The sequence below is a fragment of the Orbicella faveolata genome, unplaced genomic scaffold (assembly GCF_042242905.1).
Source record: "Orbicella faveolata isolate gen_17 unplaced genomic scaffold, um_ofav_v1 contig_12, whole genome shotgun sequence".
Classification (NCBI taxonomy): Eukaryota; Metazoa; Cnidaria; class Anthozoa; order Scleractinia; family Merulinidae; genus Orbicella; species Orbicella faveolata.
This window is the reverse complement of record NW_028301539.1, coordinates 32764792-32836880: the sequence shown is the minus strand read 5'-3', so window position 1 is coordinate 32836880 and position 72089 is coordinate 32764792. Positions and strand designations below refer to the sequence as shown.

Sequence of the window (72089 nt, the reverse complement as noted above, 5' to 3'; positions counted from 1 at the left end):
TTCTCTTTCAAGGGAGCCAACTGTGCGGTCAACGGTAACCTGCAATCGAAATTCTGAAATCGGTTGCCGGTAACCAGTACGCGGGTCAAGGATAGATTGTACCCTGTCATATCCTGTAAGTACAATGGAACGCATATTGTTGTAACTCGATCGGTTTTCAATCTATCTGTTTAATCTTCAGGTATCGCACCATGGTCAGCTCCACCAAAAGAAACGGCATTCTTTTGATTACAATATCAGCGATTTTCGCTGTAGGAATCATCTTGGCAATAACTCTCACGAAGGGTTCCAAGCAATCATCCAAAAGATCAAAAAGAGACGGTAAGTCTGTTGATTCTAAAAGGTACAGGGTTTGCACTTTCTGTTTATGAGCCGCGCGGGCCAAACTATTGGCCACTATTTCCTTGGATGAATTTAACACATAGACAATACTTAAGGGTGCAAGAAAACTAGTCTCATTTTCTCATTTATTCAAAAACCTTGAGGCGAGAGAATTCCTTGTGTTCTTAAGTTATCAATCGATGACATCGATCGATCTTTTCGTTTCTGTGACGTGAATTCACCGGCGTTGTTGTTATGTAACAATTTATCCTGCTCCGAACTACAGTTCATTGATAGCATGCAACGTTTGGCTTGCAAATCATCATTTTTCACGCATGTCGTCCAATACGCTTGAAATTAAAATTTAAGTTATTTTCGTCGACGATAAAAGTCATGAAAGACGCGGAGGAGGAGTTTTCGTTGGATACCACCTGCAGTTAACCTTTGTTGTCTAGGCTCTTTGGATTAGTCACGCAATGTACACACGTGCAGACACATGCGAGCAGACGAGCGAAGATGCGAAGATGCTGGGACAAACTTTTGTTTCCCCCCCCCCCCCCCTTCCAAAAAAAAAAACCTGCAGGAAGTAAAGCTGATTTGAATTTTGTGCGTCGTATGTACTGTCCCTGTCGTATCTACTGTCCCAGCAACGTATGTCCGTAGGTCCCTGCCTGGCTTCCCCGCAACTTGTCTCTTAGAGTGTGCTTGCCTTCAGCCTTTCCTAGGCGTTCGTTTAGTAGGAGAGCCGTTCGAGAAACGTCGCCGCGGCGTGGGAGGTGACAGAGGGCGTTTTTTTTTTGCTACAGTCGCTCAATTTCCACCTTCGATTTTTTTCTGGTGCTGTGCTGCTTCCCAACTAACCGAGCGCCGAGGCTACGACTGTTCGACCGAAAACGAATGAAAAACGAGCCCATGTCAATAATAATGTTGACGATGATGATGACGACGACGACGACGACGACGACGATGGTGATGATGATGATGATGATAATAGTAATATAAGTTACATTTATTATTATATCACTGAGAAAATTACTTCATTAATTGCCATTGGCTAGGCGCAGGCCAATTCATCGTTAATTTTTAATTTGCACTCTAGTGCAAATTAACTTGCGCACTTTCGTGATTTTCCCAGTCATATATTAAATGAGTGATCGTATGAAGGCTCGAGCAATTAAGGATATACACTACTCGTGACATTTGAAAACTATTTCAAATTGCATTCGCCTGAAGGTTCGTGCAACTTTGAGAGAATTTACAAATATCACCCGTAGTGTAAATCTTTAATTGGACAGAGTCGCATTCATACGATTACCAATACTAATAAACGATAACAAATAGGTACTCTGAAAAGAATAGGTACCTAGAAATAACAAATAAACAAAAACCGTGTCAACGTTTATCTTTTCCATTCTTGGTTTCCTTTTGTTTATGTTAGCGTGTGTAAAGTTTATAAATATTGCGTAATGTTCGCGTGACTAGCGTGCCCTTTGGCATTATGTCTCGATTACCCGAAACATAACGACGGCAAAGGAAAAACAGGGAGGTTATTTTTATAAATTTATATCTATGGTCTCATTTTCTCCACCTATAGGAAGCGTGACAGGAGACGGATCTATCAAGTTAATGACTGCAAGAACGGAAAACTACTTTGCTCACTTTTGAAGGCTCTCTCCTCCCGAGGGGACCATAGAACGTCGTCCATCGTGAGCTTCATAAGATGTTCCAATTTTCAAGCCTAACGGCTAAATGTTTGGTTAACCCCATTGAGACCCTCGAAAGTGTTTATGCCCTCACTGTATATGTTAATTAATGTTTATCGGTGATAATTCCCTATTTCGTCTTTTGATTTTAGACTCCAGCAAACAAACAAACAAACAAACAAACAAAGAATATTACGAGAAAGTGTGTGGTGTGCAAAGAAGTTAATCGCGCCTGATGTAGTTTTATTTCAAACCTGCAGGTCCTTCCATTGTGATACCTGAAAATCAAGAAAAAAACCAGTGGTTCAAAGATGGCCTTCAGCTCGTCGAAGACAACCTGGCAAGGAAGCCAATCACTCACACGGCAAAGAACACGATTTTATTCCTCGGAGATGGAATGGGCATTACTACTGTCACTGCGGCTCGTATCCTGGAAGGGCAGCAGATGAACCAATCTGGAGAAGAACATGTCCTCAGCTGGGAACATTTTCCGTGGACCGCGCTCGCTAAGACGTACAACGTCAACCAACAGGTCCCAGACTCCGCTGGGACAGCAACGGCCTTTCTCTGCGGGGTTAAGAGTGATAGTGGTAAGACTGGGTCCCTCCCAAGTGTCCAGTCCAGCTCGAGACAGTTTGTTGGCGTTGTTTCGTTTGTTCCTTTTTTGTGGCGTATTTTCTCGCGGAGATTTCGTTAATTTCATGGCTCGTCCTGTGTTTTTTTCAGACTTTCGTGAAAAATGTACACACAAGTTTGGAACAACAGCGCCGCCAAAAGCAAAAAAGGAAAAAAAAAATGTGTAAAACATAATCAAACTCTGCGGTTGGTATTAGGTCCAGACTTTGCCGGAGGAATTTGAAAATGGGGCTTAATTGCTGCGGTTAGGCCTACCATCCACACTAATCCGTCACGAAAATGGGACTTTTCGAAAACGTCCTTCAAACCAGAGGAATTTGAAAACGTCGACTTTGCGTTTTAGTGTGGACGAAAAACATTTTGAAAACGAAGCTTTACGAAAACGATGACACCACGGCAATAACGTGATTTCCCTGCCAGAGATTTCCTCAAGCACAACTCCAAAATGTCCGGTGATTTTTGCGTTTTTCGTTTTGCATTTGATGCAAAAGTGATATGATACAGGAGTGAAAAAGCCGTTTTTAAATTTCTCCGTCGTACTGTAGACGAGTCCTTAGAAAGTGTTGGCAAAACGAGATTCTCCACCATTTGAGTCTCGTTTTGAAAGGCAACGCCAATGAAATTAGAACTGGGCTGTTCCTGTGTCTGTTGTAACTACTATGTATCATTTTCATTTCATTTCATTTCATTTCATTTCATTCTGCGTTTTTCATACGTAGGTTTGATTGGCGTGGATGAAACTGTAGAACGAGGCTACTGTAAAACTATGAACGAACACAACAAAGTGATATCAATTCTGGCGTTAGCGGAGAAGGCTGGAATGTCAACTGGTTTCATTTCGACCGCACGTGCCACGCATGCCACACCAGCTTGCCTGTACGCTCACTCAGCCGACAGAGATTTTGAAAGTGACAAAGATCTAAAGTCAGAGGCTAAAGATGACCCGTCCAACTGTACAGATATAGGTAGGTGGAGCTCCCCGGGGAACTCCCATATAAAAACGACGGGGGTACTTGTCGGAAATTTTGAAAAGAACCCCCTAAGAGGTACCAAGATCATGTTTTGTGGGCGTGGCTTGAAATGTTTTCAACCCCTGAGAGGTAACAATTCTAAAACAACACATTAACTGACACTGACTTTTTTCGGGTCAATACCCTAAAAGGTACCGCGAAAGTTCCTGCTTTGGACCCTTTTGAGGCTGAACACCCTACGAGGCACCAAAACATGTAATTTGGGATAATCGGTATTGACATAAATTAATATTTTGCCGACACGGAACGGAGAACTGGGTGGGAGAGTAGTGCGCAAAGGCTCATGGGTAGTACGTTTGTAAAAAGAGATGGTTGAGAAACTTGTGACATTCTACGGTCAGCGTTGCCACTAGCACTTTCCCATAAGGTTTATTTTTCTTGTGTAATTAGCGTCATATGATTTGTTTTTTCATTCTGTTGTTTATGGGTCAACCTTAAAACCCCAAAGGTGGTGCCACTGCATTTGGTCGGGGGTACACGGTCCCTATTTTTCCTAACAAGAGGTTTTTGGGGTTTACGTGTTCGGCTTTGGCGCATGTAGGACGTTACTTGATGTATCTCTTATCCACTTCGTTGTAAGCTTATTGTCGCAAATAAAACATAGCTTGGGCCTGGCTGACCAACGCGCCCATGCCTCGACCTTTGAGTGTGTTCGGTTGTGTAGTGAAGGCAAAATCGCTTTTTTAACCCCGAAAAGGTACGACGAACAGCCCCGTCCTTTTTATATGGGAGTCCCCCTAGGGGTTGAGGCAGGTATACCTACAAATGTGGTATGATTATTGAGTGTTGTAATATGATATACAGGAAAACCTTTTTCAAATGAATGATCATTTGAAAATGAATGATCATCAAATGAATGATCAAATGAATGTTCAAGACAGATTGTACACAATGAAATTTAAGGCCAAGCACGTTATGGGTATCTCAGTTACGGCGCCTTTGAAGCGTTAACAGTTCGAGTGCACTGTAATATGCCCGAGGGGGAAGGGGGTACTCCCATATATGGGCAATATATTTAGGTGCCGCCAGATAGGGTATAGTTTTTGAGGTTCCCGATCCCTAAATAGTTCATGCCATTCTTAGTTTTTGTTTTTCCCTTGAACAGGGTGTCATTTTTCGGGTTTGTGCCGTAAATAGAGTATTAATTTGCGTTTGCTTCATCCTTAAATAGGTCAGGGTTTAAGGCCCTTTGCAGCACATAACTCCTCGGTATAAAATGCAGCCCTCTGCTTTCCAGAAAATACAATGTACATCGCACGTCGCGCTTATTCCTTTTCCTTTCGTCTTGTAATAGCTTTGCAACTCGTTGAGTTCCCGTATGGAGATGGCATTGAAGTGGTCTTCGCGGGGGGTCGACGAAAGTTTATTCCCAACTACGAGATGGACCCTGAGCATTCAAAAAAAGGCGAGAGACTGGACGGCAGGAACCTACTTCAAGAGTGGGTGGCCAAATATCCCAACTCAGAGTACGTGTGGAATAAAACCAGTTTTGACCAGATTGACGAGGAGAAGGTTGATCACGTGATAGGTTGGTGGTTAAGCGAATAGCTCATTTTTGTATTCTTGGTTTTGGACTGGAACTAGCTTGCAATGAAGGAGACTCTTTTCTAACGTAAATGACAATAAGTCTCTTTATATTCCCTCACATGGGGCTCCATTATATATTGCAAGTTAGTTCCAGTCCAAACCGAGATTACGTATATGGCCTAGTTTTGCTAGTGACGGAGACCATCGCAGCTTTGTAGCAGCGTGTTTTTTCACAATCTAAACAGACTGAATGACCGAGGTTAGGAATTCTCCTCCCCCCCCCCCGTCCTGCCTCCCCCACCCCCTGAATCGGATAGAATACGCAGTGTATGATACATCACTGGATTTTCTCGCTGATTATCAACTTGAAGTAGGTAGCGGGAATTAACCACCGTAGCGTCGTCGTTTTCGCTAATTCGATAGTAGTTACACCATCTCTTTTCCTTCATTGCGTATAACGCATCAGGTTTGTTTGAGTATAGCCATATGCAGTATGAAGTGTACCGCGCGGAAGATACAGCAGGGGAGCCCTCCATAGCAGAAATGACTGAAAAAGCCATCAATATATTACAGAAGAATCCAAAGGGATATTTCCTCCTCGTGGAAGGTAACTAAATATCGACTTGAGTAGTTTGACTACACATTAAGATTACCGTATACCTTTAGAGGTGTCTCACGTCCAAGCGATGTATTCGGACGTTCATAAGCAAAAGTCTGCATGCGAGCCAAGTGGCCCATCAGGCCGGAGTTTATCCCGGTTTCTGTAGCATGAAGCGACTAGGAGTATTTCTACTCCCCCCTGGATGGGATGCTAGTCCATCGCAGGGTTACCCCCAGCATTTAGTTCGCCGGTACCCATTTATACACCTGGGTGGAGAGTGACACTGTGAGAGTAAAGTGTCTTGCCCAAGAACACAACACAATGTCCCCGGCCAGGGCTCGAACCCGGACCGCTCGATCCGGAGACGAGCGCACTAGCCATGAGGCCACCGCGCCTCCCATCATAAGTAAAGGTCGTGAAAAATTCGACAATTCATGTTATTTTAAAATCCCTGGTATTGTGTGATAGCCAGCTTTGTAAGCTTTAATTTGATATGGGGGTTTAGGTATCTTTGTTTCAACCGGACGCGCTACATCGCTTGGACGTGAGACGCTTGTTAAGGTGCTCTTACGGCATACGGTAACATTAACTAATTTTGCAATTTGAGCCACGTGGACTGAAAAACTTGATAAAGATTTGGTTGTTTTGAACACACTATTAGCCATGTTCTAAACGAGCAAGGTCTGGGTTCGAATATTTAAAATCGATTAATTTGACAAACTGAGCGTAACTAAAACAAATGTCAGTGGTTTTTTGTTCAAACCCAAAGATGTAATACACTTTTGAACAGCTGTTTAAGAGAGATTTTATGGTTTGGAAGGACACATGTCCCCTGAAACCATACAAAGTTCTTACGCACATTCCCTGTCATCTAATCCATTCTCCTTCTCACATCCTTTTCCTCAGTCTCTTGATCTTGTTTCATTTCAGGAGGCCGCATTGACCACGGGCACCACGGTGGAAAAGCCGTGCGTGCGTTGAATGACGCTGTTGCTATGGCAAAGGCTTGTGGTAAAGCCATCGAAATGACCGATCGAGGTAATCGAAGCCTTACTTACTTTATCCTGATAATGTAACTCTACTCGCTCGCGGATTGGTTTCAGTTTTGCTTGAGGATGGATTTTCCCCGTTCCACTCGATAGTTTAGACTGGTTTTAAATGACAGCTGAGGATTGGTCCAAATTTTAATTTCTGCTGACAAGAGGCGTAATTTTTTTTTAACTGATTGCTGAGATCTAAGATCTGTAAAATTTACTGAATCAGTAAACTTTACAGATCAGTTATAGCTGAGAAACGGGCTGGAATTTTAATTAGTAGCTGAGATACCGTAGAGTCGGGGGTATTCTACAAACTTTTATACGGGGTCTGCGCCCTAAGGGTCAACCCCTTACTCTTTTGCATACCAATTTTTGATAGAAAAGTTAACCCTTTCGTGTACCTTTAATAGAAATAAGGCACCCCTTTTACCTACCTTGTTAAGAACATTGCAGAGCAGGTCCACATCAGCCTTTTGGCGGCCGATTCAATATTGTTCATTCAATCTTGTAATTATAAACCTGCTCTAACAAATAAAGGATTGATTGATTGATTGATTGATTGATTGATTGATTGATTGATTGATTGATTGATCTCTTATTTTATCTTCCGATCATGCTCGTGTTGGACTTAATGCGCAGATTCCCCTACCCTTTCATATAACTCAACTTATGAAATCTCTACCCTTTTATACACCTGAAGCCAGTAAAAGGGTGCCCGTTTCAAGCGGAGTCTCTCCGTATAGGCTGTCACAGGCAGTAATCCCCCCCTCCCTCCCTCCCCCCCCCCAACCGCTTGATCGCAGGCAATTTAATTCATAACTGAGATTCTAGCAGATTCATCCATACCATCTAAGACGTGAACTGGGGGGATGAATTCAGCTGGTAAAAAAGACCTGTCACTTTACTCAAGCAACGAGAATAGAGTTGAGACCGTACAAGTCGACGGCGTTGTTAAGGCCCATCCTTTATTTGCTTCTCTTTTTTCACTACAGACGAAACTCTTCTAATAGTAACCGCAGACCATTCTCACGTTTTCACCATGGCTGGTTACCCAGTGCGCGGAAATCCCATCTTCGGTTTGGCGCTTGGTTATGGTTATACTGAACCCAGACTAGCGAAGGACGGAAAGCCCTACACAGTTCTGGGATACGCCAATGGACCCGGAGGAGAATGGGAAAATGGCACTAGGCAAAACCTTACAGGGGTGGACACGGGAGATAGGGGTTACAAACAGCAGTCTGCAGTGTGGTTGAGCTCCGAGACTCACGGAGGAGATGACGTAGGTATGTTTGAATTTAACTTTTAAAAATGTGGGAGGTAAGTTCAGGCTCAATAACCAGCTCTTGGTGCTCGCAAAAGTTAGCCCGCTATCTCAGGAACTGCGGAAATTAAGCGAGGAGAACAGTAGGCTAATAATTAATTTCTTTTGATTTATTCTCCTAGGCCTCGGAGCCAAATTACAATTTTTACTGCGCCTTTCAATAACATGCGGACTCTAAAATTCAAAGCTCAACCGACAAATGCGTTTTTCGCCACCGCCAATCAAATGTTCGGTGGATCCTCTCAGCTTCCGACTACTGCCGAGCACTGTTTCGTTGTCTGAACTGTGCTCAGCGATTTGATTACCGCGCGCTCGGCAGTAGTTGGAAGCTGGGAGGAGCTGCCGAAAATATGATTGACCGGAAGCGAAAAACGCATTTGTCGGTTGAGCTTTGAATTTTAGAGTCCGCGTGTTATTGAAAGGCGTAGTAATGTATGGAAATTGGGCTATTCGCACTACTGCTTCCTGTTTCACGAGAAACTCTTAGAAGAAAAAAATAATATTTAATATTTTTATAGCGCAAATTAACATATATATATATATGATCAAATGCGCTTTATAACATATACAATCATAAAAAATGAAATTAAAATCCAAAACCGAAAGAAGGAACGACGCAGGCGCACTCGATTATCACGGAGCGATATCTGCGAAAAAAAAAAAGAAACAAAGCAAATTTCAGCAACACGCACACAAAAATGTTCCCTTACGCATCGGAATTTTCACCTTAGTCTGCCTTGCGTCCACCTATCTCTTTCGTGACTAGGCGTCACATAAGACTGCTACAGAGCGGCTCCAATCTTCTCTGTGTGCTGCTGCTTGCGTTCGGTGTGTTCTTTTTAACTGACTCAAACACGCTTTTTCAGAGCTTTTGTCTGACCCAGTATTCGTGCTTAGAAATATGAAGTAAGAGGAATGAAAGTGGTTTTACAGGTTGAACTCTTTGCTTCGCAGGCGTGTACGCGGACGGTCCTGGGGCCTATTTATTTCACGGTGTGGTGGAACAGCAATACATATTTCACGTGATGGATCACGCCATGTGTTTGAGTGAAAGCAAACAGGGCACCTGCGAACAACATCCGGCTAGGGAAGGGTGTGACGACGATTGTGACTAATAAGCGAGCCCGCGAGTCGCAAGCCGCGAGCCTAATTTTTGCACGCCACTGCGTTTCTTTTCTTTTTTCTTTTTTTTTTTTTTTCTTTTTTTTTCTGAGTTTTTAATTTTACGTCAACATTTTACTCAGTAAATGCTACACTTGATAGAAGAAACAAAATTTTTCGATTTTCTTTCATGCGTGAAATTCTGCGCAAGTAGTTTTTCGTAATTTCATCGAACGGATTTTGCAGTAAGTTTATAGTTTCAGCTACATGTACGAAAGAAAGTTTGAGTTTCCCTCGTAAATTTTCGTATCAAAATATTGTTTAAATGTAAAATCGACAAATATCCAAATTTAGGTAATTTTCAAGATGATATAGCATGAGCATTAATCAAGCACCGCCACGAAAGATTCATATATTTGTTTTTTGCCTGCCAGTTGTCTGTTGTTTTGCCTCTCCGGAAATCAATCTCTTATTATTTTTTTTTTAATGGTTCCCCGGTAAAATCGAACGACAGGATGACCGCTTATTTCGAGAAATTCAATAGTTTGGGTATAAAACCCATCCGCCCGGCAATAATTAGTAGAAGTTGTAACCATATTTGCACATCAGTTTGGTCTAACGTTTTGCTTGAATCCCGACAATCGCTGGAATATAAATTTTTTAGGTACTTCATTGGCCCTTCATTTCGCTATAACGCGAAACTTCTCCCACTGAAAGTCAGTACAATTTACTGTGCTGAACAAAATCACAAGGTACAAAGTAATTAAAGATTAGCAAAAGTTTACCTCGCTTGCAGCTACCAAAATCTGCAGGGTGATTCAAAAGCGAGATGGGAAAAATGTCCGTCCTAAAATATCTGCGTAATTGGTAGAAACAATTTTTTCAAAAAGGAAAACTCTCCATCACCTCACTTGCCATGCTACAGTGCACCAACACATGAAGACCGCGGGTGCTTCACATTATGCCAAAGATTCCGGAAATTTCGGCCGGACGTCAAATGGAAAGGACCGCTTCGGTTTCTTCCGACCGGCATATTCGGAATCACCTTTGGAGGTGGTCCACTTATTTCGATCGGACCGGTCAGGCCGAATTTTGCCGTTCCATCTTTGACAAACCGGTTCGTTGCCCTACTTCTCTTCACTTATGTAGAGAATTCGGAAAAGGAATAAAAAATGGTAAGAACCATTCCTCTCAGCTGGCCGGGTTTAATCGGAAAATTTCGTTCCATTTTCCTCAGGTATTCCCACTGGTCCCTGACAAGTCGGTTTGGCGTCAGTGGAAGCACCCCGCATGTAATAAATACCATATTACGGCATTATGCCCGTTTTTTGTTTTTTTTTTTTTTTCGATTTTTTGGCGGGAATCTTTCGGGGCTCGTAAAAGAGACCAGCGGTTCGCGGCTCGAGGCTCGGGCTCGCACACTCGCAAAATAGCCTCCAAGTAAAGCTGTCGAGTGATTGGAGCAACAAGTCCAGTATGTGTTTTTTTAGTTTTTCTTTTCGTCGTCTTCGATACCTAGTCAGTACAATGAAAAGCAAGCTAAGAGTCATTTATATATTTGTTTCTATGCATCCACATTGGAACATTTCAAAGACTGAGTAAAGATACTAAATCATAGAATATGATTAAAACGAAAGTTAATCGACGTTTCGATTTATCCAACATCATTATTAAGAGTGAGGATTGGTTAACTGTCAAAGCTGTTACAAGAGTTTAGTTTTGAATATCATTAGATGGCATTCCTGTGAATGTGACTTTATGCAAAAGTGTTTACAAATCTTTTGATAAACTTTTCAATATTCTGCCCCCCTAATCAAGAATAGAGATGATTTTCGGCAGCCTTTCCACACAACGTGCATGTCAAACGTTATAATCATTACTGTGTGAAAGCCTCACTTAAAGACTTGTCTGATTGATCTGTTACAACATAATTGTAACTTCCTAGCGAAAGGTAACATTTTGTCCATCAAATCGTAGATAAACTGATAATTTGTCCCTGAAGCAATCATTTCAGTCTTTCTCCACCCGGTCTGAATTGGATTAACCGGGTAATATTTTCCTCTATTCGAGCAACAAGTCACAAGTGGGATATTCGTGGAACAACCCAGGAGAAAAATGGATAACTATGTTACTCCATGCCTTCCCCGCACATATAACAGGTACAACAAGGACAACGAACGCAAAAATACAACCTTGACTAAATTACAGGTCTTGCTAACGGATCTGGTTGACTTCTGCATCAGCTTTTCTAGTCTCTCTGGCCTGAATGGAAAAAGTCATTTTATTCATGATATTTCAAACTCTCAGATAATAGAGTGTTAATTAATTTAAATGTCAATAGTTCTCGCCTTCGGCCGGTTGATATTTATTTTTGTTTGCGCGTTGTCATTAGCGCGTTGGTTGACTGTTCTCAGATTCAACGGAAGAAACACGATTGTTTCCAACTCTCTTGCTTAGTGTCCAGGGTGTACGCGCCAAAATATGAACGATAGTTTTGAAACGATGGCCTAAAAGTGCCAGAAACTGAAGAATAATTAAAAAACCGTAAATAAGTAGAAAAGCAAGCCCAATGACGTCTACTCCAAAGACCTTCAGATCTTTTTGTTGCACCAAAGTCAGTACTATTACCATCCATAAGGCATTGCTGACACCAAATATCAAAAGGGCTGTGTTTCGCAGTTCCACGAGTTTTTCTTTCAGCTTGGAAGTCTGGTCAAAGGCACTTAATTCAGGGACTAAACATGTTTGGCGTAAACCTTCCCAGAATTCATACTCAATGCCGTCGTCCTGGTTGTCCACATCCAGGTAGAGCAATGGAAGACGATCCAGCTCACGCCGCGTTTGACGAAGTTTGATTTGACCTGGGCAAAAATACGGACAATCACACGTTAAGAAGAGGACGTGATGTTTTGTTTTTTCTCTAAGACTCTGGCAATCAATGGATAAATTGTTGAGCATATTGCCACGGGCATAACCAACTGGGCAAGCCAGCTTGTAGTTGGGGGAATTTTCTTGAAGCGTCACCAAAAACAGTGAACATGGAAACAAGGATCGAGTTGAACTGAGTTCAGGTCCTTGGTCTCGTTTGATTCCCGGTTACTTTATTAAGAAGGTCTCTTATCAATAAACTCTCGCTCAGTTTCATCTTATTTGAACTATTTTTCTCCAGATTAGACAAGAATTCTCTTCTTGTGGAAAGTTGGTGATACGCGCCAAATTCTTGTTTGACTCCAGTTCGCCGATACTTATTTTCCTTATAGTTAAGATATTGCAAGTGAAATTTTGAAATTCATATCCAAAATGATATAAAATTTCAAGAATAACTTATGACATATGAAATAACTAGATGCTACCAAAAGCAGGTACCGGTACTTTCTTTTCATACATGCTGACATCAAGCATGTGGCAGGGTACAAACTCGCGCTCAGATTGTGGCCGGGAAAATTCCCCTGTTCTGTCTGATCTGTGAGTCAGTAGCATATCAATTCCCGTGAGCGTGAGACAGGTTTGTGAAACTTACCTTGATTGGGGTATTGCAGTTTACGAATGGCAGATAAAAGCCTGTTGAAGTGGCCAGGTTTATGAATGTTAAACGTCTCTTTCAGGTTGTCTTTGTTTATGTTTTTCAAATCTTCCAAGTCGCTGGGTTCTGTATATCCACTAGATTCAAACTTGGGCCAATAATCGCCCAGACCATGCTCTTCCAACCATTCCTGAACGTTTTGCTTTTAAAACAAAATATATTGGTACCAGGATTAAAACTAAACAATTCGATAAATACTTGGATATAGTTGTATTCAAAATGTTTTTGATATCAAGCGAAATCCGATGTCAGTGACATGATGCAGCCGACGATTTAGAAGTAGTTAGGTGGGGTAAATACCTAACCGTGCGTTTTTGTTACTCTTAGTTTCCAAATCAAAGTCGGTTATTTTCGCCATGGACATTTTTACTCTACTACGTATAACAAAAATATATATTAGCTATGGCTTGAACCAAATCGCCTGTTATGTCGCCGAAGCTAAGCGTACCAAAACGACACGATTAGATATCATTGCAGGAATTTCCATATAACCAGAAGCTGGGAGATAACTATGCCACAGGTTAAGCGATAGACCACTCTTTTTATGGGTTCAAAGGCGCAATGAACCACGCGGGATGTTGGGAGAACACGGGAAAAGTTTGTAAATCACGAGCCGTTAGGCGAGTGATTTAGTTTTTCGAGTGTTCTCCCAACATCCCACGTGAAACATCCCGAAACTGCATGTTTATCGCTAGCGTACTGAGTTCTCTCGTTCCCGCGTAGAGCTGCCATGGAACATAGGTTTTGCAACTCTACTGACCAATCAGAACGGGCGTAGTATGTCGGTTATTTTATAAATCAAAATAACAATTCTTTCCTGGAAAGATTTATATTTTTGAACACAAATAAGCCTTGGGCTTATTAATATCGAAATTTTAAGACAAATGAGAAAAGAATAAGTGTGAATTCAATCCCGATTTAAGCCCGTTTGTACCAGTCATAAGAAAACTTACAGGGATATCTTCTTCAATGTCCAATCGCGGGATTTTCCTGATATCCCGTAAGAGCCTCTGGCGATGTCCCCTGGTATGGATGCAAATTAGTTGCAGATCCTGCATGGCAATAGATATTTATCAAAACATTGATTCGTTAGTATAAACTTAAAGCAGGTTTCTTCCGGATAACGCGCTAAGACTGTACTGTAACGGTAGAAAGGGGAAGATTTACCCCGACCAACGAACTAGTCACGAGGAATGCATAAACTGAAGAGATAACGGCCAACCGATTGTGTGTGTGTACAACGATATGGCGGGAAAGAAAACCGAAAATGAAACTAACGGCCGCCCTCTGACAAACTTGGACGAGGAATGAAGTTTGAAGAAACAGTCTGTAAGATAGGAATTAAAGATTGGTGGTTACGGGACGAGAGATTCATCCACGTGGCTTAATATATAATACAGATCGAAACATTTGAAACGGGTACTGAAATTGAAGAATTCTTCTCGCCCGAATCTCCGAAAGGCGCGATTGGGGGTACTTAGCTTCACCGCCCGCGCCTCGAGGGGATTTCGAGTGGACCTTAAAAATGGCGTCCTTTTAATTTTATTTTAATTATCTTCTTCATCACGACCGACTTTGTAGTTCATGTGCTACCTGTTCACAACTTATTATCAGGGGCGACTGTTGAAAATCTTAAATGATCATTGAGCTCTCTATTACGACCAAGGTTTAAAAAGAAAGTAGTCGGCTTCTATTCATTTTCAGTTTCGGTTTGGATATACTTTACTGGATATACTTTACTTGTTTCATTGTTGTTGTTTTTTTTTTTTGCTTGATTTTAAAACAGCACTAACCTTATCTGTCATTCCGGGTAAAAATCCTGCTGTATCATATCCGTGCTCGCGAAAATTGGAAGCGTATCGCTGTGGAACACCAAACCAACTCATCATTAATAACGTAAAAAGTTAAACACGAACTTACGAAGCCGAAGGCGACTAACATCTCCTCTCTTTTACTCGACCCGGCTTTTTTTAATAAGGCAGTCGTGAGTGTGCCGTGTGTCTGTAAGTCCAGGCTGACAGGAACACTTGAGCCAACAAGACATTATGCTAAAACAAAAACAATTACGATTTGATTTTCCCGAAGTCACACACAAACGACCTTCTCAGTAAAACCGTACGCTTTTTCGTATAATTTCATTACATCCTGTTACCTTAAAGTCTCTTGGTAACCACTCTTCAACTGACAAATTTAGATCGGAAAAAGAAACGTCGTTTTTGAGTGCTGTCATAGGGCGACCATTTTCATCTAACAGGAAAAAAGTAAAACAACATGCAAGTACGATTAGGGTGAGATCGTTTCTATTAATTGTACTCATTTCTAACGGTTCGTTTATGGGACAGCTCAGAAAAATATCGAAAAGACCGAGGTCGTGAGAACAGACCGAACGCAGTGAGGTCTGTACACACGACCGAGGTCAAGATTCTCCCATACAGACCGACTTAGTTCGGTTAATAAGATGTTTATTATATGGCAAAGAAGAAAACTTTAATTCGTTTAATGTAACTGGTTTGCTGACATTTTGCTTGCAAACGGAGACGAGCTTAACTTAAACCTGCCGAAATTTGCTCGTCCTCTTTACTTTTTTTTGTAGTCAGGCTTTTTGGCACTTCCATAAATGATTGAGAAGAAAATAAAAGAAAACGGTGAACATTTTTGAATTTGAGTTTGCTACTTTTTCAACGCAAAATAAAACTGGTCTAGATGCCAGTCTAGATGGGAAAATCTAGACCTCGGTCAATATCGATTTCAACCAATCAAATTCGTGAATTCGGTAGTTCCCAGTCCTTGTGAGACACAGCCATATAATAATGCTGTGTTACTTACTGTAGACTGGGCTTTATATCGTTAGTGAGCCTGCATGAGATGGGCGGAGAGGGGTGGCACAATAATCTTAAAAACTATTCACTTCATGTCAATTGACCACGGGTCAATCATGACGGCATATCACGCGAAAAATGACGTCATTCATTTAGAAGTGTCCACCATCTTGGATCTGTTATCTTCGATCGCAATCTTTTGCAGAAATGAGGAAGAATCCCCAAAATTGAGTATAAAATATCGAAAACCGCAAAGGATGCAACTTTATACTAGAAATGTTTAGCGATAATACCATAAAATCTAAAATGTCCAAATCTCACTGCAAAAAAATCTAGCTTAAAAAAAAACGCCAAATTCGGGCAAAGTACCCTCCGAAAACATAGTCACCATAGAAGAGCCGTCATGTGATCAAACAATTGACACACGGAAATGTCCCCGATGATTCACAATGTGCGATCATTTATACTTGACACTTACATCCCCACCAACTCCCCCACGAGTAACACTTACCCAATGTTCGAAGTGAGAGGTTCGATCCAAACTTGCGTGACAGCTCAGGATTTTTCATCCACTGCAGCTGCCCGTCTCCCTTTTCAGGTTGATCGCTGCTTTCCTGGAACATTGATGCCGAGGATGTGATAAGAGTCGATACTGTGAGTGGAACCAATCTTTTCCCTTTTCCCTTTTGCTTTTGCATTTCTCCATCGCTGATTAGTTGACTAACATCGCTTTTTTGAGGCATTGCTCCTTCATGAACCAGTGAATTTGCTGAATGATCCTTTTCAGACGAGTATTCCTCCCGTTTCACTCCATCACCTGCGTTTATTTTCTCTCGTATCAAGCCCTGCGCGTATGAACCCGGATCTGGGCCAATGGATTCACTTGAAGATGGTTTATGGAAGGCACCATTGAGGAAATTGTCTTCATTTATTTCCCCAGTAGAAAGTTTACAAGCTTCTTTCGACTCCATCTTACTTGATGATGTAGCCAGAGATTTTCTTGGAATTTCCTGTGCCGATTGCACAACAATGGTTGGAAACTGATAATTTTGATCCGCATCAGCATTGGCAGTAGCACTGGTATTTTGATCAGCCCCACTCGATGCATTATTCAGTGGGTTTTTGGTGCTTTTCTTTTCTGGTCTTGTCGCCTCCAAATTTTTGCTTGTTTGTGTATCTTCAGCTGGAAGTCGCAGGACTTCCGTAGTCTCTGTCTTGATGAACACTTCTCCTTTAGCAGTAAAGGACGTCATCTCTTTGTTGCCCTTTTCGTCTGATGACTCAGCGACCTATAATTGATCAAAGCTGAAGTTGAATTAAAAGTTTTCATACAATAATCAACACAGTACACCTTAATCTTTCTGTCAAAGTAGCTGTGAATTCTCGCGGTAATGCCCAGGCCACAATGATTCAGACACCCAGGAAAGGGCACTTTAGGGAGATAAAATCTAAAACATTTCCTGGGACACCATGACCCCGGATTCCTCTAGGAGCTTTCGCCTTCGGTGCTCGTTGATTCAGAAAACGGTGACCGTTTATCCTGGACCTCGCCTGATACCAATCAAGTGAATGCGCATATTTCCTTGTAGCTGATAATGTTATGACAAAGGTCTCGATCAATAACAAGACAGAGTAGCTGGAAATTCAAACCTAATATATAGATTTAGGCCAGCCTAAAAGCATAGCTCCTAGGCCGGGTTGTTCAGAGCCCGATTAAGCTAACCCAGGAAAAGGTAGAATTTTGATTTGAGTTTTGTAACTTTGCGGTGAGGTTTTCTGTATATTGTTTGGCCTTCTGGTTTGAGTTTTAATAATCACCAAATATATATATATATCCACAAAACAAAGCAGCAAAAAACTTTTGTATAGAAGAAAACGTTATAATTCGGTTAACTTTTAATCCTGGGTTAGCGTTAACTGGCTTCCGAACAATCCTGCCCTGTTTTCAACAAGTTAACCTGACATGAGCCCGCGATCCAATCGAAAACCAGCACGTGATACTGATCAGCGGATAACTTGTTTTGACAGGTGTCAATTGATCATAACATGGATGTCTAACATCAAAGAAGTACACGGTAAACCAAGGCTGAATGTCTCTGTAAATCTATTAGTTGGAGTATGGCCGCCATGTTGCGCGACTCCGTCGCCGTGGCCGCCCTCGTGCGTACGCGCACGCGAGCAATAACGCTAGCCATGATAACCATGAGAAAATCAACTCACGGGTTTTCTTTCCTTTCCCATATGAGTATGGGTCTCCGCTTGGCGGCCCTTCGAGCCGCCAGAGCTTTGCTATAACACAAAGACTTAAGAAGGTAAAGAACGCAGCTCCGTACGTTTACAAGACAAGGTGAAATTGCTTAGACACGTTTTCGTTCGGTGTAACTCTCTCAGTTCCTCCCCCGCGCCCACACTCATAAATCCTAAACTAACCTTGTTGGAGGAATTAGTAATTTCTGCTTTAATGCTGGTCCTGCTTTCGACTATACTTCCACGCTTTGCCTTGCTTGCAGTGTGTCTCTCTTCCCGGGTTTGCTGACTTTGACAACATTTGCAAATTTTCATCAAAAAGTTTGCTATTGGCTTGTACCAGTCTTCTTCTTGTGATGCAGATTTTTCTTCCCTAGTCCCTGATAAGTTATTTTATAAAAAGCAAAATATGAAAGTTTCCTGGAAGTTATTTATCTTTTGCAAAGCAAAACGAGTTTATCATGTACATTTATGCCCTGGGTTTAGGCCAATCACGTGAAAGACAAATTTTAGCATAGGAGAGTAGCTTTGTTTTACAGTGTTCCCCCTCCCCCAAATAGATAAAGTACGTATGGCATATCATTTCCTTGGATATTATACATACGTGCATTTTTAATCCTATTTTGAGGATACAAGGGCGCATCGTTTTAAAGCCGCAACAGATGTTACCAGCGCTTTCACAAAACTTAACCCTTCAAGAGGCATTTGAAACCATCGCACAGATAAATGAAGAGCCAAAAAGAACGGAATTCGAAGGTGCATTTTGCAAAAAAAAAAAATCAAACTTCTAGTTGATGGATTTTCTTCATTTTTTCGCTTAATCTAGAAAAATCGGTAGAGAAAATGATCCATCAAAAGAAAAATAGGAGTCACCTAACGTCCACGATCGTTAAACCAAGGAAAAGCTATAGCAATGGCCATCTGCCCTATCTATGGTTGGCCATTCGTTTCAAAATTACGACAGGGTATACGCCGGTTTTTCTGTCGCGTATACTTGTTTACATACGTTACGTATGGGCTTAAAGCCATATATACGACCATTTAGATCGCGTATATACGCATTTTTAAAGGGCCACATATTTGCGTAAATTCAAGCTCGGGGATATGCGAAATAAATGCCCAAATATACGCGTCCTACAAGGACCCATATATACGCGTGCTAAAATGCGCGTATATGCGGGTCTCGTAAATTACGTTGTATATGCCAGCACGAAATGTGCCTTTTAAGAGAATGGTTGTTCGTGTATGATAGCAATGAAAATTACGTTAACTAGAAATCGTAAATAAGGCGGCAGTGGTGAAATGGCTTGTCTTGGTCTAACTGCTATTTAATGTTTGTTACTGCAGCTCCCCCAGTGACTGAACTTCTAGGAACAGTTATGCGTCTTTTGAATGACTGTTCAAGATTTTATCCTAACACTAAGAAAGCGGCGAAGCCGCGATAACGAACGCCAAATGCGGCGTAGCCACGAGGAGCCTGCCGGGGCGGGGAGGGGTCCTGCTCGTTTTCGCGGCTTTGTCGTTTTGTGCGCTGGCGCTCAAATTGCTTAGAAAATTGCTAAACCGCCAAGCTACGCAGGCTAATCCTTTAGTTAACTCATTGGACAGAGGTACCAAGGCGAATGCTGAGAGGATACTGCCTCTAGAATCGCTGGTGAGACAAATGCAATATTTATTACTTAGATGGGAAATGTTTGCATTAAGAGCAGTTTCATGCACCTTAGTGTATTCCCATCAGGGCTTTGCCAACTGTATCAGCTTCTAATGGAAGAGTGGGTCGTCCAGCCTATGATATATCAATACCTCAAGGGGAGTTTTAGGAAACAGAATGTGATTTTAGTGTAAGTCCTATTGGGTCTTCACAAGATAATTCATCTGGTTGGGTGTTATCATCAAATGTGTCCTTGACAGCTGGTATTTCCAGTATTACATATATCTTGTAAAATCACCGCGTTCACCCATATTGGTTGTGCGTACAGCATGGTTATTCCTTGCCTCAACTAGGAGGTTTAACTGGTTGTTAATTCTGGAAAGAAATATGTAATACAAACAGAACAGATCGATTATGCTGGTCGATTCCAGGATGCCATTTTCTTCCATCTGGTAGAACAGAGTGTAGTAGAACTGACCGACTTCAATAAAGACTTCTCTCTAGAGACGCTCAATTCACTGGTTGTGTACAGAGAACCCAGCAATGTTGCTTCCCCTATTAAATCCCCTGCGCCATACCATAGCCCTTCCTACCTCTAAATTTTCATCCCCTTCGTCTGAACACACTCTAGAGGGCAATCCATAACTTTGCACAGCAGCTAAGAAGAGAGCGAGCCCAGTCGCAGCAGAATTGTTTGTTGCACAACTTAAAGTCTAAAAACACTGTCAAGCCACCATGTATTACAAACCTCCAACTGATAAGGCAGTGTAGTCCATCAATGTGCCAGAGAGAATTAGGTCCCCTGACGCTGTCAACACGCCTTGTGATGTTATTGAACCACCTCAAATCAGACCCTGCTGGGGGAACTGCAGTAACAAACATTAAATAGCAGATAGACCAAGACAAGCCATTTCACCACTGCCGCCTTATTTACGATTTCTAGTTAACGTAATTTTCATTGCTATCATACACGAACAGCCATTCTCTTAAAAGGCACATTTTGTGCTGGCATATACAACGTAATTTCCGAGACCCGCATATACGCGCATTTTAGCACGCGTATATATGCGTCCTTGTAGGACGCGTATATTTGCGCATTCATTTCGCATATCCCCGAACTTGAATTTACGCAAATATGTGGCCCTTTAAAAATGCGTATATACGCGATCTAAATGGTCGTATATGTGGGTTTAAAGCCCATACGTAACGTATGTAAACAAGTATACGCGACAGAAAAACCCGCGTATACCCTGTCGTAATTTTGAAACGAATGGCCAACCATACCTATCATTGTCCATTTTATTTCTTAGCGCGCGTGCTCATGCATGACGTGGCGTGTGAATTTGCGTGCGCAGTAAGGATGCGCAGAAACGATCAGCGCGAACGTCCTTAAGTAGATGCCGCAGATGCAACTACTTGCTATCTAAAAGAGCAGGCCGGGGTCGTTCGAAAGGTGTATAACGCTATCCATCGGATAAATCGCTATCCATTGGGAACTGTTTGTTTTGTTGACACTAAGTAGCGATTTATGCGGTGGATAGCGTTATCTACCTTTCGAACAACTAGGGCATAAAGGGCATACCTACCCCATGATCTGTCCGTTAGATTGCAAAGAGAATATATTGTCAGTAACAGATACCCAGAGGGTAGGCACAGCAGATACCACATTCCATGAAACAAACACGTGAACTCATTGGGATGCAGCAGGGCAGCGGCAATAAAGATGCCAGATAACCCGGCCAAGTACAGAGTGCTGACTCCAGCCGGTAGGTGCTGCTCCAACGACTGAGGTGAGGCTGACTCGGTTGAGTTTGGTTCTAGCGTTGTCATGCCTGTCGATTTTATCTCGTTTGAAATTTGAACTGCTACACCAATGAAAACAATGCACATGATTACAGCAAAAACGAACGTCAGCAGTTTGGACACCCTGAGCTGGAAATCTGGTGACGTGAAGAGGCATATTACGGTGTATACAACGATTACCAGGCTGATAAGGACAACAGTAGTTATTTCATTGACTGCAAGGCCCGAGAACATCATTCCGCCCACTATAACCAAAATGACTGTGGATGGTCTGGAAGTAAGAAAAGCAAGCTGGTCGTATACAATAAATTAAGAAAAAAAACTAAGCATTGTCGAGGAACGAGACTGCCGCGGTAGACATACCGATGATGTGGTGCAATTAAATTGTTTGCTCAGCAAAGTTTCAAAGTTTCAACAGATTCATCGAAAGTGCGATACACGTGTAAGTACTATTGATCTGTATTTGAGAGATTTGCTCGATGAAGTTGCACTTGTATTTGTGTTCAATAATGTGGATAGTATCCGCTCTGCGCCGAGGGACGAATTACATCTGCAACAAGTGGATACGGACGCCAGAAACATGGAAAGTAATCATTAAACATTTGAGACTCTACTCACCCAATAACAGTGGAACAGACAAGAAATGTTTGGTAAAGGATAAAAAGAAAAGAAATGTGATCGTTGTTCTTCAAAATCCTCTTCCATTCACTGACTAGCAGAACAAGGTTGGCAAGAGTCGATGGCGTCCAGCGACGCCTCTGCTTGTAAAGCTCGTCAAAGCTTTCAGGGCAGTAAGTACTGTCTTCTGCGGCTGCGCAGTACGTCAGTCGCCAGCCTCGTTCAACCATGAGTGTACACATCCAGCGATCTTCCCCTTTAAGGAATAAGAGATCATATACAACTTAGTTTGAAAGAGTTGTTTGTCAATCTCACTTATGGAAACCCACAGTTATTCACAGGAGAGTTTATGACAAATGATTCCTTCTTTTCATCAAAGCAACACTGCAACGCTATCACATACTAAAGGTCATAAGTAAATATGTTACTCTGCATGCATGCATCGTTTGAATTGTGATTTTCCGTCTTCTTAATTCCTCCTGCTAAAATAATTTAACAGTCATCTCGTCTTGTCACTTATGCTTCTAAGACACCAACCCATATCTTTGGTCAGGAATTGGAAAGCGTGGTCCACACCGGTGGCATAAGTTGGTAACACCTCTCTGACGGCCTTGCACCTGTACAGACTGAAACATCCGGGACTACACAGCACTGAACCAAGCATATGATTTGCAACCTAAACCGAGGGATATTGAAAATTAATGAAATGGACAACTCTAGGAACAACAAAAGCATTTAAATAATCAAAATGCCAAGAATAGAATTGCAGATTTAACCAGTTGGAAATAAGTTAAAATAATATATTTTTCGTTATCTTCTCTAGTCTATCACGTCGTTTATTTTTTTCTGTTCTAAGATCAAAAAGAGAAAGATATCGTTTCAACAATATCTCTAAAAAGTGTCTTAACGACTCTCGTCAGCTGGGTGTAAAGACCATTACACCAGCAGTCCAGTAACTTCTACAACTTCACGATCAATTCTATAACTTTTATGAAGAGTTCCAAAAACGCCTTTTGATAGCGGTATTTTTATTCTGGAGAAAGGGTCACAAAAAAATATCATTATGATATGAACGCTATTAGTTTACTCTTTTTCCTCGTTCTATCAAATGATGATCATTCACTTGGAAGCAAAAGACTGTTAACCTTCTGAAACCAATGTCCAATGGCATAGTCAAAGATCTGGTACCAGACTACAGGTCCATTTCCCAAGGGGTGGGTACGAGCACACACTGCACCAATTCGAGGGTCCTCAATGATCTGGTCTATGAGTGCCTCTACAGATTCATGAGTAAACTTGACATCGGCGTCTGTTGTTAAGATGAAGGACTGTTCATCTTTCACTGGAATGTCAAATGATGTTGGAGAGTTCAGTTTTACACTTTTACCTAGAGTTAGATGTTGTTACAGGGCCATGGTCAATCATTTGAGATTAATCACTAGGATTAGGTTGGCTTTTATTTATTTTATTGTCTGGGACAAAATGTTAGTCGATCAACTTTAAACCGCTGTTAAAGTAAGTAGCATTAAATGGACAAAATGTTAGTTGATCAACTTTAAACCGCTATTAAAGTAAGTAGCATTAAATAGACAAAATGTTAGTTGATCAACTTTTAACCGTCATTAAAGTAAGTAACATTAAATGGTTCCTTTCTTTCATGGTCCTCAGCAAAACTCTTTTTTCGATTCAGTGGATAATCGATAAACAGTTTTCCCACACGAAAACAGCTGAGAAGATTCAGTCGACAGACCCAAACAGAAGAAAACGACAGATCCAGTGAAGAGGGTCTCAAGGAGTCATCTATCTTTTCCACCAACAGCGGTTGATTAAGACACCGTTAACCAAACCAACAAAACCTGTTTCCAAAACCTGTTGCAAAGCCTGTTGCCGTTAAAGTGATTGTACCCAACAGCACGACTTTAGATGCTTTAGATTTTAAAAATTAAAAAGGACCTGAGAGACTTAAAGTTACCTATACCTTCAGATCGACAATTTTCTTCAAATTTGGGTTTTTGGGTCAAAGTAATCGTCGAAGGGTAATCTCTTATTTCTGAAAAAAAAAACTAAATATTGGCGGAGAAATGAAGGTTTTAGGTTGTGGCCGGAAGTAAAAGTTCCCTCTTGATTGACAGCCCTATAACGTGTTTGCAATCAACCGAGACGACTTTCGCGGGAATAGACCAATTTCGATGTATTAAAATTTAGCCTAACACAATAGACCTCAGCACGAGGCTCTGGGGGATAACTACAGAGTTTGTGGGGTTTATTCCCCAGAGCCTCGTGCTGAGGTCTATTGTGTTAGGCTGAATTTTAATATATCGAAATTGGTCTATTACCTATATGGATACCACGAATTGGCTGGCTTCTCAGTTGATCAGCATTGTTAATCCAAGCATTTTTCGTAGTAGGTGTAATTCTATTACGTTATAAGTAGACATGGACCACGGAAAACTCCGTGGACTAGTTCGAAAAAGCGAAAACAGCGAAGAGCGAATGAAAATACGTCTCGGAGTGAAGAAGCGAAAGTTGGCCTCGCGCATGAAGCTATAACTATCGTATCAAGCGAGCAAAAACATCGAGTCAGGAGAAGAGAAAGGTTGTGTAAAAATTGGGGAATTTGGCAGCGATAACATCGATGTTTACAATCACTCTTCTGTTGAGTCCGATACCGATGAATCGCCGTCGGACTCATTGAGATTCACTGGAATAATATCCATGCACATTTGCTCCGCCGCGCTTTCTTTTGTTTGTTTTCTTCGCCCAAACACTCTAGCGTTCGTATTCTTTCTAGTCTTCCCCATTTTGCCAGACCAGCTTCAAGAAAAACCGAGCTACAGAAAAATTATCTTTCCGCCTTGAGCGCATTGCCAAACACAACGGTGTTTTGGAGATTCGCGCGTAAATTTCACCGCTAGGTTAATGGTAGTGAACTTTCCAAGCGCTGATTGGTGCAGTGATCTGAGAATCCAGTTGAAGGCGTATGTGGGCGGAGTTTGTTTGCGAAGCAAGAGATTTTTCTTAGCGCTGTTTTCTCGAATAAATTTTTCCGCTTAAAGCAGACACGCAACTCAAAGGGAATTTCTTCGATTGCCCTCAAATTTGGACAGAAGCTAGATTAACATATAAATAAAAAAAAAAGTGTCTGCGAATTGTTTATTTCGAAATATTTTTTCTCCGAGAGCGATTTTTGTACGATCACTTCACATTTTTTAAATTCTATTGCGAAAACGTTCCGTAACTTTTTACTGCAATTGAATATGGAAAAACGCAGATACGCTTTTTTAGCGCTTTTTGTCCTGAAACCGAGGAAAAAAATAAATTGGCGAAGAACAAAATTCGCTTTGACTTGTAGCCTCCAAAAGATGATTAGGGCGCTCGCATTTAGTGGTCGTGAAAAAAACGGCAATTCATTTTATTTCAAAATTCTTGGTATAGTTCGATAGCCAGCTCTATAAGCCGTAATTTGATATGGGGGTTTAGGTATCTACAGCTTAAACCGGACGCGCTACATCGCTTGGACGCGAGACACCCCTAAAGGTATACGGTAACCTTAAAATGTAATTTAGTGGACACAGAATCATCCTTACCTCCGAGGAGACGCTGTTTATAATCCAAAACATAAGACATGTACATCACCTGGCTCCAACGCTTTTTGTTCTTCACCTGCACACGGACGAAATATTAATTCTTCTTACCGAAGAAGCTGTCTTAGTTCTAATTCTGAAATATTCTACTCCGTTGATTTACCGATTTGTCTTTCATGCGCAGCAATCTTCTAAGTGAAAATCTATTTATACTGGGGTGAAAAATGACATGTTGATACATTAGTCATGCTTCTCTCCACAAAATCGCAACCTACTCAGTGAAGTGGCTTTCAGAGATGAAGTTTATTCTAGCACATGCCAAAATCCTAATCAGAGTCCGAGGATTATCGCATGAACTATTACGTTTGGCCTGGCTTACTTTATTCAGAAGAACGTTATTGTTAAGACTGACAGAAAACACAGAGTTTTGTTCTCTTACCTTAGCATTGTCTTTCAAATGAATAGTAAATTCCATTCCCCCTGGAAGTCTCCATTTAAGCTGCATACCATATGGGGTTTTCATCTTGTTACATTCAGTGAGACGCACCTTTAACGTCTTTTCCACCAGGGAAGCCAGCTTCAATGCATAACTGTTAAGTACCTCTACCCTGACACATCCATCAAAAAACACGTGTGACTCAAACTGGCGTCCAGTTTTTCCGCTGTTTATGTCGACGTCGTGAATGGATCGAAGAAGTTGTTCCATTTCGTAATCTTCCTCGTGATACATTGTTGTGCAGATGAATACTCTGATGTCCCGAGAAAGGTTTTGCTGCGTGATGTGCTCCTCGTCGGACGCTTCGTTGCGTCTGTTCAACAGTAGATGTTGTTCAAGGCAGACACCTAGAAGGCATATAATGACATTGTCAGGTAGGCTTTAAGTTATCGGGCAATATACCAGCTAATTACTACGGCGGGAAATATCTTCGCTTGGCTTCGTCGCTCGATTGAGCTCCAACGTGAGCCTGCTCGCAGGCTACCGGCTTATTAGCTCTTATTATATGGCAAGATTGGTCGGGTTTACCAACTGCTTCCTCAAGTGAAAATGCTGTTCTTTGTGCTATGCAATAAATTATTTTTTTACCACGCTTGTTCAGCAAAAAGGTTGGATATTGACCTCGTATGTTTTGGTTTTCATGTAACTCAACTTCGTCTTACCCATTAACACGCGAGAAATGAATCTTAGCCAATATTCGCCAATCTTGACCTAACGCTTAGACAATAACCCATCGTGATATGAAAACACTAGTAAGCTGATGCATGCAAATAACGCACGTCTGTCTACTCTGAGCCTGAGTTCCGATGGAATGCTGACCTTCTCCCTGGTTGCAATGCAAGCTGGCCCATCGTCTATTTTACAACAACGTTTGGTCAAATTAACCTGCAAGGAAGTTACTTCCCATCATTTGCATTACTGACTGCGCATGTATCAGTAAAGAGCCCTGCTCTGGTCAAGAGTAAACTCCAAACATTTGTGTTTAGAGGTACAACGAAATAACAACTTCAAGAAACTCCCTTGAATCTTTCTTGGTAAAAAGGTAAAGTCTGGATACTTTTAAGAGCCAAGTGGCCCATGAGGCCGGCGCTTATCTCCGGTCTTAGTACCATGAAGTGACTAGGAGTGTTTCTTCTCCCCCCTGGATGGGATGTTAGTCCGTCGCAGGGTTACCTTCAGTATTAAATTCGCCGGTACCCATTTATATACCTGGGTGGAGAGAGGCACTGTGTGAGTAAAGTTTCTTGCCCAGGCTAGGAACACAACACAATGTCCCCGGCCAAGGGCCCGTTTCTCGAAAGCCCCGGAAACTTTTCGGGCCCGTAAAACCATTTTCAGTTCATCTGTATCTAAAAACGGAGAAGTCTATACGCCTCAAACTTCTTGTATGAAGGGAACCTCTGTTCATATTAAGAATACGTGAATAAAACAGCTCTGCGATCGTAAGGTTCGAGATTTTGCTATGGCTTTCCGGGCCCGAAAGGTTTCCGGAGCTTTCGAGAAACGGGCCCTAGGGCTCGAACCCGAAGTGCTCAATCCGGAGGCGAGCGCACTAACCACCGCGCCTCCATAGCAAACAATATCTCAGTTTAAATTAAAAATCTAAGTGATTGTCAAAACATACCATTATAGTCTGGGATCCAGAATAGGTCTTGTGCTTTCGCCATAATCATTCCTTGTCCTTTCCACACGTAGTAAGTGATCGAAACGAACTGGGCCACCCACAGAAGCGCTCCCGCTGCGAGAATGTAGATCCGGTCGTCTGGTGTACAAGGTAAGGGAATGGTGTCTGTCTCGCATATCCCTGTGACATGTATCATGAAGATAGCGATAGGTGTTGCTAACGTTAATGGGAGAGCATACCCAACCCTCTGCAGGTAGAGCGAGCAGGCAAGCCAACCAAAATGGTAACCAAAGAAGCTGGCAAAAACATGGAGCATGAAGTATACAAATGATGGATTAGATACGTTTATGTCTTTTAACCCTGCAAAAATACTGTTCAGCTCGACTATGTTGTAGAGCTTGATGAACATAACTGCAAGGAAAGGTGTAAGAATAAGTTTCCACAGCGAGGAAACAATGGCAGCTTTCCCGCGAGCTGTTCTTCTTTTCACAGGGGGTCCCTGGGTGACACCTTGCTCTGCGTCGTTGTTATACATGTAGCCAGAAACGTCCGAAACTGAACTCTGCATCGTGGCCTCAGGAGCTTTGTTGGTGCTCTGATGTTTGCTTCTTATTTGATGTTTCCTCAGCTTAGGCGACCATGCGATGGAGAGAAGAATAAACGCGATCGGGATACCTATCCGTCCGTACGTGTCAGGTGTCTTAAAAGAAAGTAGCAATATCATTGATAGTAATATGGAATAAAGTTACAGAGAAAAATAAAATCTGTGAAAGATTCCTTTTAATAGTTATTCGGACATATCAGAAAGCGCGCATTGAGTGCAAAACAAGCTAAGTTTCTAATTCAGGAGGTATCAACCAATGCATTAAATTAAGGCAGCGTTGTTTCTTTTCATAAAATCTATTTTTAAACATCAAGGGCTGCGACTAAGAATTGCCTTAAATATTAAGACTGAATATTTACAACATGCCAAGGTAGTAAGGATGTACGGATAAGACCTATATTCTGAAGAGAAGTGTAAACGTTAAATGTCGTAAATTATATTATGATGACAAAATAAACTAGTCCAACATAGATGTTATTCTCGTGGGAGTCATTCTTTACACCTAGATACTGAAGACCGTAGGTAGACAAATCTGACTACGAATTAAGGAGTTGGTTACGTTCTCAATTGAGTGTCGTGAAACCAAACCTAAAGTAATCAGATTGATCAATCACAAAGAACGTAACACAGGCGGCCCGAGTATGTTACCAACACGAAGAGCGGAAAAAGCGCTAGTCAAGATTGCTTTCAGTGTTACTTTTGATTGGTTGAGAAGGTTAACAAATTTCTGACGACCTGCTGCTCTACAACGTCAGTCAAGAAATTGACGTCAGTCTGCGGGTCCACTCGGCTTTCGCCTCGTGAATCCACAGCTGTTATGACGACATTCATTGTCAATAACAGGACAGACCCATGAAAAAGTGACGTCAATTTGTTTTTTACGATAACAAATTGTCACATTGTCCGCCCTCGCTCGTTGACGCATCTCATAAACCATAAATTCATGTGTCTGCCCCGTTACTGACAATGAAAATTAGCCAATGATCGCGCGAGAATTTCTGCAGTTGTCGTAACAAACAGGACAGACGCATGAAAAAGTCACGTCAATTGCCACATTGTCCGCTCTCGCACCATCGCCCAAATTATAAATCTCATGCGTCTGCCCGCTTATTGACAATAAAAAGTAGTCAATGAAGTAAGTTAGTAAGTAAGTAAGAACTTTATTTAAGTGTCAATGTATTTAGCCCACGTGGGCTAATTGGGGATACGCGAGAATTACTGTAGTTATTGTTAAATGGCCTATCGTTAACGTAATAACTGAATGCAAAACCAAGCCAAATACAAATTGCTTCCCACGGTCCAAGTGAAAACCACTCTAATCACCGGCTTAGCCATTACCTTCCAAGTTAACAGCGCAATACCAAGTACGGCAATGACAGCAGATGCTGAAAATTTGAAGGCGTGCAACTTGCCACTTGTTGTGTGGAAGCGTGATCTTGATGATGTGGCTTGCCATATCGAAGGAACCACAGCTAGGCTGCACATGAGCAGTACAATGACACTGGGATCTACTGGTAAAACCGCCAGTCCGACTATGGTTATATAACAAAGGGACAGAGTTTCCAGGAACCCACCAATCAAAATCTGCAATTGCGAGTGACATTGAGGAATGATTAATAGAAGCAATGCAAGGAAAATGACAAGTTAAAGGCATAAGAAACAATAACAGCAGCAAATTTCATGACTAGCCGCAGGCGACTTATTAGAATTCCAGAAAAAATATAGACAAAATTGCCAAAACTGTCCAGTTGAGTCAGCTGTCATTCCAAGAATTGACGTTTATGTTCGCAAAATTGTTACAGCGATGGAATATTTCAGGCCGGACTTTTTTCAATAAAGTCGACTGGAAGCTCTTTAATCAAGATGACTGATTGACACTGACAGTGTACGTGGCGTTCTGTCCCGTCCATAAAAAGTAATATAACCAATCAGGATGTAGGATTTATTAGACCTATTGACCAAAATTCAACTTTGTTCGAAATTTTGCCTGTTTTGTTCTTACCGCCTGCATTGGACGGACGTCTTAAAAACTCCAAAATATTGTCAGCGCTAAGGCCTGGTTTTCAATACGACATAAGTACCAGCACAAGCAGAGCTGAACAGTAGTGAGAACGCGCAATAAATACACGCTAAATGGCAACTTTTTACAATATCATAGTCTTTTATCTGCGATCCCTCAAAGTTGGAAGAAGCTCCTACAAGTTAATTCTGGCGACTCTACTACATCCCCGCCGCCAATACTATAACGTGCAAGCTAGATGTTATACGACAAACTGTTAACCTTAGAAAATCTTCCTCCTCCTACTTCAGAAAAAAACTCTTATCATACGGCATCGCAAAAGAGAATCTAAATAAAATTTATCTCCTGCCGTTCACAGCCACAAAAGAAGTTAAATTGGCAATGTTCCAGCACAAAATTATTCACATTTTAGTCACGAACAGTATATTATACAAAATGAACAAGGTTGCCTCCCCATCCTGCCCTTTCTGTCCCTCTGATAGTCATAACATACGTCATTTGTTTATTAGCTGCCCGCGAGCGTCTTCCTTTTGGTATAAGTTCCAAAGTTGGTATTCTACCGTAAGTAACGCGAGTTTACTTCTCTCCGAGCCAGAGGTATTATTTGGAATTACTCGTCCCTGTACTCACCGTTTGACCCTCAACCACCTCATAATGCTAGGCAAATACTTTCTTTATATCAACGCTCTAAATAATACTATGTTCGTTTTCAGCGACTTCATCTCATTAGTGCAGGATAAAATCGAGATAGAAAAATATATTGCTGCCGCGTTGAATGGTGAAAGGAAATTTCAACAGAAGTGGAAATTCCTTCTCACCATTTAAGGCGTTTCCCTTACTAATTTGTTGCGAGGTCTTTTTTTTTTAGTTTGTTTGTTGGTTGTTTTTTTTTTTCTATAATTAAGTAATTACATTGTATTGTAACTCCTTAAGTAACGTAATTATTGCGTATTGTAAGTAAGAAAGGTAATGCCAAGTATTGTAAATACGCTTTTTTTTTTTTGATTTATTGTAAGTGACGTTTGTAAGACAGTAAAAGCATTAGAAATAATAATAATAATAATAATAATGATAATGATAATAACAATAATGTAGTGTATTGTAAGTAGGTTAGTTATTGTTGTAAGTAGAGTAAGGCAATGTAAGTAATTATGTGTTTAGCAATAAAAAAAAATAAATGAATAAATAAATAATAAAAAAAAGTAGTGAGGACACCCACAACACAAGCATAAGCACAAGCAGAACAAAACTGATTGTTCGTCTTGTGCTTGTATTTATGTTTTTTTCAAGTGACAAGATGCCGCTGAAAGCATAAGCACAATCATCGTCCGCCATTCTTTTCTGTATCGTGGAGGTATGGAACCGATAATATAGTAATTTTTCATTCTGCGCATGCCTAAGAAAATATGCTTACCGTTATGCTTGTGCTTGTGTTTGTGTTTATGTCGTAGTGAAAAATACACAGGCTTGACTAACATTTTTATTGCATCAACATTTTTTTTTTGTTGTGTTATTCAAATTACCAGGGTAACAGCACGTTTCAGTAGCTGAGAACATAAAGACCATCGATCTATAAAACCACATGAAGTCAACAATGAAAGGTACGTCATTTGCAACCGCAGTGTGCGTCAAAAGACATCTGTAGCCAGAAAACGTTTTTTGTTTCAAAATCGCAGTGTAACACAGACGAATACTAATTAGCAATAAACCATTCAATATAGTGCTTATCATATAAAGAGTGTTTTTCCGAGTGATTAATTAATCTACAGTGCGGGTGATAATAAAAAGAGAAGTCAATTAATCATTAAAGTTCACTCATGGATGAGTGAACGTTATGGAGAACTCGGCTCTTTTAAATCCATTTGAAAAATAATTATTTCAGGCGTGATGAACATATTGGAACAAAAATCCTCTACGGTTGCCAATGCTAGCGCATTTTTTTCGGAAGGTTACACCATTCAAAGCCTGGTTACCAAGCGTTACCAATGTGAAATTTTCATTGGCTGTTTTCTACTCACGTTTGATTTATTGAAAAATATCTTTTACTGGGCAGTTATTTTACAGATCTTCGTAATCACTGTGTGTAAAACCAAACAAGAAAAACCAGACAATTGGAAACAAGACACTTGAATAGTCTTTGTCTTGTCTATCGCCTCGCTGAGCTTATTTTACAAAGCTCATTCTAATAAGCTTACCGAAATGTTGCCAAGCACGCGTATATCATTGGACTTCGCATTTTTGGCCATGTTTTCTAACGAACCTAAGCCAGCTGTGCCTTGTCATGAACAACAGCATTTATATTTTATTCTATGTTTGCTTCATCATTTGGTTAATGGCACATTCCTGAACATTCATTACTTTTGCAATTATTACTGATATTTGCCTGGTGTCTGAAGGCATGATACAGCAATATCAATGCTCTTCGTACAACTTGTGCTTAATATGGTGTATTATTCGTAAATGGCAATTCTTGGCAATCTTTGAAGGAGACATTTAGGGGCTCAAAATTACTGAGAAACATGTATTGCTTTTATTTTACTAGTAAACTGTATTTTAATCCTAGCTTATTCACCCGTGAAAGTTAATAATCCCCGTATTGGCTCTCCCAGCAATTGAAGATATGTGTCTTTCAGTCTGTTTTGTTTGTCATCGCTGCCTTTTTGATTGTATTTTGTCCAAAATGCATAAATAACAGGCGCGGGTTGACAAGCATGAGACGTATGTTACGAACAAATTGTTTGCTTGGCTTGCAGCAAAGTCGTTATTGTTTGATGTAACCTTTCAACTGCACAGGCGTAACCTGTCAGTCTGTTGGTACGCCTGACCGACCCATTTCCAATTTCTCAATTCCACTCTCAATGTTTCAAGTTCTCAAGGAATTCGTAACGAAATATTTAACTAATCACACAGTCGACACATGAAAGAAATCAGTGGATTTATAACAGAACAGTTGCAAAAAGCAACGAACAGACAATGTTATAGATGTGAAATCCAGTTTAAATTTCGTCTTTAGGCATACAGATTAGGATCCATTAAAAGTCAAAAGTTTAAACATTCATGGCAACATTCTATTCAGAGTGATTATCGTTTTCTTAAATGCATTTCAAAGACACCATGCGGAAAAAGCAAGCAGTTTTACTTGGAAGGGATACCTATCGATCCAGTCATTTAAGTTTAATCAGCAAATAAAACCCATGCATTTTATCAAACAAAAAACGAAAAGGTAATTAGAACTTACCAAAATAAATCCTTGTTTTGTTGGCCACGGACGAGTCTTCCTTCTTAAATTTGTCCAAGTAGCGTAAACTAAAGACACGAGTTGAGGGATCATTAAAACCAGGACAAGCATTAATATGGAGGCTTGTTTGCTTGTCTCTACAGAAGCATCTCCCAGAGCACTTGTCTCAGTTTGATTAAAAGCTTTGAACTGCTGTCCTAGAACCAGCAGACAAATCTTACTGGCCACCACGCAGAACACAACAACTGAGAAAACGAGCACGGCCGTTAGCCATTTCAAGACGCTGAAGAACACGTCGATAAGTTGACCGCCATTTTCAAGTCTGCTGCTGGCATTTGATATTGATGATTCAGTCCTTTCAACCGTGTAGCGTTTTCGATGGTGATCAGCTGACAACTGAGCAAAGTTTTCGTAGTTGCTTATCTTTCGAGACATTTTGAATCCTGTCTTACACTTGTCTTCTGTGCAACTCAGGCATCCAAGCACCCCCAAAGATTACAACAACTTCCTTGTTCTGGATCAACGGTTTCAGACCTCCGCCAGGTTTATTATAAATGGATTATTCTAATCTCCCCCTCGTTCAACGGACCTCTTCAGCTTCGTGTGTTAATTATCGGGGAAGTGAAAAGCCCCTTTGGGACAAATAAAGTTAGCACGTATGTATTTATCACCGTGACAAGATAATTGAGACGTACCAAAATACGGTATTTTGTACGTATCATTTATCTTTTTGAGGTGGCTTTGCGTTTCTATGGTAACCATGTTCTCAACAACAACAAACTTTATTTACTCATACATTTACAATTTTACAAATATATATATATACAAATAGATGGACAGAAAAATGATGTATATTTGCGTCTCGAGAACCCAAAGGTTTTCTAGTCAGTCTCCAGTTATTTTAAGATTTCTACGGATATTGAGAGTTTATAGAATTCTCAAGAGAAGAGATGTGCTCATGATGTCTGATAGAATGGAGAAAATCAATACAAGTTTTCAGAATGTTGTTCAGGCAGTAAATAAAATTTCAGTTGTTTAGAGGGGTTGAAGGCATTGAGATATTTAAGGTGGGTTAGGATGTTGTCCCAGAAAATAGTCGCTGTGTAAGCTATTCTCAGACTGTTTAATGACGCTGCGAAGCAAAACGGATTTTCAGTGTTTCACCGCAACATCCGTAGCCTGGGTAAGAATCTATCCTTATTACATGATATCCTACAAACAGTTAAAACTCAACCGGATATTATAGCAATTTCTGAGAGTAAAATCAGGGAAAATACGTGTAAATCTCTAAACATACCCGGCTATGTTTTTATAAATACTAATTCAAAAACACTGGCAGGAGGCGTTGGCCTGTATCTCCCTAGTAAATTAGAATTTACGAGGAGGCGTAAACAACTGACATTTTATTTTTCTGTCTGAGCAAAATTCTGAAAACTTGCATTGATTTTCTCTATTCTATTAAAGATGATAACGATAACCTTTATTTAACGTGGTCAAAAGCGTTTAGCTAAATAGCTACTTTACAGGCATGCCACGAAATAAAAATAGCAACAAAAATCTCTATAAATTATATTTACAATTAAAATTACGTATCGTGTACGCATCTCTTCTCTTAAGAATTCTATAAATTATACTCTCAATATCCATAGAAATCTTAGAATAACTGGAGACTGTCTAGAAAACAGTCTCCAGACTAGAATATACAGTATTTTTCTGTCCATCTATTAGTTATATTTTTACAATAACTGCAGGAATTTTCGTGCGCTCATTGGCTAATTTTCATTTTCAATAAGGGGACAGACACATGAATTTATCATTTATGCAATGCGTTAACGAGCGAGAGCGGACAATTTGACAATTTGTCACTGCAAAAACAAATTGAAGTCAGTTTTTCATGCGTTTGTCCTGTTATTGACAATGAATTTCGTCATAACATTGTCAAAGTTGTCGGCGGATCCACTCAGCCTTTGACAATGTTGTGACGAAATTCATGATCCAGTAACAGGACAGAAGCATGAAAAACCTTCGTCAATTTGTTAAATATATTTTTGTAAAATTGTAAATGTATGAGTAGATACATGTTAAGTTTGTTGTTGTTGTTGAAAACATGGTTGCCATTGAAACGCAAAGCCACCTAACAAGATAATTGAGACACACTAAAATACGTACATACATACGTGCCTACTTTATTCGTCCTGAAAGGGTTTTTCAGTTCCCCGATAATTAACATACGAAGCTGAAGAGGTCCGTTGAAAGCAACGAGGTAGAGAATAGGATAATCCATTTATAATAAACCTGGCGCAGGTCTGAAACCGTTGATCCAGAACAAGGAAGTTGTTGTAATCTTTGGGGGTGCTTGGATGTCTGTGTTGCATAGAAGACAAGTGTAAGATACGACTCAAAATGTCTCGAAAGATAAGCAACTACGTAAACTTTGTTCAATTGTCAGCTGATCACAATCGAAAAACGATACACGGTGGAAAGAACTGAATCTTCAGCGTCAAATGCGAGCAGCAGACTTGAAAATGGCGGTCAACTTATCGACTTGTTACTCAGCGTCTTGAAACGTGCTCGTTCTCTAGGGGGATCCGGGGTAATGCTCCCTCGGGAGATTTTCCAATCTGAGGTCCCTAAAATAGCATTTCCAGCCTTCTGAGAGCAGTTTCCAGCAATTTTAACTGACTAAAATCATTGATCGGATATGTTACTTGAACGTTGTACTCTCCTTATGGAACAGGTTTATTCAAATTGACATGCAACATGCAATGCTGTATGAAAAATAAACTACTTACCCATTACATAGACCCCACAAACTAGTTCAATTCATTTGGATATTTGGGAAAATTGTCGGAAACGTTTTAAAGATAGCGCTGCGAAAACAAAATTAGGCTAACCAGAGTGTTAATTACTCTGAGAGAATCCAACCGTATTCTAACATTATTACTGTTCTACTTCTGAATATTTTTACTTGTGTTAGCTAAACTTTTTTTTGGGGGAGGGGGGCCTCCCCATGGTACGGCACTGTTACTTATCCATATGTCTATGTGTCGTCTGTGTGATTAGTTAAATATCTCGTAAAACATTGAGAGTGGAATTGAGAAATTGGAAATGAGTCTGTCAGGCGTACCAACAGATTTACAGGTTAGGTAATGTAGTGGAAATCAAATCAAAACAGAATAAATTTGTTATGAGCCAAGCAAACAAGTTGTTCGTAACATAAGTCTCATGATTATCAACCCGCACCTGTTATTTATGCAGTTTGGACAAAATAAAATCAAAAAGGCAACTATGACAAACAAAACAGATGGAAAGACACATAACCTCAATAGCCGGAAGAATCCATACGGATAACATAACATAACATAACAACATAACATAACATAACATAACATAGCATAGCATAACAACGTAACATAACATGACAACATAACATAGCATGACATAAAACCTTTATTTTAACACATTAAGAATTAAAGCTACAAAGCTTGTGGGGTCGTGTATATATACTACTGGATTAAAATACGTTAATTAAAATATACACACGTAATATAATAAATACGAAGCTAAGATGAAAGTATCATCTAGGCTTAAAATATTATAAGTTCCTAAAAATACACGTACATGTAATCACTATCTCTATATCGGGATATGGAGGTAGCCGAACTGTCGAAAAGAATCTTTAAAATACTCCTTGGTAATAAGTAGTCTATAAATTTCCTAAAAATTTAAATTATCTATTTTGACATTACAATTAACTAAATTCCAGAGGGCTGACCCTGGCTAGTGAGTCTCTCATTAATCTGCTATTGCATCTGGGCATCGAAGCTACATTCTGACCACGTTATGAATAAGAACTTTCTCGATTTCTAAAGATACTCTTAGAAAGGCAGTCTGGTAGGATGTCATTATTTGCGTGCGTTCGAATATTTGTAGGTTTGGTATGTTAAAATAGCAAAAATTCTAGGAAAAGCATTCATTTTTTGCTTGATTTGTTAGTTGGACGTGAAATTGGCCTCCTCGCAGGGGCGAAAACAAAGGAATTCATCGCAAAGCATATGCATACGAGACGGTTGTTCTCGTTCATACATGTATTACGTAAAATAAGTTAGAATTCAATTCAATTCAATTCAGTTCTGGACCAAAAGTTGCCTGTTTCGTCGGTATACGAGACGACGTGCTTTTATTACCAAAACTAGAATGAACACGGTAGCGTTAAAATGTATGAGAAATCTGAGGGCAATAGGACTAAGGCTGTGTAGTTAGATTCTCATCTGCGATCTATATTCGGGGAAAATAACGAATGTCCAAAAGCTAAAACAAAACCTAAGAACAGCCAGTGGGGTATTTAATCACAATAACTTCTTTTTTGACCGAAAAGACGGCTTTACATTCTTATAAGTTTCTTCCTCTTTTGTTTAACTAATTAAGTTAGATTATTTTCAATGCCTTCATTTTGGCATTGGAAAAATACTAACAAGGATGAAGAGGAGGATTATTATATTCAGTGAGCAACTTTTAATTCCGAAGCAATCTCGTCAAAACAAATTGATTTACTTTGCAAATGAATATGGAAGAGTGTGAAGAAGATTGTGACTAATAAGCGAGCCCGCGAGTCGTGAGCCGCGAGCGTATTTTTGCACGCCACTGCGTTTTTTTTGTTTTTTTGTTTCTTTGTTTTTTTTTTGTTTTTTTTTTTAATTTTTAATTTTATGTCAACATTTTACTCAGTAAATGCTACACTTGATAGAAGAAACAAAAGTTTTCGATTTTCTTTCATGCGAGAAATTCTGCGCAAGTAATTTTTCGTAATTTCATCGAACGGATTTTGCAGGTAAGTTTGACAACTATCCAAATAACATGCAAGAAAACGTTCAAGTGAGGCGAAGTTTAGGTAATTTTCAAGATGATATAGCAAGAGCATTAATCAAGCACCGCCACGAAAGATTCATATATTTGGTTTTTTGCCTGCCAGTTGTCTGTTGTTTTGTCTCGCGGGAAATCAGGCTTTCAATTTTTTTTTTTTTTTGAAATGGTTCCCGGTAAAATTGAACGACAGGAGGATCGCTTATTTCGAGCAATTCTATAGTTTGGGTACAAAACCCATCCGCACGGCAATGATTAGTAGGAGTTGGTTTATAACCGTATTTACACATCAGTTTGGTCTAACGTTTTGCTTGAATCCCGCTGGAATATAAATCCTTTAGGTAATTCACTGACCCTTCATTTCGCTATAACACGAAACTTCGCCCTGTGAAAGTCAATACAATTTACTGCGCTGAAAAAAATCACTTAAAGATTTGCAAAAGTTTACCTCTCTTCCAGCTACCAAAATCTGCAGGGTAATTCAAAACCAAGATGGGACTGTCCGTCCTAAAATATCTGCATAATTGGTAGAAATAATCTTTTTAAAAAAAGGAAAACTCTCCATCACCTCACTTGCCATGCTACAGTGCATCAACGCATGAAGACCGCGGGTGCTTTCATTATGCCAAAGATACCGGAAATTTCGGTCGGATGTAAAATGGTCCTTTTCGGTTCTTTCCGACCGGAATATTCGGGATCACCTCCTGAGGTGGTCCACTTATTTCCGTCGGACCGGTCCAAATGAAATTTGCCGTTTAACTTTTGACAAACGGGTTCATTGCCCTTTTCTCTTCACTTATGTAGAGAATTCGGAAAGGGAATAAAACAGGGTGAGAGCCATTCCTCTTAGGCGGCCCAATTTGATCGGAAAATGTCGTTCCATTTTCCTCGGCTATTCCCACTGGTCTCTGACCGGTCAGTTTGACGTTCAGTGGAGGTACCCAGCATGTAATAAATACCATATTAGGGCATTATGCCCGTTTTTTTTTTTTTTTTTTTTTTTTTTTTTTCTTTTTGGACATTTTGGCGGGAATCTTTCGGGGCTCGTAAAAGAAACCCTCGGCTCGCAGCTTGCGGCTCGAGGCTCGGGCTCGCACACTCGCAAAATAGCCTCCCCCACCAGGGAACAGTAAAGCTGTCGAGCGATTGGTGCAACAAGTCTAGTGTGTTTTTTTTTCTTTTTGTCGTCTTCGATACCTAGCTCAGTACAGTGATAGCAAGCTAGGAGTCATTTTTATTTGTTTCTGTGCATCAAATTGTAACATTTCCAAGAAGTAAAGTTACTAATTCATAGAATATAATTAAAAGAAACGTTAATCGACGTTTCGATATATCCAACACCATTATAAAGAATGAAAATTTGTTAACTGTCAAAGATGTGAAAAGAGCCGAGTTTTGAATATGATGAGATGGCATTCCTGTGGATCTGACTTGATGCAGAAGTTTTTACAAATCTTTTGATAAAGTTTTCAATATTCTGTCAAGATAGTGCTTTTCGGCAACCTTTCCAAATTGAGCGTTATAATCATTACTGTGTGAAAGCCTCACTTAAAGACTTGTCTGATTGATTTGTTACAATATAATTGTAACTTTTGATCTGTTACAATATAATTAAAACTTCCTAGCCAAAGGTAACATTTTTTCGATCAAATCCTTGATAAACCGATAATTTGTGCGGGAGGCAATCATATCAGTCTTCCTCCACCTGGTCTGAATGGGTTTAACCGGGTGATATCTTCCCCTATTCCAACAGCAAGTCACAAGTGGGATATTCGTGGAATAACCCTGGAGAACAATGAATAATTATGTTATTCCATGCCTTCCCCGCACACATAACGGGTATAAGGAGGACAGCGAACAGAAAAATTCAACCTTGACTGAATTGCAGGACTTGCTAACAGATCTCGTTGACTTCTGCATCAGCTTTTCTAGTCCTTAATGGCCTGAATGGAATAATGTCATTTTATTCATGATATCTCAAACTCTGAGATAAAAGAGGTGTTCATTAAAAGTCAATAGTTCTCGACCTCGGCCGTTTGATATCTATTTTAATTGCTAATTATCATTAGTGTGTTGGATGACTGTTCCCAGATTCAACGGAAGAAACACGATTGTTTCCAACTCTCTTGCTTAGTGTCCAGGGTGTACGCGCCAAAATATGAACGATAGTTTTGAAACGATGGGCTAAAAGTGCCAGAAACTGAAGAACAACTAAAAGCCCGTAAATAAGTAGAAAAGCAAGCCCAATAACGTCTACTCCAAAGACCTTCAGGTCTTTTTGCTGCACCAGAGTCAGTACTATTACCGTCCATAAGGCATTGCTGACACCAAATATCAAAAGGGCTGTGTTTCGCAATTCCACGAGTTTTTCTTTCAGCTCGGAAGTCTGGTCAAAGGCACTTAATTCAGGGACTAGACATGTTTGGCGTAAACCTTCCCAGAATTCATACTCAATGCCGTCGTCCTGGTTGTCCACATCCAGGTAGAGCAATGGAAGACGATCCAGCTCACGCCGCGTCTGACGAAGTTTGATTTGACCTGGGAAAAAATACGGACAATCACACGTTAAGAAGAGACCGACGTTATGTATTTTGTTTTTCTCTAAGAATCTGGCAATTAATGGATACGTTTTTCAGTATATTGCCATAGGCATAACCAACTGGGCGAGCCAGCTTGTAATTTTCTTGAAGCATCACCTAAAACAGTGAGTGAAAATCAGTGAACATGGAAACATGGATCTAGTTGAATTGAGTTCAGGCTCTTGTTCTCGTTTGATTCCGGGTCACTATATCAAGAAGGTCTCTTATCAATTAACTCTCGCTCAGTTTCATCTTATTAGAACTATTTTTCTCCGGATTAGACAAGAATTCTCTTCTTGAGGTGTTTTACTCCAGTTCGCCGACACTAAGTTTCCTTACTTAAGATATTGCAAGTGAAATTTTGTAATTCATATCCAAATGACATAAAAATTGCAGAATGTTTTATGTCATGAAATAAGTTAAAGGCTACCAAAGGTAGATATTTTCTTTTCATGCATGCTCTGAGCATGCAGCAAGTTTCAAGCTCGCGCACAGATGGTGGCCTGGAAAATTCCCTGTTCCGTCTGATCTGTGAGTCAGTAACATACCAATTTCCGTGAGCGTGAGACAGGTTTTTGAAACTTACCTTGATTGGGGTATTGCAGTTTACGAATGGCAAATAAAAGCCTGTTGAAGTGGCCAGGTTTGTGGATGTTAAACGTCTCTTTCAGGTTGTCTTTGTTTATCTTTTTCAAATCTTCCAAGTCGTTGGGTTCTGTATATCCACTAGATTCAAACTTGGGCCAATAATCGCCCAGACCATGCTCTTCCAACCATTCCTGAACGTCTAGCTTTTAAAACAAAACATAATGGTACCAGGATTAAAACTAAACAATTCGCTAAATACTTGCATATAGTTGTATTCAAAATGTTTTTGATATCAAGCGAAATCCGATGTCGGTGACATGATGCAGCCGAAGATTTGGAAGTAGTTAGGTGGAGTAAATACCTAACCGTGCCTTTTTGTTACTCTTAGGTTGCATATAAAAGTCGGTTATTTTCGCCATGGACATTTTTACTCCACTACGTATAATCAAAATATATGTTAGCTATGGCTCGACCAAAATCGCCTGTTATGTCGCCGAAGCTAAGCGTACCAAAACGACACGATTAGATGTCATTGCAGTAATTTCCACGTAACCAGAAGCTGGGAGAACTATGCCACAAGTTAAGGAATAGACCACTTATTCTGTGGGTTTAACGGCGCAATAAACCACGCGGGATGTTGGGAAAACACGGGAAAAGTTTGTAAATCACGAGCCGTTAGGCGAGTGATTTAGCTTTTCGAGTGTTCTCCCAACATCCCACATGAAACATCCCGAAACTGCATGTTTATCGCTAGCGTACTGAGTTCTCTCGTTCCCGCGTAGAGCTGCCATGGAACATAGGGTTTGTAACTCTACTGACCAATCAGAGCGGACGTAGTATGTCAGTTATTTTATAAATCAAAATAACATCTCTTTTCTGGAAAGATTTATATTTTTGAACACAAATAAGCCTTGGGCTTAATATCGAAATTTTAAGACCAATGATAAAAGAATAAGAGTGAATTCGATCCCGGCTTATGCCTTTTTGTACCAGTCATAAGAAACCTTACAGGGATATCCTCTTCGATGTCCAGTCGCGGAATTTTCCTAATATCTCGTAGAAGCCTCTGGCGATGTCCTCTGGTATGGATGCCAATTAGTTGCAGATCCTGTAAGGCGATTAATATTTATCAAAAAAAATTGATTGGTTTGCACAAAATTAAAGCAAGTTTCTTCCGGGTAACGTGCCTGAGACTGTACTGTAACGGTAGAAAGGGAAGGATTTACCATGATCAACGAAATAGTCACGAGGAATGCATAAACTGAAGAGATAACGGCCAACCGATTGTGTGTGTGTACAACGATTTGGCCGGAAAGAAAACCGAAAACGAAACTAACGGCCGCCCTCTGACAAACTTGGACGAGAAATGAAGTCTGAAGAAGCAGTCTGTAAGATAGGAATTAAAGATTGGTGGTTACGGGACGAGAGATTCATCCATGTGGCTTGATATATAATACATTTAATACGGATACTGAAATTAAATAATTCTTCTCGCCCGAAGCTCCGAAAGGCGCGGTTGGGGTACTTAGCTTCACCGCCCGCGCCTCGAGGGGATTTCGAGTGGACCTTAAAAACGTCCTTTTAATTTTATTTTAATTATCTTCTTCATCACGAGACTTTGTAGTTTATGTGTTACCTGTTCACAACTTATTATCAGGGGCAACTGTTGAAAATCTTAAATGATCATTGAGCTCTCTATTACGACCAAGGTTTAAAAAGAAAGTAGTCGGCTTCTATTCATTTTCAGTTTCGGTTTGGGTATACTTTACTGGATATACTTTAATTGTTTCATTGTTGTGGGTTTTGTTTGATTTTAAAACAGCACTAACCTTATCTGTCATTCCGGGTAGAAATCCTGCTGTATCATATCCGTGCTCACGAAAATTGGAAGCGTAACGCTGTGGAACACCAAACCAACTCATCATTAATAAAGTAAAAAGTTAAACACGAACTTACGAAGCCGAAGGCGACTAACATCTCCTCTCTTTTACTCGACCCGGCTTTTTTTAATAAGGCAGTCGTGAGTGTGCCGTGTGTCTGTAAGTCCAGGACAACAGGAACACTTGAGCCAACAAAATATTATGCTAAAACACAAACAATTACCAACTTGATTTTCCCGAAATCACACACAAACCTTCTCAGTGTAAAACCATACCGGCTTTTTCGTATAATTCCATTACATCCTGTTACCTTAAAGTCTCTTGTTAACCACTCTTCCACTGCCAAATTCAGATCGGAAAAAGAAACGTCGTTTTTTAGTGCTGTCATAGGACGACCATTTTCATCTAACAGGAAAAAAGTAAAACAACATGCAGGTACGATTAGGGTGAGGTCTTTTCTATTAATTGTACTCATTTCTAACGGTTCGTTTATAGGACAGCTCAGAAAAATATTGAAAAGACTTGCTCAATAATGCAGTGTTATTTACTGTAGACTGGGCTTTTTATCATTAGTGAGCCTGCATGGGATGGGGGGGGGGGGGCGCACAAAAATCTTAAAAAATATTCACTTCATATCAATTGACCACTGGTCAATCATGACTGCATATCACGCGAAAAATGACGTCATTCATTTAGAGATGCTCACCATCTTGGATCTGTTATCTTCGATCGCAACCTTTTGCTGAAATGAGGGAGAATCCCCAAAATTGAGTATAAAATATCAAAAACCGCAAAGGATGCAATTTTATACTAGAGATGTTTAGCGATAATACCATGAAATCGCAAATGTTCAAATCTCACTGCAAAAAAATCTAGCTTAAAAAAAACAACGCCAAATTCGGGCAAAGTACCCTCTGAAAACTTAGTCACCATAGAAGAGCCGTCATTGACACACGGAAATGTTCCCGATCATTAATGATTGACACTTACATCCCCATCAACTCCTCCAGGAGTAACACTTACCCAATGTTCGAAGTGAGAGGTTCGATCCAAACTTGCGTGACAGCTCAGGACTTTTCATCCTCTGCAGCTGCCCGTCTCCCTTTTCAGGTTGATCGCTGCTTTCCTGGAACATTGATTCCGAGGATGTGATAAGAGTCGATACTGTGAGTGGAACCAATCTTTTCCCTTTTCCCTTTTGCTTTTGCATTTCTCCATCGCTGATTAGTTGACTAACATCGCTTTTTTGAGGCATTGCTCCTTTATGAACCAGTGAATTCGCCGAATGATCCTTTTCAGACGAGTATTCCTCCCGTTTCACTCCATCACCTGCGTTTATTTTCTCTCGTATCAAGCCCTGCGCGTATGACCCCGGATCTGGGCCAATGGATTCACTTGAAGATGGTTTATGGAAGGCACCATTAAGGGAATTGTCTTCATTTATTTCCCCAGTAGAAAGTTTACAAGCTTCTTTCGACTTCATCTTACTTGATGATGTAGCCAGAGATCTTCTTGGAATTTCCTGTGCCGATTGCACAACAATGGTTGGAAACTGATAATTTTGATCCGCATCAGCATTGGCAGTAGCACTGGTATTTTGATCAGCCCCACTCGATGCATTATTCAGTGGGTTTTTGGTGCTTTTCTTTTCTGGTCTTGTCGCCTCCAAATTTTTGCTTGTTTGTGTATCTTCAGCTGGAAGTCGCGGAACTTCCGTAGTCTCTGTCTTGATGAACACCTCTCCTTTAGCAGCAAAGGACGTCATCTCTTTGTTGCCCTTTTCGTCTGATGACTCAGGGACCTATAATTGATCAAAGCTGAAGTTGAATTAAAAGTTTTCATACAATAATCAACACAGTACACCTTAACCTTTCTGTCAAAGTAGCTGTGAATTCTCGCGGCAATGCCCAGGCCACAATGATTCAGACACCCAGGAAAGGGCACTTAAGGGAGATAAAATCTAAAACATTTCCTGGGACACCATGAGCCCGGATTCCTCTAGGAGCTTTCGCCTTCGGTGCTCGTTGATTCCTGGACCTCGCCTGATACCAATCAAGTGAATGCGCATATTTCCTTGTAGCTGATAATGTTATGACAAAGGTCTCGATCAATAACAAGACAGAGTAGCTGGAAAGTCAAAGCTAATATATAGATTTAGGCCAGCCTAAAAGCATAGCTCCTGGACCGGGTTGTTCAGAGCCCGATTAAGCTAACCCAGGAAAAGGTAGAATTTTGATTTGAGTTTTGTAACTTTGCGGTGAGGTTTTCTGTATATTGTTTGGCCTTCTGGTTTGAGTTTTAATAATCACCAAATATATATATATCCACAAAACAAAGCAGCAAAAAACTTTTGTATAGAAGAAAAAGTTATAATTCGGTTAACTTTTAATCCTGGGTTAGCGTTAACTGGCTTCCGAACAATCCTGCCCCGTTTTCAACAAGTTAACCTGCCATGAACCCGCGATCCAATCGAAAACCAGCACGTGATACTGGTCAGCGGATGCCTTGTTTTGACAGATGTCAATTGATCATAACATGGATGTCCAACATCAAAGAAGTACACGGTAAACCAAGGCTGAATGTCTCTGTAAACCTATTAGTTGGAGTATGGCCGCCATGTTGCGCGACTCCGTCGCCGTCGCCGCCCTCGTGCGTACGCGCCCACGAACAATACCGTTAGCCATGATAACCATGAGAAAATCAACTCACGGGTTTTCTTTCCTTTCCCATATGAGTATGGGGCTTCGCTTGGTGGCCCTTCGAGCCGCCGGAGCTTTGTTATAACGCAAAGACTTAAGAAGGGAAAGAACGCAGCTCCGTACGTTTACAAGACAAGGTGAAATTGCATAGACACTTTTTCGTTCGGTATAACTCTCTCAGTTCCTCGCCCGCGCCCACACTCATAAATCCTAAACTAACCTTGTTGGAGGAATTAGTAATTTCTGCTTTAATGCTGGTCCTGCTTTCGACTATACTTCCACGCTTTGCCTTGCTTTCAGTGTGTCTCTCTTCCCCGGTTTGCTGCCTTTGACAACATTTGCAAATTTTCATCAAAAAGTTTGCTATTGGCTTGTACCAGTCTTCTTCTTGTGATGCAGATTTTGCTTCCCTTGTCCCTGATAAGTTATTTTATAAAAAGCAAAATATGAAAGTTTCCTGGAAGTTATTTATCTTTTGCAAAGCAAAACGAGTTTATCGTGTACATTTATGCCCTGGGTTTAGGCCAATCACATGAAAGACAAATTTTAGCATAGGAAAGTAGCTTTGTTTTACACTGTTCCCTCCCCCAAATAGATAAAGTACGTATGGCATATCATTTCCTGGGATATTACATGTACATGCATTTTTAATCCTATTTTGAAGATACAAGGACACATCGTTTTAAAGCCGCAACAGCACAGGGATGGTGCATCCCTTCATTTTCATTGTAAATACCATTTAAGGACGTTCGCGCGAAAATTTTCCAGTCAATAGATTTTTTGAAAATTTTTACTGCAGTCAGATAATGAATTCCTTGTGTCAGAAATGCAAAAAAAATGGGGCAAACCGTCTTCGTTTCAGAGATAAAGCGTATGGAAAACTACTCTGATTCTGAAAAATTGCCGCACGCAATTAAGCATGGTCTACAGGGGTTTATAGTTAAAAATATCGAAGGTGAGTCAACGGAGGCAAACGATCTTAGTCATATTTTGTAGAAGTAAGTCTGTTGCGTAAATGATTCCAAATGTTACCAGCGCTTTCACCAAACTTAACCCTTCAAGAGGCATTTGAAACCATCGCACAGATAAGCGAAGAGCCAAAAAGAACGGAATTCGAAGGTGCATTTTCCAAAAAAATTCAAACTTCTAGTCGATGGATTTTCTTCATTTTTTCGCTTAATCTAGAAAAATCGGTAGAGAAAATGATCCATCAAAAGAAAAATAGGGGTCACCGAATGTCCACGATCGTTAAACCAAGGAAAAGCTATAGCAATGGCCATCTGCCCTATCATTGTCCATTTTGTTACTTAGCGCGCGCGTTCATGCATGACGTGGCGTGTGAATTTGCGTGCGTAGTAAGGATGCGCAGAAACAAGTAGCGCGAACGTCCTTAACGCAGATGCAACTACTTGCTATCTTAAAGAGGAGGCCGGGGTCGTTCGAAAGGTGTATAACGCTATACATCGGATAAATCACTTTGCATTGGGGACTGTTTGTTTTGTTGACACTAAATAGCGATTTATGCGGTGGATAGCTTGAATCGCATACTTACCCCATGATCTGTCCGTTACATTGCAAAGAGAATATATTGTCAGTAACACGTTCCCAGAGGGTAGGCACAGCACATACCACATTCCATGAAACAAACACGTGAACTCGTTGGGATGCAACAGGGCAGCGGCAATAAAGATGCCAGATAACCCGGCCAAGTATAGAGTGCTGATTCCAGCCGGTAGGTGCTGCTCCAAAGACTGGGGTGAGGCTGACTTTGGTTCTAGTGTTGGCATGCCTGTCGATTTTATCTCGTTTGAAATTTGAACTGCTACACCACTGAAAACAATGCACATGATTACAGCAAAAATGAATGTCAGCAGTTTGGACACCCTGAGCTGGAAATCTTGTGACGTGAAGAGGCATATTAAGGTGTATACAAGGATTGCCAGGCTGATAACGACAATAGTAATTATTTCGTTGCCTGCAAGGCCCGAGAACACCATTCCACCCACTATACCCAAAATGACTGTGGATGGTCTGAAAGGAAGAAAAACAAGTTGGTTGAATACAATAAATTAAGAAAAAATACTTATTTTGGTATCTATATGTTTGCACCGTGAACTTGGTGAATGTAGGCATAAGCTTTGTGGAGGAACGGGACTGCCGCGGTAAACATGTCGATGTCATGTTTGCTCGGCGAGTATTTTTGCATGTCTAAAAGTTTCAACGTATTCTTCGACAGTACGATACAAGTGCAGGCACTATTGATCTGTATTTGAGAGATTCGCTCGATAAAATTTTTCCTGTGTTTATGTTCAATAATGTCGACAGAATCTGCTCTGTGCCAAGGGGCAAATTACATCTCCAACGAGTGCGTGTGGACGCCAGAAGCATAGAAAGTAATCATTAAACATTTGAGACTCTACTCACCCAATAAGAGTGGAACAGACAAGACATGTTTGGTAAAGCATAAAAAGAAAAGAAATGTGATCGTTGTTCTTCAAAATCCTCTTCCATTCACTGACAAGCAGAACAAGGTTGGCAAGCGTCGATAACGTCCAGCGACGCCTCTGCTTGTAAAACTCGTTAAAGCTTTCCGGGCAGTAAGTACTATCTCCTGCGGCTGCGCAGTACGTCAGTCGCCAGCCTCGTTCAAGCATAAGTGTACACATCCAGCGATCTTCCCCTTTAAGAAATAAGAGATCATATACAACATAGTTTGAAAGGGTTGTTTGTCAATCTCACTTATGGAAACCCACAGTCACTCACACGAAAGTTTATGACAAATTATTCCTTCTTTTCCTCAAAGCAATACTGCAATGGTATTACATACTAAAGGTCATAAGTAAATATGTTACGTTGTGTCATGATTCTCTTTGCAGTGGTGCACACCCTTGAAATTGATATTGTTTGAATTGTGATTTTCCATCTTCTCAATTCCTCCTGTTATGATGATTTAAGAGTAATCTCATCTTGTCACTTATGCTACTAGGACACCAACCCATATCTTTGGTCAGGAATTCGAAAGCGTGGTCCACACCGGTGGCATAAGTTGGTAACACCTCTCTGACGGCCTTGCACCTGTACAGACTGAAACATCCGGGACTACACAGCACTGAACCGAGTATATGATTTGCAACCTAAACCATGGAATATTGAAAATTAACGAAATAGACAACAACTCCAGAAACAACAAAAACATTTAAATAACCAAAATGACAAGAACAGAATTGCAGATTTAATCAGTTGGAAATAAGTTAAAAATATATATTTTTCGTTATCGTAGTTTTTTTCTCTATCACGTCGCTTATTTTCTCCTGTTCTAAGATCAAAAAGAGAAAGATATCGTTTCAACAATATCTCTAAAAAATTCTTCAAGACTCTTGTCAGGTGGGTGTTAAGTCTATTACATCAGTAGTCCAATAACTTCTATAACTTCACGAGCAGTCCTGCAACTTCTATGAAGAGTTCCAGAAACGCCTTTCAATAGCGATCTTTTTATTTTGGAGAAAGGGCTACACACAAATATTATTATGATATGAACAATATTATTTTACTCTTTTTCCTCGGTGTATCAAATGATGATCATCCACTTGAAAGCAAAAGACTGCTAACCTTCTGAAACCAATGTCCAATGGCATAGTCAAAGATCTGGTACCAGACAACAGGTCCATTCCCCAGGGGGTAGGTACGAGCACACACTGCACCAATTATAGGGTCCTCAATGATCTGGTCTATGAGTGCCTCTACAGATTCATGAGTAAACTTGACATCGGCGTCTGTCGTTAAGATGAAGGACTGTTCATCTTTCACTGGAATGTCAAATGTTGGATTGTTCAGTTTACATCACTTACCTTGAGTTAGACTTTGTTGTGCCGTGGTCAGTCATTTGAGATTATTGTCTGTACTAGGACAAAATGTTAGTCGATCAACTTTTAACCGTTATTAAAGTAAGTAGCATCAAATGGTTCCTGTCTTTCATGGTCCTCAACAAAACTCTTTTTTCGATTCGGTGAATAATCGATAAACAGTTTTCCCACAAGAAAACAGCTGAGACGATTCAGTCGACAGGCTCAAACAGCAGAAAACGACAGATCCAGTGAACTGGGTCTAATGGAGTCATCAATCTTTTCCACCAGCAACGGTTGATTAAGACACCGTTAACCAAACCATCAAAACCTGTTTCCAAAAAATGTTGCAAAGTCTGTTGCCGTTAAAGTGATTGGACCCAACAGCATGACTTTAGATGCAAAAAGTTAGTTTTCTAAAAATCAAAAAGGACCTGAGAGACTTAAAATGTCATTTACTGGACACAGAATCATCCTTACCTCCGAGGAGACCCTGTTTAAAATCCAAAATATAGGACATGTACATCACCTGGCTCCAACGCTTTTGGTTCTTCACCTGCACACAGACGAAATATTAATTCTTCTTACAGAAGTTGCTGTCTTTGTTCTAATTCTGAAATATTTTCCTGCTTTAATTCAGTACGAATTCGTCCATCATGCGGCAATGCTCTAAGTAAAAATTTATTTATACTAGCGTGAAAAGTGACATGTTGATACATTAGTCGTGCTTCTCTCCACAAAATCGCAACCGACTCAGTGAAGTGGCCTTGAGAGATGAAGTTTTTTCTAGCACATGCTTAAATCCTAATCGAAGTCCGAGGATTATTGCATGAACCATTACGTTTGGTCTGGCTTACTTTATTCAGAAGAACGTTATTGTTAAGACTGACAGGCAACACAGCGTTTTGTTCTCTTACCTTAGCATTGTCTTTCAAATGAATAGTAAATTCCATTCCCCCTGGAAGCCTCCATTTAAGCTGCATACCATATGGGGTTTTCATCTTGCTGCATTCAGTAAGACGTACATTTAACGTCTTTTCTACCAGGGAAGCCAGCTTCAATGCATAGCTGTTAAGTACCTCTACCCTGACACATCCATCAAAAAACACGTGTGACTCAAACTGGCGTCCACTTTTCCCGCTGTTTATGTCGACGTCAAGAATGGATCGAAGAAGTTGTTCCATTTCGTAATCTTCCTCGTGATACATTGTTGTGCAGATGAATACTCGGATGTCCCGAGAAAGGTTTTGCTGCGTGACGTGCTCCTCATCGGACGCTTCGTTGCGTCTGTTCAACAATAGATCTTGTTCAAGGCAGACACCTAGAAGACATATAATGACATCATCAGGTAGGCTCTTAGTTATCCTGCAATACACCAGCTTATTACTTCGGCGAGAAATATATCAGCTTATTAGCTCTTATTATATGACAAGATTGGGCTATCTTGCTAGGTCAGGTTTATTAACTGTTTCCTTACAAGAAAATGCTATTCTTTGTGCTATGCAATAAATTATTTTTTTAAGACGCTTGTTCAGCAAAAAGGTTGGATATTGACCTCGTATTTTTTGGTTTTCATGTACCTCGACTTCGTCTTACCCATTGACACGCGAGAAAAGAATCTTAGCCAAGATTTGCCAATCTCGACCTAACACTTAGACAATAACCCATCATGATATGAAAATACTAAGCTGATGCATGCAAATAAAGCACGTCTGCCTACACTAAGCCTGACTTCCGATGGAATGCTGCCCTTCTCCCTGGTTCAACGTCTATTTTACAACAACATTTAGTCCAATTAACCTGCAAGAAAATTACTTCCCATCATTTACACTTCTGAATGCGCATGCGAATAGAGTATTTCTACTCCCTCCTGGATGGTATGTTGGTCCATCGCAGCGTTACTCCAGTATTAAATTCGCCGGTACCCATTATACCCTTGGGTGGAGAGAGGAACATTGAGAATAAAGTGTCTTGCCCAAGCACACAACACAATGTCCTTGGCCAGGGCTCGAACCCGAAGCACTCAATCCGGGGGCGAGCGCATTAACCACCGCGCCTCCATAGCAAACAATACCTCAGTTTAAATTAAAAATCTAAGTGACTGTCGATACATACCATTATAGTCTGGGATCCAGAATAGGTCATGTGCTTTCGCCATAATCATTCCTTGTCCTTTCCACACGTAGTAAGTGATCGAAACGAACTGTGCCACCCACAGAAGCGCTCCCGCTGCGAGAATGTAGATCAGATCGTCTGATGTACAAGGTAAGGGAATGGTGTCTGTCTCGCATATCCCTGTGACATGTATCACGAAGATAGCGATAGGTGTTGCTAACGTTAAAGGGAGAGCATACCCAACCCTCTGAAGGCAGAGTGAGCAGGCAAGCCAACCAAAATGGTAACCAAAGAAGCTAGCAAAAATATGGAGCAGGAAATACACAAATGATGGATTAGATACATTTATGTCTTTTAACCCTGCAAAAATACTGTCCAGCTCAACTATGTTGTAGAGCTTGATGAACATAACTGCAAGGAAAGGTGTAAGAATAAGTTTCCACAGCGAGGAAACAATGGCAGCTTTCCCGCAAGCTGTTCTTCTTTTCACAGGGGGTCCCTGGGTGACACCTTGCTCAGTGTCGCTGTTATACATGTAGTCAGAAACGTCCGAAACTGAACTCCGCATCGTGGCCTCAGGAGCTTTGTTGGCGCTCTGATGTTTGCTTCTTACTTGATGTTTCCTCAGCTTAGGCGACCATGCGATGGAGAGAAGAATAAACGCGATCGGGATACCTATCCGTCCGTACATGTCAGGTGTCTTAAAAGAAAGTACCAATATCATTGATAGTAATATTATTATCATTTTATGATGTCATTTAGACAATTTTAAAAGATATATTTAATAAACTCGAGAAAAAAACTCCTAGAGAAAAATAAAATCTATGAAAGATTCCTTTTAATATTTATTCGGGCATATCAGAAAACACGCATTAAACAAGTTTCTAATTCATGAGGTATCAACCAATGAATAATATTAAGGCAGTGTTGTTTCTTTTCAGAAGAATCTTTTTTTTTTTTTTTAGACAAACGACTGCGACCAAGAATTGCCCTGAATATTGAGACTGAATATTTACAATATGCCAAGAAAGCAAGGATGTACGGGTAAGACTTATATTCTGAAGAAAGGTGTAAAATTTAAATGTCTTAAATCATGATAACAAAACAAACTGGTCCAACATAGACGTTATTCTTCATTGTGCAAGTCATTTTAGATTGAAGACCGCAGGTGGACGAACCTGACTACAGATTAAGGAGTTGGGTTTTCAGTTGACTGTCCTGAAACCAAACCCAAAGTAATCAGATTGGCGAATCACAAAGAACACATACAGCCCAGGCATGTCACTAACACGAAGCGCGGGGGAAAGCGCTACTCACGATTGCTTTCAGTCAATTTCTGACGATTTGTTGCTCTACAACGTCAGTCAATGAATTGACCTCAGTTTACGGGTCCACTCGGCTATCGCCTCGTGAATCCACAGCACTTTGACAATGTTATGACGACATTCATTGTCAATAACAGGACAGACCCATGAAAAAGTGACGTCAATTTGTTTTTTACGATAACAAATTGTCAAATTGTCCGCCCTCGCTCGTTGACGCATTGCATAAACTATAAATTCATGTGTCTGTCTCGTTATTGACAACGAAAATTAGCCAATGATCGCGCGAGAATTTCTGCAGTTGTCGTAAAAAACAGGACAGACGCATGAAAAAGTCACGTCCATCGCCACATTGTCCGCTCTCGCACCATCGCCCAAATAATAAAGTTCATGCGTCTGTCCACTTATTGACAATGAAAAGTAGCCAATGAAGTAAGTAAGTAAGTAAGTAAGTAAGTCGGTAAGTAAGTAAACAATTTATTTAAGTATCAATGTATTTAGCCCACGTGGGCTAATTGGGGACACGCGAGAATTACTGTGGTTATTGTAAAATGGCCTATCGTTAACGTGGTAACTGAATGCAAAACCAAGGCAAATACAAATTACTTCCCACGATCCAAGTGAAAACCACTCTAATCACCGGCTTAGCCATTACCTTCCAAGTTAACAGCGCAATACCGAGTACGGCAATGACAGCAGATGCTGAAAATTTGAAGGCGTGCAACTTGCCACTTGTTGTGTGGAAGCGTGATCTTGATGATGTGGCTTGCCATATCGACGGAACCACAGCTAGACTGCACATGAGAAGTACAATGACACTGGGGTCTACTGGTAAAACCGCCAGTCCCACTATGGTTATATAACAAAGGGACAGAGTTTCCAGGAACCCACCAATCAAAATCTGCAATTGCGAGTGACATTGAGGAATGATTAATAGAAGCAATGTAAGGAAAATGACAAGTTGAAAGCATAAGAAACAATAACAGCAGCAAATTTCATGACTAGCCGCAGGTGACTTATTAGAATTCCAGAAAAAATATGGACAAAATTGCCAAAATTTTCCAGTCGTTGCTATGATTGGTTGATCCTAAACTGCAGAGCTGAATGAGCTGTCATTCAAGAATTGACGTTTACTTCGCAAAAGTGTTAGAGCGATGCAACATTTCAGGCCGGATTTTTTTTTTTTTTCAAAAAAGTCAACTGGAAACTTTTTAATCCAGATGTCGACCAATCGACACGGCTGCAATATTGTATTTTGCTGCGAGACAAGTTGGTCACAAACGTAGTAATACGCACAATTATCTGTTTCAACTCTCAAAGCAACGTTGTTGCGAGACAAGTTGAAGAAAAATGTTGCCTGTATTACCGGACCTTAACGAAATATTTCACTACTCACACAGACGACACATTAAAGAAATCAGTGTATATGCCAGAGAACAGTTGCAAAAAGCAACGAACAGACAATGTTATAGATGTGAAATCCAGTTTAAGTTTCATCTTTAGACATATAGATTACAATCCAATAAAAGTCAAAAGTTTAAACATTCATGGCCAATGTTGTATTCAGAGTGATAATTGTTTTCTTAAATGCATTTCAAAATGATACCATGCGGAAAAAGCAAGCAGTTTTTACTTGGAAGGGATACCCATCGATCAAGTCATTTTTTGTTTAACCAGCGAATAAAACCTATGCATTCTATCAAACACAAAAACAAAAAGGTAATTAGAACTTACCAAGATAAATCCTTGTTTTGTTGGCCACGGACGAGTCTTCTTTCTTAAATTTGTCCAAGTAGCGCTAACTAAAGACACGAGTTGAGGGATCATTAAAACCAGGACAAGCATTAATATGGAGGCTTGTTTGCTTGTCTCTACAGAAGCATCTCCCAGAGCACTTGTCTTAGTTTGATTTAAAGCTTTGAACTGCTGTCCTAGAACCAGCAGACAAATCTTACTGGCCACCACGCAGAACACAACAACTGAGAAAACGAGCACGGCCGTTAGCCATTTCAAGACGGTGAAGAACACGTCGATAAGTTGACCGCCATTTTCAAGTCTGCTGCTCGCATTTGATACTGAAGATTCAGTTCTTTCCAAAGTGTATCGTTTTCGATTGTGATCAGCTGACAACTGAGCAAAGTTTTCGTAGTTGCTTATCTTTCGAGACATTCTGAATCGTATCTTACACTTGTCTTCTGTGCAACACAGGCATCCAAGCAGCCTCCAAAGATTACAACAACTTCCTTGTTCTTCCTTGTTCGTGGCCAAAGATTTCAGACCTCCGCCAGGTTTGTTATAACTGGATTATTCTAATCTCCCCCTCGTTGCTTTGAATGGATCTCTTCAGCTTCGTGTGTCGGAGAACTGAAAAGCCCCTTTGGGACGAATAAAGTAGGCACGTATGTATGTGCCACAAGATAATTGAGACGTACCAAAATACGGTATTTTTGTACGTCTCAATTATTTTGTCGGCTGGCTTTACGTTTCTGTGGTAACCATGTTCTCAACATGGATATTGAGAGTATTCAACCTGAGTAACATTTTTAACTCCTCTTTGAGTTCACTTCCCTTCGATTATTTGGGTTTCAGTAACTATTGTACCCTTTGAGAGAATGGTGGCGTCAGCGTGTCTGTCTTCTGTAAGCCTACATAAACATCCACTCTCTTGTTATTATGTATCTGATGAGAAAAAAATTAAAAGTTTCGCCCGGTTTCCTGTTATAGTTTCTCGACGGGAGACCAAGTAAAATTACTTAGTAGGCGCCACCAAAAGGAGACCAAGATGCTTCCAAATCATGCAACTCAAAGACCAACAAAAATGAACCTGATATTGTTAAAATCTAATTCATGTTTCTTATCTTTGAGTTTATGTTTAGTTGACTGTTTTCCTCAACATCACGAATTTCTTTTTGACGAAGCCAAGGGATAAGGTTGGAAAAATAATGAACTGTAAACCCATATTTGGTCAATAGTTTTCATAAACAGCATGATTTTCTTTTTGGCAAAGTCTAGGAAAAGAGTTAATTTTGAATCCATATTTTGTTATCAGTTGGCAAGGCCCAGGGCAAAGCTAAGGTGGGAAAATAATTAAGCTTAAGTGTCTAATCGAGAATGAAATTTCATTGCTTTACCTATTTGTGTCTAACTTCCATTTATTTGCAAGTTGTGTTTAATGCAAACTTGCAATTCCATAATGTATAGAGGATAGTAATCAAGACAATGAAAGCATTTTTACGATGACTGAAAGATTTAAAGTGATTGCAATTCTAGTGTCGAGCCCACACATAAAGTAACATCTTATCTGAATATCAAATTCGAATGAGAGGAACCGGGCGTAAATAAATTTACGAGCATTCAAGTAAACCAAGATTAGCGGGATCAAGCTGCTTTCTTCTTTCTACACAAGCAGCTGGAATAAAATTTATCCCACTGTGCGCAGGCGAGAGGAAGGTTAGCCATATACTTGTTTGACATTTAAGGACGGTGCCCACTAAATACAAAGGTTTTTGCGCCAGGTTAGGACCTTGCGGAAAAAGTAGATCTTTGCAAGGGCTAACGGAATCCACAAAGAAAAAAGAAGATAGCCGCGCATTTTTTCGAGATACTTAGCCTTAAATCTCAACAAAAATGCTGACATCGGCATTTTTCTGAAAATAGAAGGAGAGGATATTTCTTCACAGCTTTCTTTAGAATTCACCATTACATACAGAAAAGTAAACACATTTATTAAGATCTGAAAAGTACATGGTAAATGGTAACGTAAAAACCATTTTTGGTATGTTTTTAATGACAAAATCGTTGCAACAGCACTTTTAGCCTGTCTAACAGCCTTCCTCTGTTTCAGCTAAAATACAGTCTAAATATCTTTTGTTCACAACCAGAAACTAATCACCTGCTGAATAGGCTTGCCACTTCCATTTCATAACATAAAATATAGGGGTAACCACGCGTTTTTTAAAGTTATTGATCCTTTTTTAAACTTTTTACGGTGCCTGTTACATTTTTTCCTGTCACCTCCCCAGTAAGTAAAACATTTGCGTATCTCGCACTTGTTTTGCGCGCCCACTACGCCATCTGCTGGTACATGTTTACGGTTGGATTTCAGTATAATTTTCGACAGATAACAGCTAGTTTTTCAGCTGGAAGACGTTAACAGTTAGTGGTTAGCGATATGCTGCTGTTCTGGTGTTCCTCGTTTAAGTACAGGTTCATTAAACTTGATTTGGTCACAATAGGAAAATTTTGCTTTCAATTTAGTCGAGTACTTGGTAGCGTAGTTGATTGCATCATGACAACCCAGCGCGCGCGTGGCGATTAAACCATGCCTTGCGTGATGCACAGAACGTGCGCGCACTAACAAAAGTAGGCACCGTCCTTAGGGCCCATTAACCGATTCATGCGCGCACTCGCGCGCGTTGCTAAGGAGGTGAAATTTCACTTCCGGTCATTTACGTCAGCCTGAGCGCGGAAATAAAAACAACTCAAAAACTAGATGTTTTTCTTTGTGTTTCGCAAAATGCAAAGTATAAAAAGTACAGGCAAATACAAAATAAGAGAAATAGAAAGAGAAAAACTAACTCCGTGTGGCTTTGTTTGGTCTTACCGAAGTGCGCTGGTAGTTTAAATTGCGCACGCGCTGATAGGGTAACTTCTAATAGATATCGGGCGCACTTCCGGTTTCTTTAAATGCTAAAGGAAACGCGGTTTTTCATTAAATCCAGCCTTTTTCGACGAATTTCGATTAAAGCCAACGCTGGCAACATAGCTATGCATTCCTTTTTCGAAATCATGCTTTTTTCAGAAAATTACGAATTTTTCAATATTTTGAAATGCTCTCAAAATCTGACCTTTTAGAAATGAAACAAAATCGAAGCATAGCGTAATGAGGATTTAAATTAAAATATTAAATCAATGAAAAAAATCCCGAGAAAGTAATTTGTTTGGGAGCCTTTGCATTTTTTCTGTATTAGTCACATGACCATGGGCGTGGCCTGATGACGTCATCACTAGTGTTACTGATCATGAAAAAGTTGAAACACATGAAATAACTCTGAACTAACTAATAATGACGAGGTTATATGAGACTAAATTTTCCTTAGCAACGGCTCGAAAAGATCGGTTAATGGGCCTTGACTTGTTTTACAATGTAGCCCGCTGATAAAAAGATGAACGAACAAAAGTCGCTGGATTCACAAACACAATTTGTGGTCTTTGATTTTTTGATTGAAAGTAACGCCTGAAATTTCTTTATTTCGTTTGTAAAATAGGAAATAACGGCTTTGAGTTCTCGAGAGATTTATAATTCATTATGCTATGTCACAGTGTTATCAAAATGCTTAACAAATCCATTTTAGAGAAAAAAATATATTGCCAAGAAAATATACTTTTTTATTGCAGAGAAATGCCCAGCATTGAGCAGTGAGTCAGCCATTGGGTAGCTTGGATTTAGTAAACGATAATACTCAAAGAAAGAAATACACGTAATATTAAGAATTTAGGTTCAAGATTCTACCTTCCAGGTGCCGCTGATCACTCCATCTTAGCCACGTCTCTAAGTCATCAAAACCTAAATATTATCCAGAGGAGGCAGAAAAGAAATTTCATTAACAATTTTGGGCAAAGTCCTATATCTGAAAATCTTACCCGTGTGTCCGGATCAAGGAATACTGAGAACAGTGAGGGGAAAAAATCTTTAATTCCCGTCCCAATCGTTTTAACATTGCAGTTTTAATTATTTATAAACCACCACTAAAATCAAAAACCTTAGTTTGTTTCCATTTCCGATGTTTGTTTTGTGAGTGAGATCAAAACATGTTTGATCTTTTCCCTTATATTACGTTGACGTTCTCTGCAAGAGATCTATAGCACAAGTTGGTGTAAAATTTCCGTCTTGTATTCATCCTGACACTGCACCAAACCAAACAAAAATCACCTCTGTACGGTCCTTGGCTTGGATTTAGTTCCGAAAGATTTTAGGAAATAAAGGGTTACAACGATTTTAAAGCCTACACTTACTGTATTCAGTGGCTGCAAACCTTCATGATTCTTGGATTTTCTTTGTTACTAGCACGTTATTTCATCTCAGGTTTGTATTTAATTCAATTGATACAGTCGCATAATTTGCATAAGGCTCAAATTGGAAATGTCAGGTGTACGGGACAGGAACATCTTGACTTGATTGGACATCAACATTTCGTCGAAACACGACAATTTAAATCTTAGTTAGACATTGGCAGCCAGTATTAAGTTTTAGAAACGAGGGTAAAATCTAATCTATTTGGGGACGAAGCATGAAGAAAGCCCTAAAGAAGTTTTCTTTCCTGACAGTTTATCCTCAAAAGAGTGGAATATTCATTTGCTTTAGTTTAACTACTTTTTAAACAAAAAATTCAAATTTAAGTTGCTTTTTTGTGCAGTAGTTAAGTCTGTTATTATTTTTCCGATTGCGTTTCGACTGTTATAAACTAACGTTATAACCAGGTGAAGTTGCGTGAACTGTTCACGTCACTTCGTGTTGGACGTTTCTATGTAGTGAGGCAGTGCTGTGGCATCAGTAAACATATATATAACATCGTGTTTAGCAAATGAATTATCGAATTGTAAGGATGAACCGGAAAACCGCCTGGCGAGAGAAGGCGTAAATGAACTGATGTATAACAAACACATTACAGAAAGCTAAAGTTTCTAAACAAAGCAAATGCGGAAAGAGGTGAAAGCCTTACCTCTACCCACCTCGAAGGTATAGCATTCCGATTTGAAACTAAAAATTACAACAACTGGTTATTCTGTCCAGACAGACTTCAGATCCTTTGCAGAATAGGCTTGGAAATGCTAAACGATTACGCTATTGCTAGTTATTTTCTTGTAAATGTGATTTCGTAAAAAAGCAATAACTAAATTTATTGATAGAGACTGGCCTAAGCGTGCTAGTCCGGCCTCCAAAAGGTGATCTTCTGTCACAACTAATCTTTGTGCACGCAGCTGGAGATCTCAGCGACATGTAGTAGAAGCCCTGGCATTAGTCGATCACATTCCCTTGTCTTGATATAAACAATCGTTAAGACTTTCTTATTAGAAACTGCAGTTAAACCAAAACATATGCAGCACCTAATTACACGAAACAGACAGACGAAATAAGAATTTTCAAAATTATTTGACTTCGCCCACTCCCTCAATTCAGTAAGCCTTCCCTTTCTAATAACGTTCCCCCTTGACTGTCTCTTTTTTTAATAAGCGCCCCAATTGTATTAAGTGCCCCCAATTGCCCAAGTGACGTACAAGACATTGGCATAAAACAAAATGTCATGAACTAGGCCAATAGGCGAGTGAATTGTGTAGTCTGCTTTCTCACCTGAACGTAATGTTAAACAAACTGAACAAGCAAACGGTATGATAACTACAGTCGAACCTGTATGAGTATAACGGCCCTGTATTAAGCGGCCACCCTCTATTAAGCGGCCAGTTTTCAAAGTCCCGATTTTTTGCTCATACAAACGCTGTATTTGTTACCTGTATTAGGCGGCCACCCCTATTAAGTGGCAGCGGCCACCCTGTAGCAGTCCTATATGTGTCTTTCTTTGCTATTTTTACCTGTATTGAGCGGCCACCCTGAACGTAACAAGTATGAAATTGAACATAAAAACTATGAAATGACGGAATGAGATATTTTGTTGTGAGCTGTAAGTCATAGAAATACAGTGCTGTATACCGTAGGAGAGTACTGAGGACAATTTATTGCACAGTACTTTTACACAATATTACTTATATTATACCGTTAAGTTACAAGTTGGCACTGAACCTTGTTTAAAGTATCCATTGCTTGAAAGATTGTTGATTGTCTTATTGTTTCCTTGCATGAAGTGTTTTTGTATGCATACGCCACTAAAATTGACACTAGACCACGCCCAGTGAGTATTTTTAGTGATCCTGTATCAAGCGGCCACCTGTATTAAGCGGCCAGTTCCTCATGTCCCGAGGGTGGCCGTTTAATACAGGTTCGACTGTATGAGACTGTGACACCAAATGTTACGGTCAGTCTTGAATTACCACGTCAGTTGTTGTTCATTCAAATACTTCATCACATCCGACGCCGGTTTGTGCAAAAAAACGAAATAAGCGCCCAGTGACTAATAGCCACACCCTCTCCGACGAGTCTCCTCGATCCCTTGACCTACAAAAGGGAAATAAGCGCCCCGGTTCTAAATTGAATCATTACAGTACAGAACCACAGCCAGAAAAAAAATTATGAAAGAGGTGCCTCACATGTTAAAGTAGTGACAGAGGCAAAAAAGACAAAGATTATTGAGGCAAGAGCCTCGGCCTTCCTGTTACTAGCTACGGCCCTGCAGAATATATTATACAAGGTCCTTTTTTCAGCTGTATGTCGGATTTAGTAAACGATAATATTGAAAAAAAATACATATAATATTAAGAATTCAGGTTCAAGATTCTACCTACCAGGTGCCGCTGATCACTCCATCTTAGCCACGTCTCTAAGTCATCAAAACCTAAATATTATCCAGAGGAGGTAAAAAAGAAATTTCATTAACAATTTTGGGCAAAGTCCTATATCTGAAAATCTTACCCGTGTGTCCGGATCAAAGAATACTGGGAACAGTGAGGGGAAAAAATCTTTAATTCCCGTCCCAATCGTTTTACCATTGCAGTTTTAATTATTTATAAACCACCACTAAAAACAAAAAGCTTAGCTCGTTTGCATTTCCGATATATGTTTAGTGAGTGAGATCAAAACATGTTTGATCTTTTCCCATCTATTACTTTGACGTTCTCTGCAAGAGATCTATAGCACAAGTTGGTGTAAAATTTCCGTCTTGTATTCATCCTGACACTGCACCAAACCAAACAAAAATCACCTCTGTACGGTCCTTGGCTTGGATTTAGTTCCGAAAGATTTTAGGAAATAAAGGGTTACAACGATTTTAAAGCCTACACTTACTGTATTCAGCGGCTGCAAACCTTCATGATTCTTGGATTTTCTTTGTTACTAGCACGTTATTTCATCTCAGGTTTGTATTTAATTCAATTGATACAGTCGCATAATTTGCATAAAGCTCAAATTGGAAATGTCAGGTGTACGAGACAGGAACATCTTGACTTGATTGGACATCAAAATTTCGTCAAAACACGACAATTTTAATTTTAATTAAACATTGCCAGCCAGCATTAAATTCTAGAAACGAGGGTAAAGTCTAATCTATTTGGGGACGAAACACGAAGAAAGCCCTAAAGAAGTTTTCTTTCCTGACAGTTTATCCTCAAAAGAGTGGAATATTCATTTGCTTTAGTTTAACTACTCTTTAAACAAAAACTTCAAATTTAAGTTGCTTTTTTGTGCAGTGGTTAAGTCTATTAATTTTTTTTCCGATTGCGTTTCGACTGTTATAAACTAACGGTATAACCAGGTTAAGTCTCATGACCTGTTAGCGTCACTTCGTGTTGGACGTTTCTATGTAGTGAGGCAGTGCTGTGGCATCAGTAAACATATATATAACATCGTGTTTAGCAAATGAATTATCGAATTGTAAGGATGAACCGGAAAACCGCCTGGCGAGAGAAGGCGTAAATGAACTGATGTATAACAAACACATTACAGAAAGCTAAAGTTTCTAAACAAAGCAAATGCGGAAAGAGGTGAAAGCCTTACCTCTACCCACCTCGAAGGTATAGCATTCCGATTTGAAACTAAAAATTACAACAACTGGTTATTCTGTCCAGACAGACTTCAGATCCTTTGCAGAATAGGCTTGGAAATGCTAAACGATTACGCTATTGCTAGTTATTTTCTTGTAAATGTGATTTCGTAAAAAAGCAATAACTAAATTTATTGATAGAGACTGGCCTAAGCGTGCTAGTCCGGCCTCCAAAAGGTGATCTTCTGTCACAACTAATCTTTGTGCAAGCAGCTGGAGATCTCAGCGACATGCAGTAGAAGCCTTGACATTAGTCGGTCACATTCCCTTGTCTTGATATAAACAATCGTTAAGACTTTCTTATTAGAAACTGCAGTTAAACCAAAACATATGCAGCACCTAATTACACGAAACAGACAGACGAAATAAGAATTTTCAAAATTATTTGACTTCGCCCACTCCCTCAATTCAGTAAGCCTTCCCTTTCTAATAACGTTCCCCCTTGACTGTCTCTTTTTTTAATAAGCGCCCCAATTGTATTAAGTGCCCCCAATTGCCCAAGTGACATGCAGGACATTGGCATAAAACAAAATGTCATGAACTAGGCCAATAGGTGAGTGAATTTTGTAATCTGCTTTCTCACCTGAACGTAATGTTAAAGAAATTAAACAAGCAAACGGTATGATAACTACAGTCGAACCTGTATGAGTATAACGGCCCTGTATTAAGCGGCCACCCTCTATTAAGCGGCCAGTTTTCAAAGTCCCGATTTTTTGCTCATACAAACGCCGTATTTGTTACCTGTATTAGGCGGCCACCCCTATTAAGTGGCAGCGGCCACCCTGTAGCAGTCCTATATGTGTCTTTCTTTGCTATTTTTACCTGTATTAACCGGCCACCCTGAACGTAACAAGTATGAAATTGAACATAAAAGCTATGAAATGACGGAATGAGATATTTTGTTGTGAGCTGTAAGTCATAGAAATACAGTGCTGTATACCGTAGAAGAGAAAAACACAATTCATTGCACAGTACTTTTACACAATATTGCGTATATTATACCGTTAAGTTACAAGTTGGCACTGAACCTTGTTTAAAGTATCCATTGCTTGAAAGGTTGTTGATTGTCTTATTGTTTCCTTGCATGAAGTGTTTTTGTATGCATACGCCACTAAAATTGACACTAGACCACGCCCAGTGAGTATTTTTAGTGATCCTGTATCAAGCGGCCACCTGTATTAAGCGGCCAGTTCCTCATGTCCCGAGGGTGGCCGTTTAATACAGGTTCGACTGTATGAGACTGTGACACCAAATGTTACAGTCAGTCTTGAATTACCACGTCAGTTGTTGTTCATTCAAATACTTCATCACATCCGACGCCGGTTTGTGCAAGAAAACGAAATAAGCGCCCAGTGACTAATGACCACACCCTCTCCGACGAGTCTCCTCGATCCCTTGACCTACAAAAGGGAAATAAGCGCCCCGGTTCTAAATTGAATCATTACAGTACAGAACCACAGCCAGAAAAAAAATTATGACAGAAGTACCTCACATGTTCATGACAAAGTAGTGACAGAGGCAAAAAGGACAAAGATTATTGAGGCAAGAGCCTCGGCTTGCCTGTTACTAGCTACGGCCCTGCAGAATATATTATACACGGTCCTTTTTTCAACTGTATGTGTTAAAATACTCTTGAAACTTCCTGAAATTTGCTCGAGGATGGTATCTGTTCGAGTGTAAACCTATCGCAACGGAAGATGTCCAGGAATAAATACACCAGTATATTTTTCAAGCCAACTTGAGGTCAAGCCTCGATAAACAGGCCTTTTTTATCCCGTCGTAAGCAGAGTTTGTTTGAAATTTAAATTTATCATTTAACAGGAGCCATAATCGGGGACCATAATCCCCGATTATGGCTCCTGCATTTAATCAAAATCTGGGTGAGCAAAAGATCGATCTCAATTATTTTCTGTTTAGATAATGCAACTTCCAAGAACGATTTGAACTTTGCTTTACGGATAAGATACCCTTCTTTGGTACAGACCAATAATTTTCTTCAACGTTTTAGGCGTTTGTGGAAATTTTGCTTGTAACATGTGTAACGAAATTCAAGTTTCTTGGACCCTTCTTATATCTATCTGCTATAATTTTCATATTATTCTCGATTTTCTGTACTCTTAATAATCCAGAGGGACTGCTTGTTAATTAACCAGCATCCTCAGGCGAATGAATGGAATTAACTGTAATTTGGAGTCCCCAATTAGTGGGTTCCGTGTATGGACAGTCAGCTAATGTTGTCCTAATTAGTAGGCCCCCTGTAGGCACAGTCTTATAGGAGCCTACTAACTGGGGAAATATTAGTAGTGTCCCTAATTATTAGGCTCCTTGTAGTTTGACAAACAGAAGCTTATCACCTTCTGGACAAATAAATAGAGTTGTGCAAAACGCATATAAATTAACTGCACAAATGAGTACATTTTAATTTTTTCTTAAGGCGCAAAATGAGATAATGTACAGGTACTAATATTTTTTTATTATTATTTCAGTATTTAAAATTTTATCATACCTGCGAGGTGATTTACTTCCCCACCATTTATTCAAGGAAATATCTTACATGAGAATAACCGAGAAACAACCTACAACATTTAAACCCCAACTTTAACGCTCACATAACTCTCATCTGATCATGATGAGAGGAGATCTAAATGGGGTTTAACTAATTCCTAAGAGTAGGTTACAATAAAACTGCCACGAGCTGTCGGCTGAGAACTGACGTATTTTTCACTGATAGCTGAGATCAGAGATCTGTATTTACTGATAGCTCAGGAATGGGATGGGATTTTAACTGATCGAAGAGAAATCTGCCGGTAATTTAACTGGTTACATTTTGGAAATCTATATTAAGGAGCTTACTTCCTGAATGTTCTTAAATGTAACATGTTAATCGTCTCTGTTCTGAAAACTTGTCGACAATAACCGACGTTTAAAATACTTTTGTAAAAGACAAAGAAATGAAAATAGAAGACAAGAAAGGAAAGAGGCCACATCAGATGCTGGCGTAGCCCGCATATGCAGATGTCTGTCTTAGAGTGTTCAATTCATCCCCTGCACGAAAGAGGGCTGAGATTTGACGAGAAAAATCCCATATTTAGGACATAACTTTACAGACATCGGTGAGGACAAGCGCGACATAATATCAAAACCTTAGCTTATCATGTTATGTCGCTATTGTGTCCAGTACAAGTAGGAAGATAACACAGTGTGACACAGTGCGACATGTATATCACCAGGAGCCATAATCGGGGACGGAGACCGTAAGTCTTGGGATCCGCGCGCACCTATGATATGGGACAATTTTTCTATTTTTAGAACAAATTGCGCCATCCTGACGTCATATATCCACGCGGATCCGCGCACGTGTCGGGGGCTCTCGCGCGGATGTTGTCACGTTGAATGATCAAATGGTGAGAGCTGCGAGATTCTCTTGCAGATTTTTCACAGCGATGGCAGGGAATAAGGCAGGGAATAAGAACCAGGACTCTTATATGTAGTTTTATGCTCTGAGCTAATGGAAAAGGTGAGTTTTTTTTTTTTTTTTCGCGCTGTGAATGAATAATATCTGCTCGCGCTAGTTGTACGCGTCAGTTTTTCGTTTGTTTTGTGAAGAAAAGTTATGTAAGAAAACTCTTTACTCTGGTATCGAGTTGATTTGTGAGTTTCCCAAAAAATGCTTAATCATAACCAAACCCTGTTTTTGATAGTTTCTTATGGTTTCTGTTTGTTTGGCGAGTTTGCAAAAGTTTTTGAAAGGAAAGTCTGACGCGTACATTCAGTAGCTCATTTGCATAGTGCAGCGCGCGCTCTTTCAAGTCCGAGTCGGTGTTTTCAATTGTCAATAAACCTTGACAAAGATTTATTTCGTGGTCTTTTGTGCCGAGATGCTGCAACAGTTTTCACGAACGCGAAAAGGCTACTAACATCATGAGTGTTTCTTTAACATGCTGAAATTTTACACTGCGGAAACAAAATAGACAAGGAGTTTTGATAACTCAACCAACGAAATCGAAATCGTTATTCGAGTTGATTAAAGAAAGGGTCATCGTAACTTTGCTGATTATTTCTGCTGTATTCACATATTTTCAGCTGAGCTTTTAATATGTTCTCAAACATTTATCAACCTTAAACATATTTAGAAACTAGAGATATTATATGAGTCCGATGTACGTTTTGACTAAAGTGGGAAGTCCAATTTGTCATGTTTTACTGACTGTACAAAACACGCATCGGCGGGCGCTCTTATTCATCGACAACAGACAATTATTTTTACACAAACAAAACTGAGCTGCATCTACAGACATAAACTTTATTGTCGCTTATTGGGCCTTGATAAAACATGAAGCGTTGCTTACAATTCAGGCGAAACTCAAACCTGCAATTACTCTTTTTTGTTTTACTTTTCGGTCGAGATAGACTCTGGCGAAATCCTCGCAAGCCTGTGGCAAGAGGAGGGAAACTTTGAAGTCCTGAAACGCTGCTATATCCAAACATACAACTAGTTTTTTGCTGTGGTTTGGAAGAGCTGTTAATCTTCAACATATGTGAAACTTAGAATGGAGTAATGTACAGCTCATGTAAAAGAAGCATCCGTCGGAACACAACTTGGTCAGCGATATCATATCTAAGCTTAAAGCGGAACATACCTAAATTCGATACTGTCTTACTTCACTCAAACTGGAGTAGCTTACGACGGAAATACTTAAACAAAATTCCAACAGACGTAAACGCGTTGAGTTGTGGGCCAAAAACATGGAAAAATTTCGGGAATTTCGGACGCCATTTCCCGCGCGCGACATCCGCAAAAATCCTCGCAGCATGTACGCGCGTGTGCCTCAGGCGATGGCGCAATTTGTTCTAAAAATAGAATTATTGTCCCATATCATGGGGACAACCCCAATACTAGAAATGGCGCGCGCTTACGGTCTCCGTCCCCGATTATGGCTCCTGCCTGGAAACAATATCCTATTGCCGATGGAAAGAGTTATTCTTTTTTGCATTTGTTTTTGTCACCCTACGTCAGTGATTAATATGCCCAAAAAAAGTGTGCAGTTCACCACTTGCTTGGGAAACTTCCTGTAATTTTAGATCATAATTAAAATGAAATGAAAATTTCAGCAGTTATTAATATGATTTAAAAAGAGCAATTTTATCCCTTCGTATAAAAATGATTTTATTCATTTTCATGTACTATAACGTTTATACTTATACTCTTTTTCTTAAGAATTGTTTTTCCGGCCCAGACTGAATTTTTTTTTTTCTGCCAATTTTAGGCTTAAAATATTATTGTAAATATTCTTGGATTAGATGAAGGAATACAAAGTAAACTTTGCAGACACAACGTCAGATTATCTGTCCTATCTTCACTTTGATAGTGTTGAAGTAATTTTGGATTGCAGCACCGCATGACTTCTTGCAAAAATGTTATTTTAGCATCGAACATACGGCTAGAGCTGATTTTGTTGCTTTTAGACTAGTTTTGCCGTTTAGAGAAGGGAAGAATTTTATACGGTTTAGTTAAAAAAAAACATACATGTATAATATAACTAGCGGGACATCAGACGCGATGATATGTTTGACGAGTTAGCTGAAAGGTCTCTGATGAGTCCCTTGGCAGGGACGAAACATACGTATGGAAGGCTAGCCATTGTAAAATTCTCACACTTTTTTCAATTGTACTGTATATATTTACCAATTTTCATCACAAAAAATTATACTCTTTTCAAAATCTAAGCCTTGGGTTTATTCTTAAATATTCTTAAAATTTCGCAAATTTCAACCTCGACATTCTTGTATATTCTTATAAAGAAAAAAGAGTGTATGTGTTCCTCGTAAGGCTCTGACGATTGCCGAGGACAAGATCTTATTTTTCTTGTTTTACGTCATTTCTAAATATACAGCTAAAGATATGTCTAGCGCCATGTAGCTATTGTTGTAGTGTTGTTAGTGTTCTAGAGAGCTGTTAGTGTTGTTACTGTTCTAGAATGCTGAGCTACTAGATTATAATCAAACAATCGATGTTCAATGTCTTTGGCATTAATTAACACTGTTAAATTTATGATAACTGGATAAGACGTAAACCACAAAGATCAAAATATTTTGATAACTTGAAGTTCAGAAGAACTAGGTTATTCAAGGGTAGATAACTGTATATTCACTTTTTAGGCCAAACTGCGCATTCCAATATCTATACATTTACCTCGTCATTAGTTGGGAGAATTTGATTACACAATGACGCAGTTCCCCCTATAGAGTGTGTTCATTGTCACGTAATAAAAAATAAAATCAAAAACCATTCAGTGGATAATGTCAAGAAATTGTGATATTATAGAAGATAAATAAAGAAGACAGTTCTCCAAGTTTAAGGTGTGTGCGTTGCCCCAAAGTTGAGATATTCTTCGAAATGTTCCGCGCAAAATTATAGTCTAGTATGGAGCCGCCATGTTGAAGGACCTCCTTAGTCCTCCAATATGGCGGCTGGAAAATAGTGTAAACATCTGGAACTTACTTTGGCTATCTAGTCGACTGATTATCTGAACCGAACCATGAAACATTTACACAAGTACTTTTCCTAATGTATATTTTTCGACAAACGCGGTCTCCCCAAACGTAGATTCGCCTTTAGCCATTTCCACGTACCTGGTGAAAGATAGCAACACAGTGTTAAGTCACGAGGGCCTTATGGAGCCTTTTATTTCTTTCCAAGGCCTTTTGAGGTTGGGGGTGGCGAGGTAAAGCTTATTTTATAAATAAGTCAGTTACCGAACATATAAAAGAAATAGAGAGAAATAATTTTAAAATGTTATATTGTTCAGTATCATATGGCTGGTGTTCGTAACAGGTAGAGCGGTTTTCAATTGAGTGTGGAAAGTAATTAGGTAATTACTTTGGTTTTGGTTGTACTATGATTTGACATTGGTTGAGTAGTCTGATTGGTAAATAATTTGTTTGGTTTTATTGTCAATGCTTTATTTAAAGAGAGCGAGAGATACTGATTCCAAACCACTACGTTATCTTATCAAAACTGTCACAGTAAAAATGCCGTAAAAAATACCGCTTTCCGCTAGCAGGCCGTAAGACTGCAAAATTCCAAACTTTTTAATAAAGACACCAGTTCAAAGTTCGTTATCACATTGCAGGGTTCGTTTGTCGAAAAAGAAAACAACTTTACACCTCGAATACAACCACCATAATTACGGCATAGCACATACCGTATAAAATGATCATGCAACATTGCACCTTCACAAAAGTAGTAGCATAATTATGCAAAGTATCATTTGGTCTAAAGATATAACGAAAGTAAACAAACAACTTAAAACCATCGATAACGTTCAAATCGACAGAAATGACAGTCGTAATGCGTTTGCCCATAAAACTCCACCAACTCTGAAACTTCACAACTCTGATTTGGAGGCCATTAACTGTTTAATTAACTGTTTACCTAAACAGCAAGAATTCAAACAAGTAAAGGCGATACCTGAATAATAAATCAAGTGCTTTTGTGATTTCCTCATCGCTTCCTTGAATAGGTAGGGTTGCCGTCGCCTTGCAATAAGATTATTGACTGTGGTATACTCGGGAAGCTAGAAACTTCTGTTTCCCGGGGACTTTTCCTCTTACGGAATTAAGATGTTCCGGAATCATTTAAAAACCCTATTCTTTTCTACTTTAGCCAACCAGGAAAATAAATAACAGTCTCCACCGCGTATTTCTGTCTTAGTTTTGTTTTCAGCCTATTTCCCTCACTAAAAATGCCTCTGATACTGGACTTTCCGCGAGACATCGTCAATACACTCTGGCATGAACTGCCCAACTCTTACCAAATTCATTCGTTTAGTACACAAATATCAACCTTCACACTGATAAAGACTACGACAAATAATATGAGTAGTTCCAGTTCCAGTTGGAGAGGGCGGAGAGGGCGGAGAGGGCGGAGAGGGTGGAGAGAGTGAAGAGAGTGAAGAGCGTGAAGAGAGTAAAGAGAGTAGCTAGCTGCGTGCTCATGAACGTGGTTTATAGTTTATAGAAGAAAGATTTGATTTTTGTTTACTTTCGTGTGTGTAGCTTCTTTGTTTTGAAATTTCTGCATGATTTTAATTAGTCCATAGATAGCATTACCTCCCTACTCTCAGGATTCCAGAGACCATCACTCAGCGATGATTTTCCGATGGCAAACTCCGAAAATTGCTGGTAATGTAAACGCTTACTTGGCCTTGAAAATTTTCTTAGAGACAGCATTCGGCAAATCTCTTTAGTGAAGATCTTCCCGCAGGCCTACAAATAGCAAACTTGCCGCGGGAATCCTCCCGCCAAGGTCGTGCAACCAGCAATACAATTGGCTGACTAAAATCACATGGGACATAGCACACGCCATACCGCGAGTAGGAGAGAAAACCTTTGAGAAAGTTTGAGGGCTTCTTCGAGTGCTGCTAAAAAAATCCTCATCAGAAAAGAGCTGAAAAATTGTTTGTTTGCCTGGTTTGCTTACTTCGAAGCTTTAGCAAGGACCTTTCTGCAGGGAAAAGCTGTTATGTTGAAGTTGTTGTAAATTGCGTGCAAGCTGTGTGAGAGTCAATCCGTGGACATTTAACAATTATTCGCCAAAGGCGAAGTGAACATCGTGTGCATATATGCAGCCGTAGTTTTAACACAGGTTACCCAAGCGTAATATAAGAGTTTGTATGGCCGAAGAACTGTGGCTAAAATATAAGAGTTAGCATGGAGATCAGGAGTTGACATTAAATTCGTTCAATGTATGGGTAACTGATTTACCGAATAAGGACTCTTGAACATTCAATGGTGTCATTTTTCTCATCCTGGAGAGTTCAAACGAGATTTGAGCGAATTTTCAAAAACTTTGTCCTACGATTTTATAATAAGAGTGAAGAGTGAAGAGTGAAGAGTTAAAATAGTAAAGAGTAAAGAGTAACCA

At 39.9% G+C, this 72089-nt stretch overlaps 3 protein-coding genes across 7 annotated transcripts in view; 1 reads left to right on the top strand and 2 right to left on the bottom strand.

The window, feature by feature from the left end:
• The window catches only part of LOC110064663 (alkaline phosphatase-like), a 16996-nt gene extending 5952 nt beyond the window's left edge, over positions 1–11044 (top strand). For 2 of the 3 annotated variants that reach the window (XM_089283357.1, XM_089283358.1), the window contains exons 2-9: positions 182–321; positions 2285–2614; positions 3380–3625; positions 4986–5219; positions 5685–5825; positions 6750–6857; positions 7849–8139; positions 9132–11044. In XM_089283357.1, the coding sequence (XP_089139483.1) occupies positions 182–321; positions 2285–2614; positions 3380–3625; positions 4986–5219; positions 5685–5825; positions 6750–6857; positions 7849–8139; positions 9132–9292 (1651 nt within the window). In that variant the 3' untranslated portion in view covers positions 9293–11044. Of the gene's footprint in view, positions 116–181; positions 322–2284; positions 2615–3379; positions 3626–4985; positions 5220–5684; positions 5826–6749; positions 6858–7848; positions 8140–9131 lie in introns of all 3 variants that reach the window. The other variant, XM_089283359.1, reaches the window with a different exon arrangement.
• A 525-nt stretch (positions 11045–11569) lies between these two features.
• On the bottom strand, positions 11570–34045 carry LOC110064629 (uncharacterized). Its single transcript, XM_089283360.1, has 16 exons — positions 33566–34045; positions 29646–29891; positions 27704–28403; positions 26023–26426; positions 25587–25662; positions 23145–23341; positions 22537–22675; positions 22000–22255; positions 21165–21652; positions 18111–18307; positions 16192–16969; positions 15014–15108; positions 14655–14723; positions 13815–13913; positions 12799–13003; positions 11570–12139 (listed from the first exon to the last, which is right to left on the bottom strand). Exons 1-16 carry the CDS (start codon positions 33998–34000, stop codon positions 11667–11669), a joined length of 4857 nt encoding a protein of 1618 aa, XP_089139486.1. The 5' UTR covers positions 34001–34045; the 3' UTR covers positions 11570–11666.
• Positions 34046–39644: 5599 nt separating this feature from the next.
• LOC110064684 (uncharacterized) lies at positions 39645–63638 on the bottom strand. Of its 3 annotated transcripts, none has more exons than XM_089283355.1 (20): positions 63118–63638; positions 61911–61960; positions 60176–61623; positions 58966–59019; positions 55188–55828; positions 54109–54354; positions 52132–52831; positions 50934–51337; positions 50497–50572; positions 49784–49980; positions 49170–49308; positions 48599–48854; positions 47727–48205; positions 46395–46591; positions 44499–45276; positions 43786–43880; positions 43425–43493; positions 42605–42703; positions 41594–41798; positions 39645–40966 (listed from the first exon to the last, which is right to left on the bottom strand). In XM_089283355.1, exons 5-20 carry the CDS (start codon positions 55620–55622, stop codon positions 40494–40496), a joined length of 4848 nt encoding a protein of 1615 aa, XP_089139481.1. In that variant the 5' UTR covers positions 55623–55828; positions 58966–59019; positions 60176–61623; positions 61911–61960; positions 63118–63638; the 3' UTR covers positions 39645–40493. The 3 variants fall into 3 exon arrangements, with proteins under 3 accessions (XP_089139481.1, XP_089139479.1, XP_089139480.1); XM_089283353.1 differs by lacking the exon at positions 63118–63638 and adding an exon at positions 62410–62493; XM_089283354.1 differs by lacking the exons at positions 60176–61623; positions 63118–63638 and adding an exon at positions 62410–62493.
• Between the last annotated feature and the right edge of the window lie 8451 nt (positions 63639–72089).

Excerpts from the sequence above, each read along its gene's own strand:
- LOC110064684 (XM_089283355.1), bottom strand. The coding sequence starts at position 55,622 with ATGTCTCGAAAGATAAGCAACTACGAAAACTTTGCTCAGTTGTCAGCT. Across the intron at positions 48,855-49,169 it reads ATTCCTGACCAAAGATATGG|GGGAAGATCGCTGGATGTGT; the intron begins GTTGGTGTCCTA and ends TATTTCTTAAAG. Across the intron at positions 48,206-48,598 it reads GTCTGTTCCACTCTTATTGG|ACCATCCACAGTCATTTTGG; the intron begins GTGAGTAGAGTC and ends TCTTCCTTTCAG.
- LOC110064629 (XM_089283360.1), bottom strand. The coding sequence starts at position 34,000 with ATGTCTCGAAAGATAAGCAACTACGAAAACTTTGCTCAGTTGTCAGCT. Across the intron at positions 25,663-26,022 it reads ATTTGAAAGACAATGCTAAG|GTGAAGAACAAAAAGCGTTG; the intron begins GTAAGAGAACAA and ends GTCCGTGTGCAG. Across the intron at positions 22,256-22,536 it reads ATTCCTGACCAAAGATATGG|GGGAAGATCGCTGGATGTGT; the intron begins GTTGGTGTCTTA and ends TATTCCTTAAAG.